Below are 71,249 nucleotides of genomic sequence, written 5' to 3'. Positions count from 1 at the left end.
TGACTCCTAGAGGTGGGCTTGTTGGGCAATGCTCTAGTATGGCACAAAAAGGTCACACAGTCATCTTTTTGCCTGATTCCCTCCTTTTGGATAATTTTTCTTAATAACTGCAATATGTGAGAAGATGCATCTTTTGGAAGTCATGACCACATCCACCTCTTCCATCCATTTCAGTCTGAGTTCTAAACGTTCCATGTTAGGGGCCATGGGACCGTTGATCACAATCCCCTATTTGGCAGATTGGTAAACTGAGTCCTCAGAGTAGTAAAGAACTTACTTAAGGCCACGCACATGGAGTGATGAAACCAGGGTTGGAACCCAGGTCCTTGGCTCCCGGTCATATGTGCTCTTTCCACTGCATCATGTTGTCTTTACAGTGTCCTGATTTTTCTTACTTTCTTACAGAAACTCAACACTCATGATGAACGTAGGCCATGGACCTAACTAATGGGGTTCTAACCACTCAACCACTGCCTTCCTGGGTGGCCTCTCTAAGTCTCTGTTCCTCTCTGAAAAATGGAGATAATGATTACCTACCCCTTAGGTGATCATAAGGATAAATGAGATAATGCAAGTAAAGCCCAAAGCTTGGCACACAGTAGGCATTCAAGAAAAGATAGTGGTTTGTAGATGTGGATTGCATGCGTTGAGTAGAACTTCACTGTTAAACCCAGGAATGCAACCTCCCCAGGCTCCATCCCACCATCCACAAACTCTCTGGGACCCTAGACTCTGGGGGCTAGGCAGGGTAGGAGACGGGCCCCCTAGCCTGGCACCCCCTTCTCCCCCCAGCCCTGGAAGGAAATTTCCAAGCTGGGAAGCTGGGCCTGACACTGAGAACTGAGTGACTTAGTCAGCTGGGAACCTCTTGCTCTTCCAGAGTGAGGACAAGCACCCGTGCAAAGCCCCACCTGGCAGGAGAATCAAAAGGCCTGTGTGTTGTTTCGTTTTGTTTTGTTTTAAGGCAGGCGGTTTCCCAATCTCTTTTCTATCACTCCCCCGCCCCCTTCCACCACCTCCACCAAGGCTGCTCCAAAGTTTAACACCTAAATCCACATTTGAGGGATATGAAAAACATACCAAAAAACCCCTCAACCTATAAGTGATTTAGCTCTAAATCAAGGGCCTAAAAAGGAGTGAAAGCTGCATATTAAAAACATTAGAAGGTAATATTTATGGCATATTTGCTGTGTGCTAGGTCTGCACTTTCACATATCTCCCAACCAGCCTCTGAGGTCAGAACCATTATCACCCCCACTTCACAGATGAAACTGGGGCTCTGAGGCGTTAGGTGACTTCCACAGGGTCTTCAGCAGCAAGAGTTCACTGGAACATGAAGATCCCGGTTCTTAATCTCTTCACGCTCTTGAGCATTATGCTATGGAGTCTTGCCAGCTAGCAAGGCACAGAGCTCAAAATGCCAGTCCTTAGAAAGGATCAAACCCAGCCTTTTTCTTACAGGGATGAAGCCACTGAGGGCCAGGGAGGGCCAGGGACTTGTCACAAGTCTTACAGCAAGTTTGGGATAGTACTTAAGTCTCCTGCTCCCGGAGCAATGCTATTTCCACACATCTCAGTCATGGGAAACAGAACTTCTAAGACAAACGAACATGTGCCTCACTCTGATAGGTGAATTAGTGAGTCTGGGCCTTCGCTAGGGGTGATGAGCAGCTGATGAACTAAGAAAGGAGCAGTCCTGGGTCTGGGTCCCTTCCTTAGATCCAGTCCCACATCTCCATAGCCAGAGGCAATCTCAGGAATGGAAAATCCTACGATGGATTCTAGGTGCTTTTTGGTGTTGGGTGTGTGTGTGTATATGAGAGGGAGATTTCAGTGATAAAATGAGAAATGCATGTCAAGCACATGGTGTTGGCTGAAATTGTACTAGGTAATCGTATTTGGGGGTAAAGAGTAAGTAAATGAGCAGAGTCTATGGTCTCTGCTTCCCACCCTAAGCCCCAGAAAGCATTTTTAGTTCTATCTACATCCCAAATAACTGCATGAGAGGATGGATACAACGGCGCTAAGAAATCCATAACTTTTGGGCTTCCCTGGTGGCACAGAGGTTAAGAATCTGCCTGCCAATGCAGGGGATACGGGTTCGGGCCCTGGTCCAGGAGGATCCCACATGCCATGGAGCAACTAAGCCTGTGTGCCACAACTACTGAAGCCTGCACGCCTAGAGCCCATGCTCTGCAACAAGAGAAGCCATCGCAGTGAGAAGCCCGCACACTGCAACGAGGAGTAGCCCCACTCGCCGCAACTAGAGAAAGCCCGTACACAGCGATGAAGATCCAACGTAGCCAAAAATAAATAAATAAATAAAAATAAATTTATTAAAAAAAAAGAAATCCATAACTTTTCACATTCATTCAGCACTTTAAGGTGAATTAAACCGTTTCATATTAACAGTTTGCCCCACTTCCAAGAGGCATGTCATGCAAGGGTTAGGAGGTGGACTCTGGAGTCTGATAGACCCTGGCTTGGATCACAGTCCTGCCACTTACACCTCGCGATGACTCTCCTCCAGTTTCCTCATCAATACCAAGAAGGTTAAAACAGTGTCCAATACACAGGGTAGAAAGAATGAAACGTCACAGAACCTGGCATCAGTGAGAGGCAACAATGATACTTATGATCAGCCCTATAGGGTGGGCAGGGATCATTCATCTACTCTTTCCAGTGAGGACCTCAGGGCTCAGAGCTGTGGAGGAACTTGCCCTAGACTTCACAAAGTGTTCTCGGAAACACCAGGCCTAGAAGGCATTTCTCCTTTTTCTCCAGGGTCTTTCCTGTTTTCCTCTTTTTTCATCCCAACTGTTTCCGCTGCGTCCCTGGGCTTGCCTCTTACTCTAGGCTTTCTAGGGCACCGCTGGAGGAGAGGAAAGGGCAAAGTGACAGTGGGGGAAATTCCCGCCTGTAGCAGACGTGGCCTAGCCAGGCCCCTCCCACAGTTCCTAGGAGCCCCAGGCCAGCTCCTCTCCCTCTGGCCTCCCTGTCTCCAGCTCAGAATGTCAAGTGCATCTGGGTTTGGATCCAAACTTGCCCGTTGTCATCCTCCTGGAAGTGGGAAGAGGTCAGCCAGGCTCAGCCCAGCCCCTGAAGGAGGCAGACCCATGGGAACCAGAGCATTTCCTAATCCTGGGAAGCCCTGACGGTGCTGTTCAGCCTCACCCCAAGTCCTCTCCCATGCACCCTCTTCTAGGGCCCCTCCCACTTCTCCCTCCATTCTTCTCCAGCCCAGAAGCCACTGTGACAGCGACTTGGCCTCCACTCCTTGCCTCTCCTAGCCAGGGACTTCCCTGGGCTGGGCCTCTGACCAGCTTTGGAAAATCTGGACTGACTGTGATCAAAGAGGAGGCCGCATCACCACTGTCTGCCAGCCCATCACCCACTGCTAGTGCCTCAGGCTCTCTCTGTGTTAAAGTGTCAACCACAGTAAGGTCCAGCTGACCCTGGAGGAGAGCAGGTGGGAGAGCCCTCCAGACGTCCTTTCTCCCCCGTGTTAAGGAGGGCCCCAGCCTTCCACCATGCTCCCAAGGGAGGCAGGGCCAGACTCCCACCTGGTCTCTTCCCTTCTAGCTTTAGACCACTGAAGTGCCCAACACATGCCCACACACTCACCCTCAAAAACTCACAGATTCATAATCATGTAATGACCCAGACACAGACGCCCACGGACACACTCACACACAAACACATAGACATGCTCACACGCTTTTGCTCACACAGCCGTACACACAGGCACCTCGGGAGATGTGACACACGCTCACAAACGTAGACACACATTCTCACACATGCACACACACACACACCTGCCTTCACACTTGCAAACCTACCTACCCCCTTTTCTTGGGAGAAGGATAAGACAAAAATAGACCTTTCTTTTCCTTCCCTTTGGAAAAACTGGCAGCGACTGGAGAGAAAAAGACTGGCTGAGAAGGCAGAGCAAGAAGGGGAGGGCAGGAAGAGGAAATAAGAAATGCAGGGAGAGACGCAAGAGGAGAACGAGGCCAGGCAAGGAGGTAGAGGCCCAGAGGCCAAGCCCTGAAGGGGTGAGGGAGCTGGGCCGGGGCAGCCACAGATCCCAGCTGGCAGGAAAGCGGAGGGGGGCCAGGTGGCTCGTGGCTCAGCCAGGAGGGTCTGGTGGCCCCGGCAGTCTTGTGCGGTGAGCCCTTGCCCTGTCCTGGCTCACGGCCCCCGGGCCGGGTCACTCACCTGGGGAAGGGCAGGGGAGGACGGGGTCTGTGCAGCGGGGCTGCCACCCGAGAAGGCTCCTCAGCTCACTGCGCTTCTGCAGGAAGGAGAGCTGGGCCAGGCTGACTTTTAGGCAGGAGGGGAATTCCCCACGACGGAGACGCAGGCAGCCCCGCAGACTCGACTGAGGCCCATCCCGCCCCCTAGCAGAGCACAGCGCCCTTCTTTGTCAGTTCCCCACCTGTCACTTCCCAGACGGGCTGTCGCTTGCTGTGAATTCCAGGGCAGGGAGGGGGCTCTGGGTAAGAGCCTGCCCGGAAGCCTGATGATCCTGTGGCTGGACTGGGAACTGGCCCAGGGGCTGAGGCAACCCGGCCGGCCGACCCTGCCCCACCGTCGGTTCTCCCCGAGGACCTCGATCTCTTCCTTTGCCTAAGGTGGGGGGATTCCAGCGCCCAGGGTCCTGGCCGAAATCACCAACCGCCCAGCGCACATCCTCTTGCCCATCCCCCCTCCCCGTTCCTCTCCCATCTGTTTCCACTTAGTTTCTTCTCCACAGGGTAGGAAAAAGCCCACTCCTTCCCTCTGTGCTGGATCTCATTGGGATGTTGAGTGGGGCCTTAGAGACCTACCCACCAATGAGCAGCCCAGCTCTGCACTAACTCCTAAGGCTCACTTCCCCATCCTGAGCCTCAGTGATCTCCTGCTGTAAAATGGGGATAATGAGTCCTGCTTTGCCCGCCTCCTGCGATGGTAATTAAAATAAAATGATAGTTTACAGACATTCTTTGTAAACTATTGACTACTTTACAAACGTAAGGTCTCAGTTCATTATCTGCTGAAAAGATGCCTAAGGAGGAGATGGATGGGGACCATCTGGATGAGCTGCTCTTTCTCCATCATTCCTGGTTCTGGAGTTTCGTCATTCTTGCACAACATTATAGACCACTGAAGAACTAGGAATGGACAAGTCAGACCCACTTTCTGCCCACTCAGAGCTCACAGGCTCTGGGCTGCGCTATCCAGTACAGTAGCCATTAGCAGTACATGGCTATTTAAATATAAATTAGTTGAAATTAATAAACTTAATCATTCAGTTCCCCAGTAGCACTAGCCACATTGCAAGTGCTCAAGAGCCACGTGTGGCTACCACCTTAGACTGCACATGTATAGAATATTTCCATCACCACAGAAAGTTCTATTGGATAGCATTGCTCTGGGGGCTGCAGGCAAATCAATAGGTAACTACAGTCAAGTGTGGTAGAGTTGTATTTTGACAGGAGGAATACAAGGAGCTATAGGAGCCAGGACAAGGGAGCGTCTGGTCAGGATTTGGGATCTGGGAAGTCTTCCTAAAGGAAGGGACACTTAGGCTGAGACCCGAAAGTAGCCAAGCAAGAGCATAAGGAAGGGTGTTCTCAGCAAAGGGAATAGAATATGCAAAGAGAAGAGAGAGTACATTCAGGGAACTGAAAATTGTTAACTCTGAGTGGACCATGGAGCTTGAAGCAAGCAAAGGGGAAGTAACAGAGGTGGGTCTGGAGAAATACCCAGGGCCAGATATCAAGAGGCCACATCAGTCCTGAGCAGGGCATTGGGGGGTAGGGGGACAGGGGGTGACGGAGTGGGAGAGCCCACTGACTCTGATCCTCAACTGATTCTGTGCCCTTCAGATTGGGATTGCCCGGGGAATGCTAGAGACACCTCCTGGCCCAACAGTCTCACTTTACAGATGTGGAAGTAAAGAACAGACAGGGGAAGTGACTTTCCAAGTGAGTTAATCAAGGGACTTCCTGACTCCTAGTCCAGTGCTCTTTCCCACACCACACTCAGTCCCCTGGTTGCACAGGCTGCTTTTTAAATGTTTCAATAGCCACATGCGGCAAGCAGCTACCATACCAAACCATGCAGAAAGTCCTACAGGACTAATGACACCAGTCCCTGAGCTAGACCAGGAGCAAAGGGTGATATGCTTCCCTGCATGTAAACTCTTTTCTCTGCGGGGAGTACAAATATACCTTCTCACACCGACGTTGTCAGATGCTCCCATCTCTGTCCTCTGATACCAAATTGCAAGGCCTCCCTCACTCATGTCCCCAACAGCTCAGAAACTGGCATTTGGGATGATGGCAGGACTCAGCATCAGGGAGAGAGATCTTGCTCCTGGCTCCCTTTGTGAAGCCCCCTGAGTCAGCCAGAACCTTCTGTGAAATTGAGGAATGTCCCTTCCTAGAGGAAACGGAGTTTCAGATTCCTCATTAGTATAATGTGTAATTCAGCCCTGATGTTCCGGGATTGTGATATTTCCCCTATACACAGTAGTCTCTCTCCAGAGGCCACAATCATCATAGATCCTCTGTGAATTCACAAAACTCAGCTTAGACTGGTTCCTGCTCCTGGAGTCCTAAATGGTGGAGGGACCTTAAAGGGCTAAGGAGGCTCAAGTAGCTGGACCCACATGAGCTGCAATCTCCAGTTAGAACACTTGGTTTTCGCACCCAGTGGGAAGATTAGCTCTGGGCTTTCCCTGCTCAAATGCTGAGAACAATCAGCTTCTCCCACCTTCTCTTCCCCTTCTTCCTTCTTCCAGCCATGGATTTCCTGAAATTGCCTTCCCTGTTCAGGCCAAGGGTTAGACATCAAGGAAGAAGAGGCCCTTGGACTGGGTATCGGAAAACTTGAGTTTGAGTCCTGGCTCTGCTGTGTGGCCCTGGGCAAGTTCCTTCCCCTCTCTGGTCCTCAGCTTCACCTTCCATAACATGAAGGAATCAGACTAGATGATCACGAAGCGACCTTCCCTTCTGACACTGTAAGGAAATCTAAAAGTTCAAAGGAAGGAGAAATCAGAGCAGGCCAAGACGGTCAGGAAATAATAACAGTAATATCTGATACTTAAGATTAACATGTACCAGGCATGGTACTAAGTGCTCTTCAATGCGTTCTTTTATGCATTCCTCATCAGAACCCTATGAGATTGGTACTGCGGTTTTACAAATGAGGAAACTGAGGCTTATAGTGGTTTAAGCCAACAGCTACTAGGTGGCATAGCTGGAGTTCAAACTCAGGTAATTAATGTCTCCAGAGCTTACCTGGGGGAGATGAGACCTTTGCTGAACTTCAAAAGATGGGTGAGATTTGGATATACAGGGGGAAGCTCTCACAGGCCCACTCCTTTGCTACTTAATTATCCGGACACCCCGCCGCCCACCCCACCCTTAATTTCCTCTCCCACCCTGACGTCTCTGGTCTCGTTGCTGATGTTGTGGGAATAGCACTGAGCTCGTCTCATAGTAGTCAATCAATATTTATTTAGCGAATGAATAGATTTGACTCTGTGGGCTTCCTGATTCATCAACTCTGTTGAAAGCTCCCCCAGTGCTATTTGAACCTAGACCAGGACTCTGGGCAGATTTCTGGATCCTACCACAGACCTGAGGTATCAGACTCTCTCGGGGATAGGGCCCTAGAGATGGCACTTTAAATAACCTTTCGGGGGTGGTCTTAGTACTTAGCAGTTTGAGAAGCCCAAGCTCCCTAAGCTGGGTCTTCCAACTCCAAAGTGAGAATTACCTGCTCAGATACAGGCAGCCAAGAACTCACCGTCATGAACTAGCAGGAAGTACCAAGTATGCTAGCACTTCTCTGGGTCACCCAAACATCAAATCTGTCACTTTTGCAAAAATGCTTTGAGTCCACAAGCATCCACTAGGTGCTAGGCCCATTGCTGTTGCTGACTCACTATGTGACCTCAGTAGAAATTTCCTCTCTCTGTCTCTCACCTTCCTCATTTGTGAAAAGCGGTCAATTCTCTTTGCCCATCTATAACCAGGGAATAGCTGTGTGTGTAGAGGTGTGCCCATTAGGATGATTTCATAAAGAATATCATAGGTGAGGGGTTTGTCAACTTTAGTGTCTGTCAAAATCATCTGATCCATTTGGTCTTGGGGGGGGGCCCTTAGATCAGTGTTTCTCAATCCAGGCAGCACATCAGAATCACCTGGGGAGCCTTGTAAAAATACAGATGCCCAGGCCCCACCCCAGAGTAATTACAGCAGAATCTCAGGGGTGTGTGGCCTGGGATTGGTATTTAAAAAGCTCCCCCGGGCTTCCCTGGTGGCGCAGTGGTTAAGAATCTGCTTGCCAATGCAGGGGATGCGGGTTTGAGCCCTGGTTCAGGAAGATCCCTCATGCCGTGGAGCAACTATGCCCGTGCACCACAGCTACCGAGCCTGAGCTCTAGAGCCTGCGAACCACAACTACTGAGCCCACGTGCCACAACAATTGAAGCCCGCGCACCACAGCTACCGAGCCTGAGCTCTAGAGCCCGCGAACCACAACTACTGAGCCCACGTGCCACAACTATTGAAGCCCGTGCGCCTGGAGTCCGTGCTCTGCAGCAAGAGAAGCCACCGCAATAAGACTGCGTGCTGCAACGAAGATTAGCCCCCGCTCACCGCAACTAGAGAAAGCCAGCACACAGCAACGAAGACCCAATGCAGCCAAAAATAAATAAAAATAAAATTAATTAATTAAATTTTAAAATAAATAAATAAATAAAAAGCTCCCCAGGTGATTCAAAGTTGTGACCACTGCTCTCAAAGCTCTTTTCTAACAGTTGGTTCTGATGCAGATGGTCGCAGGACCTCACTGTTTCCTTTTTTTGTACCAGGGAAGGTAGCTTCTCAGTACCAGGGTCAGAGACCAGGAGGAGAACAGATCTTAGCATCTGGAGAGCTCTATCCCTCTTCTGTGGGTCACAGGACATCATACATGGTGGATGTGAAAGGAAAAATTAAAACTCAAACCAAGTCACTACGAGGAGAGGAGGTACATATAATTCTGTCAACACCTGAAAAATGGAATTCAGGGATGCATTTTGCAAAATTGTTCTTTCCAAGGAAACAGAAACAGGGCAGGCGGTATGTAGCAAGAGTCAAAGGAAAAAGATCCAAGGACAAATGTTGCAAGACTGCGCTGCTGAAGGAAGTGGTTTCTTAGCATATCAGCTCTGGAACAAAGCTTTGAGATTATCCAGACCAACCCCCTGGCCAGACGGAAGGAGAACCTAAGGCCCAGGGAGGGGGAGGCATGTGCCCAAGGTCGAGTTAGCTTTACAATCCAGGCTTTTAGAACACCTCCAGCCTGCTGCCCTTTGTCCCTCAAGAACGTATCACTTCTGCTTTTGTTCCAGATTCCCAGCCCACCCTCTACCCTCACACCCTCTTGGACAGCACCCAGGATCAAAGGACGGGACTAAATCTGTGAGCCTGGATCTACATCGACCAGATGACAGGGACGAAAGCCAGTGGGAGACTGGGGGGAGCTGGAGAGGAAGGAGCAGTGTCTGATGATGCGGCCTGACCTCAGAAAGGAAGCCTGGTCACCAGGGGGAATTTCCCCGGGTGAGGTCTCATGTCTATGCAAATATTGCACTCCAGTTAACCTGGACCCCAGGATGGGAGAGAGGCAGGGGAGAGATGGGACCCTGGGAGAGGCAGGGAATTGGGAAGGCAGGTAATAGGGCCTGAACTTCCCAGGTACCAGGCACTGTGCTAGGGTCTTTGTGTGCTTAATCTCATTTTGTTCCTGAAACATCCTCTTAAATAGGAAGGTTGGGAGCCTGAGACCCAGTAAGGGGAAGGTACATTTGCCCATGAGAAAGCACAGCACATTCTGACCCTGAGGGGAGAGGCCATGATGATGATGGGTCTGGTGCTGCAGCTGCTGACTAAGGTGACAGTAATGGGGCCCAAGTCTGAGAAGTCTGGCAGTTTCATTTTAGGTTTCCATCTCACTCACCTGGGGAGTTTTATTCTGGAAGCAGCAAAAAGGCATCAGGGATGTAGTGACCCTGACTTCCTGTGGATAAATCCAAGTCCTCAAATTTTCCCAGGTTCAAGGGTAGGAGGTTGGGGGTGACAGCTGGCGCTGTTAGCCCTTTCACCACCCGCTTCTTCTAGAACACTCCAAGAGAAGTGGAGAACGGGCTGGAGGCTTTTGAAGGAAAATCTCTCTCTCCCTCCTGCATCTTTACATTTCACTCACCTTGAGGCTCACTTCCTCCAGGAATCCTTTCCCGGGGATTCTGCTCCATTGCAAGGCTGACCCCCCAACTCCTCCAGGGAGCTGGTCTTGCCTCCCCAGAGCTCAAGGCAGGGTAGTTAGGCCCAAAGTCTGCCCGCCAGACAGCCTGGTTGTTTCTCCTCCTATCGAAGAACAGAACGAAGAACATACACAGGAACAGGCAGGTCACAGGTTCCTGGAGTTGTGTGCTGCACAGCAAGGCTGTGTGCCAAGAAAAGCATGAGCTCACACGTGCCCTAGCGAGTGTGTGTGAAAAGCAAGTTTGGTTGCTTGTGTGAGGCCCTTCCTGTGTGGCCAGCAGTGCATCTGCGGGCAGCAATGTCTGTCTTTCTATTTGTGATCAACCGTGCTTTGGAGGCCTAATCATTTTTCTCTCTATGGTCAAGACTGTGTGTTTCTGATTCTGGGTATACAGAGTGTGTGTCCCTGTGCCTGTGTCTAGTGGTGATTTGGAATTGTGTGTGTGTGTGTGTGTGTGTGCACGTGTGTGTGTGTGTGTGTGTGTGTGTGTGTGTGTGTGTGTGGTAAGTAGTACTTATGGGCTTTGAGTGGATACCCGATGTGTGGGAAAGTGGAAATGGAGATCGCTGGCCCAGCACGGGCTTGGGTCTCTGTGTCATCCCCGGCCCTCCCTGCTCTCCTATCAGGCCCTCCCAACCCCACCCATGGCTATCTCCAGGTCAAGGTCCATGGCCATCTCAGTGGGGTAGCCACTAGGGAGTTCTGGCTACAGCTGGCAGCGCTGAAGGCAGGTGGTGGGGCTAGAGGAAGGGGTGGGACCATCCCACAGAATCTGTTAACTGATAGACACCTGGGCCTGGGGGAAGGGCCCGTTCCCAGATAGCTCTGGTTGAGGGCCTCCTCAGTCCTCACCTAGCTGAGCGGAGGGCGATGGGATGGCCCGCACCAGGGGCTTTGGCCTCTTCCTGCCTTTAAAGCACTTCCTGCTGCCTCTGGGTTCCCAGGTGATGACACCTGGCTTCACCTCGGCCTCCCTCTCTTGTTCCCCACGGCAGGTCAGGCAGTTTCCTTGGTTTCTTTTTCCCTCTTGTGTCTTTCTTTTCTCTATCTCTGCTTCCCCCTACCCTGGCTCGGGTCCTCGTCCCTCCATATCAGGGGAATAAATGCAAGCCTGTCCGATGGTCTCCCGGCCGATGGACTGGTCTCCTCCTCCACGCAGGGCCCCAGAGATGGCTTTCTAAAGGATGTCTCTGATCATACTACTCCCATCCCCAGCACATTCAGGGGCTGGCCAGGGCCCAGAGGGTAAGGGCCACAGTCCAGCCCGGACTCTCCGTGACCTTCCCAAACGGTGTCTTCATGCTGGGTGCGGGGCCCAGGACCCCCACCGACCCCAATTCCCACCTCTGTACCTTTACTCAAGTTGTCCCTGCCTGCGACTCTCTCCCTTCTGCAATATCTTTTACTATTGAGAGCTTCTCTGCCCATCTTTTGAGGTTCTTCTCACATGCCCTCTTTCCAGGGAGATTTTTCAGGCCTCTCTGTGGTTAATCTGTGGCCTCTGCACTTGGTACCCCTTCCTACTGCGTGTCTGGTTGAATTTTTCTTATAATCTTTCCCGACTTAGGTCTCTGAAGGTAAGGAGAACAGTTGTAGTGACTCAGTTAATCATCAGAGGCTCTTGAAAGAGACTCCTTCTCTCTGTCTTTCTCTGCTCTAAAATGGAATCCAGCCTATTTATTAATAACAAAGAGTTGATATTTATTGAGTCTTTGCTGTGTCCTGGACAGTGTCCCCAGAGATAGACATGCATTGCCTTAGTTCATCTTCACAACAACGCTGTGAGATAGAAACCTTGGTTGTTCCCATTTTACACATAAGGACATCAAGGCATAGTGAGGCCAAGCAACTTATCTACTTCTCAGTGGTTGGCTGGCATTCAAATCCAGGCTGGTCTGCCTGCCTCCCTCCCTCCATAGATCTAACTAGGCTCAGTGACAGAACTAGAATTTCCTATTTGCCTAACTGCAGCTCTGAAGTGGGGAAGTCTGCCCTGGGAAACCTGAGGTCTGAGGGGAGCGGGGAGGCCCGTTAGAGCGGTGATTTACCGCTCTGGGTTCTGAAATTTGGACTGCGCAACTTGACGCTTCTCCCTCCTGTTCTCAGCTCTGCCATCAGGAGGAAGAGGAGGATGTGTCACCCGAGAAAGCAGAGCCGGAGTCAGGAGACCCGGATGCTAGTTGCAGGACCAGCCCTTGCTCACAGCACGGCCACAGTCTGCTCTCTGGGCCTTGATTTCCAAACTTGGGAAATAAGAGGGTTGGTTTGGATGATCTCTAAGACCATTTCCAGCTCAGTCAATCCATGACGTGCTGTCTTCAGGCAATTTGCGTCACCACTTGGACCCCGAGTTTCCTCGTTAGTAGAATGAGGTGCTCACCCGTGCACAGCGGCAGAGGATTATTGAGGAGGGGGATCACTCCAGTGGGATCACTCTGGCGATGGTGACTCGCGGCTCTCAGCAAAGCCGGGCACAGCAAGCTATCAGGGTGCTGTAAATATCCAACAGCTCCCACCATGTTCTCCAACAGCAGGAAACACGATGGCAGCGATTCCCAAATAGTCGCTCTCTGCTCAGCTTAAAAGGGCAACCTCCTCCCAACCAGCCACTTCCTTCAGACATTTCCTCCTCGTCCCAAAGACCAAGGTGGGCGCATCCCAGTCCAGAGCTGCCGAGAAGCGTTTGCCCCGAGAGAAAAGGCACGGCTCAGGGCAGGAGGGGAGCCGACTCTGGGCTGAAGCCCTCTCAGAGGGGAAGACTGAAGAAAGTGGAAGGACGTGCAGGGTGTTGACAGAAGCACTGGACCGGGGCCAGGACTGCACGGTTCCAGTTCTTTCTGACCCTAGGCCTGCTGCTTCCTCTCTGTGAAGTGACAGTTGTCTGTCTGGCTGAGAGGGAGGTGAGAATTTCTGAGGGTCCCTTCCACACTAGAGCATCACGACCATCCTCCTGTGCTCCCACTTTGAGACAGCAGCGGTCTGGGCTTCTGCTTTCTCTTTCCTTTTAGTTTTAATTTAGTCCCCACCACTTCTCTCCGTTGAACTTTGGCCACAGAAGCAACCTCCAGTGCTGTTTAGTACAGTTCTGGAGAGGGCTGGATGGGAGGGACACTTGAACATCATCTTTTAAGGATTAGGACCACAACGGTCTAAGTTTTGCTATCTTTAGCATCTTGCACATGGCACGGCACAGAGGAGGCATTCAGTACGCATAAGGTGCATGAGTGGATGGATGGATGGATGGATGAGGTGCCTTGGATTCAGAATAGTGCTTACTCCCTCCTCTGCCACAGCTCCAAAAGAGGGGTTTGCTCTGCAGGTACCTGGAACTTAGCGCAACTGTTGTAGTAGCCTCCCAACTGGCCACCCTCCCTTCGTAGGCTTTCCTTAAATTCACAGAGGCTTACCTTCCCCGGCCAAGAACTTCCAAAGGCTCCCCCTGGGTTATGAGATAAAATCCTGATTTACAAGGTCCTCTCATTGGATGCAAACTCCCATTTCTAATCTCATCTACCTCCCCTCAAAACGCTGAGGGTCTCCCTCCTACTGCTGACCTATCCCAGAATGCAACATACCTTAACTGAAAATTCAAGTTAACTTACGTGAAAACTGCATGTTGAGGGATTAGTGTGGTGTCTGGTACACGGCCAGGACTCCATTTGAGCTATCCTTCTTCCTGCTTTCCAGGAATTCTAGAAATTCCTGGCTTCTCCACTTGTGTATTCCCCTCAGCCTCATGACGTCTTCCCATGGCCTCAGATTCCGTCAGTCTCAGTCTTTCCTTTCCATCCCCAGCCTATTTTTCCCTCAGAGGTTTTTTTTTTTTTTTTTTTTTGGCTGCGCTGTGTGGCATGAGGGGATCTCAGTTTCCCGACCAGGGATCAAAACCCGTGCCCCCTGCATTGGGAGCACGGAGTCTTAACCATGGGAGCACCAAAGACTCCCTCGGTGCATACTTTTAAGGCGCTTCCATATTTGTCTTCTGATGCCTCTGTGATGCGCGGCTGATGACTTTTTGAAAACAAAGCTCAAGGAAACATCTTGGGAACCACCTCCCGGCTTCTACAACGGGGCCTGGCTCAGGGCAGGTGGTGCTGGCAGCTGACTCCGAGCCAGACGGCCCCAAACTTCTACGAATCATTTCATTTACTCCACAGAGGCTGTGCCATAGGTAGGACTGGGACCTGTCTTACAAACGAGGAAACACAGGCTCAGAGAGATAACATGATCACAGCCAGTTAGTGGCAAAGGTCTGACTCCATAGCTCTGAACCACTGTTAATTTATCTTCGGTAACAGTTAAATTAAGTTGCGCAAAGAGTCAAACAAGCTCTCAGCTGACCCTCATGGGATTTGGGCTCACAGCCTGGTGGAGGGAAGGAAGAGGGGAAGACACAAGGTAAACTGACTTTCAGACTCATTACGTCAGAGATGAAGGGCTCTTCGAGACTGTTAGGTCCAACCCCTTACTATACAAACGGGGTCACTGAGGCCCAGTGAGGGCAGGGGCTGCTCCAAGGTCACACAAGACCAGACTCGGGACTTCCCTGGTGGTCTAGTGGTTAAGACTGTGCTTCCACTGCCAGGGGGCACGGGTTTGATCCCTGGTTGGGGAACTAAGATCCCACATGCCATGCACAATGCAGCCAAAAAAATAAATAAGAAAAAAAGAAAAGAAAAAAAAAGACCAGACGCAGCACATTTCCCAACGTTCCCACGCCATTCCCTGCTCAGCAGCTACAACAAACACACGCTGAACTGCAGGAGAGGGCAGGTCAGCCGGGCCAGGGAGCAGAGCCCTCCAGCCTGTAGGCACCCACATGCCATGGTCACTGGATAACTTTAGATCTGTGGTCGCTGGATAACTTTAGATCTGAGTCCCAGAGCAGAAGCAGAGCTGGGGGAAGGGAGATGGAGAAAGTGCAGCTGACCTCCCGTTGATCACTGATCTTCACAAAGTGGAAGCTTTCCACAGGCCTCCCCAGATCACAATCACATCTGGTGCCCCTGAAGAGTTCAAAAGAGGAAGTCTGGGCTCGGATGTCATGGATGAAGCGTGCACAGAGAAACATCCAGGTAGCAGAGGGAGGAGAGCGGACCCGAGACCCAGACCCGGCTGCGCCAGCCTTCCCAGGCTGACCTGAGCTCAGACCCTCATTCGGGATTCCCAGGAAGGGATGGGAAGATAGAAAGTCACTCCCGGGCAGGTTAACACCTCAGCTCTAATGGCAACAATCTGGGCTGCAGGTTCTAGGTCAAAACCACAGATCCCTCTTGGAAATGTATTTATGTGTCTGTATGTCTCTTTTTATTTAAAGAGAGAAGAAATGGAAAGGGAATGATTTGGAGGCACATCCTAGAATGTCAGTGTTAGAAAGCCAAGATCTTTTTGTTGAACTCTCTCATTTTGTAGCCAAGAACATGGAGACTCAGGGAGGGAAAGAGACTGGTGCAAGGTCATAAGGCAAGTGTGTGGCGGATACAAATTTGAACACAGGTATTTGGACTCCTGGTTCAGTGGTCTAGCACAATAACCGGGACAGAGGTGGTGGTGAAACGGTGGGAGGATTGTCAGTTGGCCCGAAGATACTTCTTCCTTCCCCCCGCCCCCAGAACTGGCACCTGCCACCACACCCCACCATGCAAAGCACACACATCACTCGCTTCACATTCAGGGCCTCAGAATGTTTTTGGCTTCGACAAAGCCCAAACCAGGGCAGGGACTGTGACAAGGGACGGAAGCTGGGAAGGCAGGAGGAGGAAGATGGGGACCGGAGGTGGACGGGATCAATGGCTACGGTTCTTCAGCCACTCAGACGTGAGTAGGAGTGACCGTGCCGCGCCCTTACTGGCTAGTGGGAGTGGGAGCTTTTCCTAAACCCCAGTTGAAGACAAGAGCCCACCCTGGCCCCTCCCCCCACCCCTGTCCCTTCTTTAGTCTCTGAAGCTGGAGCATCAGGCTGGGTCGTGGCGGGGGATGACCACTTCTTAGCAGAGGTGCCCGCCAACGCCGGCGGTCCTAGTCCTTGCCTCCACAGAGAGCCAGCAAGGCCTTCAGGAAGTGACCGGAGGTGTCGCCCTGGCAGGGACAGAGGGACAGCAGAGTGAGTGGAACAATCTTGATGACCTCAAGGCCCCCTCCTCCCAGCTGCTGGCAGCCTGGATGTCTCCCTAGTACGTAAATGTGACCATGTCCCTTCCGTGGCTCCCCATCATCCTCAGGAAAATGTCCAAGCTCTAGGCCTGGCTTCAAGGCCTTGTGTGGTCCGACCCTCATGAAGCTCTGTGGCTTCACCTCCCCGCTTCCTTCCGGGAGCATCTTGGTCATCTTACTACCTACCTACCTACCATTGCTCCACCCAGCACGCCCTCCACACTGCCCCCAAATCCTGTCTGCCATCAGATGCCCCCTCCTCTGTGAAGCGTTCCTGCCTCTAGTCTTGTCTCCTCTCATGGCTGCCTTGCACCCTGCTAACCCTCCCCCCACGGCCATTAACACAAGTGTTACGGCAGTGGTCCCCAAACTTTTTGGCACCAGGGACCGGTTTCATGGAAGACAATTCCCCCCCGCCACGAACCACGGTGGGGGGTGAGGGGAGGAGGATGGTTCAGCGGGAATGCGAGTGATGGGGAGCGACAGGTGAAGCTTCACTTGCTCGTCCGCCACTCACCTCCTGCTGTGCAGCCCAGTTCCTAAGAGCCCGCGGACCGGTACCAATCCGCGGCCCAGGATTGGGGACCCCTGTGTTACGGGATTCCTTATTTGAACAAACATTATCGAGCACTTACTGGGTAACAGGCCCTTGCAAGAATTTATGTGACCATCATTGGATTTATGTTGTATTGTCTGGCATAGGACAGGGCTATGGTGGGGGGAGGGAGCAGACTTTCTCCCTCTTTTTAGAGGGCTCCTGTCATTTTTATATTTTTTGTTTTTGTAATTTTTGATATATGATTAAAAATAATATATCAGGACTTCCCTGGTGGCACAGTGGTTAAGAATCCGCCTGTCAATGCATGGGACACGGGTTCGAGCCCTGGTCCGGGAAGATCCCGCATGCCGCGGAGCAACTAAGCCCGTGGCCACAACGACTGAGCCTGCGCTCTAGAGTCTGCGAGCCACAGCTACTGAGCCCACGTGCCACAACTACTGAAGCTTGTGTGCCTGGAGCCCGTGCTCCACAACAAGAGAAGCCACCACACCAAAACGAAGAATAGCCCCCGTTTGCCACAATTAGAGAAAGCCCAAGGGCAGCAACGAAGACCCAACACAGCCAAAAGTAAATAAATAAATAAAGTTATATATAAAAAAAAGAGGAACTTTCCTCTTAAAAAAATCATTGTTGTAAACAATTCAAATCAAAGGATTATACAATAAAAGTCTCCCTCCTACCTCAACCCCTAACTTCCTAAATCAAGAGGTAGCCACTGTTGGTATTTACTTGTGTGATTTTCTAGCAATGCTTTTCCATATGCATATACAAATATGTATATATGTATAATGTCCCTTTTCTGCAGAGCATTCATACTACTCTGGGCCATAATTTTTGACTTAGAGAAGATCCCAAATCAGCACACAGAGCCTCCTCATGCTTTTTCATGGCTGTACTGTACTCTATCATATGGATGCAATGTAATTTATTTAACCAGTTCTGTATGAAGGGCTTCCAATCTTTTGCTGCTATAAAAGAATGCTGGCATAAATATTCCCGTACACGTCTTTGAGAACACATGTGGCTATGTCCGTAGGATAAATTCCTACAAGTAGAATTATCAAGTCCAAAGTATATGCATTTAAAATTTTGAAACTGCCAAACTACCCTTTAAAGATGTGCTACCAATTTACATCACAAGGAGACATCAGCTCATACCTGTCAGAATGGCTATTATCAAAAAGACAACAAATAACAAGTGGTGAGGATGTGGAGGAAAGAGAACCCTTTGCACTGTTGGTGGGAATGGAAATTGGTGCAGCCACTATGGAGAACAGTATGGAGATTCCTCAAAAAATTAAAAATAGAACAAACGCCGGAGGTGAGCTGAGCCGGGGCCAAGCCGAGGCCAAGCAGTCCCGCCTCAGACACCACCCAGCCGCCCATCGCAGGTGCAACACATGGAGCCAGAGCAGTGGCGGCGGTCCCAGGGCTGAGCCCCATGGAGCTGCCTGGACGCGGATGCAGCTGTGATGGTCCGCCTCGGCCCCGCTGAGCAAGAGCTGTTCCCGGACAAGATATGAGAAATGAGTGTTGGAAGTCGAAAAATAAAGTTGTTGGGAATCCTGATGATGGTAAATGTCTTCATTTATTTGACTGTGGCAGTCTCCAAAAGCAGTAGCCAAGAAAAAAATGGAAAAGGGGAAGTAATAATACCCAAAGAAAAGTTCTGGAAGATATCTGACCCTCCCAAGGCATACTGGAACAGGGAACAAGAAAAGCTGAACAGGAGGTACAATCCCATTTTGAACATGTTAGCCAACCAAACAGGGGAAGCATAAGGATTTTCCAACATAAGCCATCTGAATTATGGTGAACCTGACCTGAGGGTCTTATCAGTAGTTTCAGGTTTCGACAGTTTGCCAGACAGATTTAAAGACTTTCTGTCGTATTTGAGATGTTGAAATTATTCACTGCTTACAGATCAACCAGATAAGTGTGCAAAGCAGCCCTTCTTATTGCTGGCGATTAAGTCCCTTACTTCACATTTCGACAGAAGGCAAGCGATTTGGGAATCTTGGGGCAAAGAAACCAATGTGGGGAACCAAACAGTGGTGCGAGTCTTCTTACTGGGCCAGACCCCGGCAGAGGACAACCATCCTGACCTTTGAGATGTGCTGAAATTTGAGAGTGAGAAGCACCAAGACATTCTTATGTGGAACTACAGAGACACCTTGTTCAATTTATCTCTGAAAGAAGTACTCTTTCTCAGGTGGGTGAGCACTCCCTGCCCAAATGCTGAGTTCATGTTCAAGGGCGATGATGATGTTTTTGTGAACACCCATCACATCCTGAATCACTTGAATAGCTTATCCAAGAACAAAGCCAAAGATCTGTTTATAGTTGATGTGATTCCCAATGCTGGACCTCGTCAGGATAAGAAACTGAAGTACTACGTCCCGGAAGTTCTTTACACTGGCGTCTACCCGCCTTATATGCAGGGGGAGGTGGATTCCTCTACTCCAGCCACCTGGCTCTGAGGCTACACAATGTAACTGACCAGGTCCTTCTCTACCCCCTCGATGATGTTTATACTGGAATGTGCCTTCAGAAACTTGGCCTGTTTCCAGAGAAACACAAAGGCTTCAGGACATTTGATATAGAAGAGGAAAACAGGAATAACATTTGTTCCTATGTAGGTTTGATGTTGGTACCTAGCAGAAAACCTCAAGAGATGATTGATATTTGGTCTCGGTTGCAAAATGCTTATTTAAGTTGCTAAATTATGTACAAACTGAATTTTGCATAGAAAGGTGTATCTCGAATAGTTCCCATGTTATGTTCTCTCACATTAGAGGTAATTTCTATGTAAAACCATCAAAATTGCCTTTATGAGTAGTATCCATATGAGGGTCTCTAAACCTTTCAGTGTAGTACTTTCTGAAGAGGGAAAGCAGAAGGTCCTAATTTTATGTAGGATATGACAGGACGAATGGTTCTGACCCTTCCTGCTGGCTAGTGGTCATTGTTTTCTAACTTGTCCCCCTTGTCATCTGAAATCATGCTTCTGGAATTTGATCGTGTTATTTTTGTTTTATTTTTGTTTTGCTCTCATACGATGATAACCCTATTTCCCATTGTAACGAGTGAACTATCTGCGATTTAGGTATTCATAAACCTATTGGCTACAAAGACATTGTTATATATGACTCAGTGCTTTCTGTGAAATGGAATAACATTTTCATGAAATTTGGATGATTTTTTTAAATTGTCTAGAAAAATTGACTTCTTTCAAAATTTCCTGCCGCCGCAACATTTCCTTGTGTTAATCTAATCAATCAATTTTGCAAAATGGGAATCACTGTGTGACATTCATCCAGTCTATCTTGTTATGGTCTTATGGTCATAATAAGGAGAAAGCTTAACTATCTTGTATTTGGTTTGCTGTGTGGTGTTGTGATAGTTCTCTCTTTTTCAGTATTTGAAAATAATGAGTATGATTCCATAATCTTCAAACTGAAGATTGAATTGACCCTGGCAACCATATTGTGTTTATGATTTTTTCATTGTGAACCAGGAAAGCATATGTAACTTTTGAACTTTAAGTGAAAAGATTAAAGTGGCAGACCTTTTTATCAGTGGTTTGTCAGTTTAAAACTGCAGAATTCTATTCTTGCCATATGGTTATGTGTTGCTTATACAAAATTATTATCCTGAGTAGTGCTGCTTTCCTGTCTCAGTGTAGCAGTGCCTGTGTTTTTATTTATTGTTCAGATCAAATACCAAAACATTTTCTTAAATATATTTTGTGTAATATTTTATTTGTATACAGTGTTATTGATGAATTATTTAACTAGAGCATGGTATTTTAAGTAGTAAGTATAACATACGTTAGATAAAGTTAACTGTCATTTTTGAATTAAAAAAAATTTTTTTGGGGGGGGATATGAACTAGAATTCTGCCAAACTGTTGCTTATATATACTGTCTTGTAACATGCTTTCTTGAGATATTTTTGTGTTATAAATATGAAGATTTGTACCAGGTGTGATACTGGGGACTGTAAGAAGATAGAAATAAAGTCACCATATTTTTAATTGTCATGTGAAAAAAAAATTAAAAATAGAACTGCCATATGACTCAGCAATTTCAATCCTGGGTATTTATCCAAAGAAAACAAAAATATTAATTAGAAAAGATATATGCATTCCTATGTTCATAGCAGCATTATTTACAATAGCTAAGATATGGAAGCAACCCAAGTGCCCATCAATTGATGAATGGATAAAGAAGATGTGGTATATACATACAATGGAATATTACTCAGCCATAAAAAAAGAAATCTTTGCCATATGTTCACTTAGAACATATGCTAAGTGAAATAAGTAAGAAAGAGAAAGTACTGTATGGTTTCACTTATACTCAGAATCTAACAAACAAAATAAATGAACAAACATAACAAAAAAAGAAACAGAGTCATAGATACAGACAGCAAATAGGTGGTTGCCAGAGGAGAGCTGGTAGGGGGAGGAAAGAAAAAGGTGAGGGAGATTAGAGGCACAAACTTCCAGTTGCAAAATAAATGGCTCATGGGTATGAAATGTACAGTGCGGGGAGTAAAGTCAATAACTAATATCTTTGTATGGTGACACATTGTAACTAGACTTATCATGGTGATCATTTTGAAATGCATAGAAAAAAATCACTATGTTGTATAACAGGAACTAACTGGGTGTTGTAGGTCAATTATACTTCAAAAACAAACAAACAAACATACAAACTCATAGAAACAGAGATCAAATTTGTGTTTACCAGAGGTAGGGGATGGGGGAGGGGCAACTGGATGAAGGCAGTCAAAAGGTACAAACTATAAGACAACTAAGTATTAGGAATGTAATGTACAACATGATAAATATAATTAACACTGCTGTATGTTATATATAAAAGTTAAGAGAGTAAATCCTAAGAGTTCTCATCACACACACAAAAAAATTTACTATTTCTTTAATTTTGCATCTATACAAGATGATGGATGTTCACTAAAGCTATTGTGATAAGCACTTCATGATGTATCTAAGTCAAATCATCATGCTGTACCCCTTAAACTTATATAATGCTATATGTCAATTATATCTCAATAAAACTGGAAGAAAAAAATAATGAAGATGTGCTACCAAGTTACATTTACACCAAGTCTGTATGGGACTGCCTGTGAGCTTCCTCATGGTCTTGTCAACCAAGTATAGCATCAAACTTTAAGATTTTGGTCAGTCCCCAAAATCAAAGAAATGGGCTTCATAAATGAAAAAAGTCAGATGCAAAACATCACATATTACATGATTCCACTTACATGAAATAATCAGAAAAGGCAAATCCATAGAGACAGAAAGTCACTTGTAGGTTGCCTAGGGCTAGGGGTGGAAATAGGTAAACAGGTACAAGGGACATCAGTGGGGTGATGAAAATGTTCTAACACTGGATTGTGGTGAAGGCTGTACAACTCGTTAACTTTACTAAAAACTACTGATGCCCTTAAACGAGTAAATATCATAAAATTTATGATACTTAAATTACACTTCAATAAAATTGCTTTTAAAAAGCCAAAAAAAAAAAGCTCTTCTTTTTTGGGTTTTTTTTTGCGGTACGCAGGCCTCTCACTGTTGTGGCCTCTTCCGTTGCGGAGCACAGGCTCCAGACGCGCAGGCTCAGCGGCCATGGCTCACGGGCCCAGCCGCTCTGCGGCATGTGGGATCTTCCCAGACTGGGGCACGAACCCGTGTCCCCTGCATCGGCAGGCGGACTCTCAACCACTGCACCACCAGGGAAGCCCCAAGGCTCTTGTTTTATTTGGAAATCTTTATAAGCCTTTGATCTATCCATCTGAAATCTATTTTGGTATCAAGAGTGAGGCAGGTCTCCTCTCATTTAGCAACGTCTTGGCTGTTCTACGAGGTAACATTCTGGGAATAAAAAGGACTTCTAATCTATGTTCAATCATCTGACACTCACCGCTCCCCCACTGACCTCTCACCCCGCAACTCACCTCAATGGCTTGGTGGAGAGACTTGTCATATTTCTCAATGAACTCCCGCCGGATGTTGAGCAGGTCGATCTCACTCCGGGAGACCATGATCCTGGTGAGGGTCTTCTCCTCTGTGCCAGCACCCTGGTGGAGCCAGGCGACAGGGAGAAACACAGGGCAGGAGGAGAAACAGGGTTAGGTCAGGCAGGAACTCATGGGTGTCCCTCTGCCTCTCTCCCTTTTCCCTCCAAACCCAGCATGGGACATCCTGCCTCTGTCTTCCACAAACAGTCCTGACTCAAACTCCCCTGTGCCAGGACTGGCCAGACAGAGACAAGAACAGCCTGTATGAGTTGAATAGTGTGCCTCCCAAATTCACGTCCACCTAGAACCTAACAAGGTGATCTAATATGGATATAGGGTCTTAGCACATGTAATTAGTTGAGGTTATACTGCATTTGGGTGAGCCCTAGATCCAATGACTGGTGTCCTTACAGGAAGAGGACACATGGACATACAGATAAAGGCAGAGACTGGAGGGACTCATGCTTAAGTCAGGAAACACCAGGATTCCAGACGCCCACCCGAAGCTAGGGGAAAGGCATGGGAGAGTTTCTCCCTCAGGGCCTCCAAAAGGAACCAGTCCTACCAACACCTTCATTTTGGACTTCTGGCCTCTAGAATCGTGAAAGAATACATTTCTGTTGTCACTTAATTTGGGACAGCAGCTCTGGGAAACTAATACAGGGCCCAAGGAGCAGACACAGGACACGGAAGACATGGGCAGCCAAGGCCCACCTCTGCTCCCCAAGGAGCTCTGAACACCAGTTGAGGAATCAGAGCCGGCACATGGCAGGGGCTCAAGAGATGGCTGTCATGTTTGTGGACAGCAGGCTGTCCCACCAACATGGGACTCTCAGGCCCACTCCTACCAAACTGCCTGAGCAGGCTCTGTCAGCAGCTGAGACTCCACTTGCGGGGCTGAGAGGGTGGCCAGAGTGGCTTGGGTTTTCAGGAAGCCAGGGCTAGTCCCAGAGCTGAGCACTTGCTTCCTTTCGTGATCGTTGGTCATAGGAGACACTGCGTCATCTGCTAGAATGTGAGCTCCAAGGGGCAGAGACTGTCCTTTTCAGCCCTAAGTCCCCAGAATAAGTTTCTCAACCTTGGCGCCTGGGACCAGATCATTTTTTGTTGCAGGGATCTGTCCTGTACGTTGTAGGATGTTTAGCAGCATCCCTGCTCTCTACCCACCAGATGCAAAAAGCAACACTCCCCAAGTTGTGACAACCAAAATGAGTCTGGACATTGTTACATGTTTCCCGGGGGGCAACGTAAACCCTGGTTGAGAACTACTCTCCTAGAACCAGGCATGAGGCAGATGCTGATACATATCAAATGGGTGGAAACAAACACAATTCCTGATCCAGGGAATGGCGCACATCTGTGTTTGTGGGGGCAGAAGTGCTTGAAGGGAAAGGAACAGACAAGTAAGTCTTCTTACCTTCATAGATTTGTAAAGTTTGTCGGCAAAGAAGAGAGGCTTATTCTTGACACTTTGAACTGGTAGGAGGAGGAAAGAGACACAGGGAACTTGGTCAGAGGAGATGTGCCCAGACCATGGGCTGCTACTGCTGCTAGAGAAGTAGCATCTCCTCTATCCGCAACCTGGGCCCAGGATCGTTGCCAAAGCCAGGGTCATATCCAGGGCCTGACGCTTTCACTCCCTCTTCCTGATACCGTCTCCTCTGTCTCATCCCTAGACCTGGCTCTCAGTGGGTTGCAACTCGCTTCCTGCTAAGGTGCTTCCAGCTAACTAAGGCTAGTAGAGGACTCAAAGGGAAGAAACCACTCGTGAACCCAAGGTACAGGGCCTCAAACTTGTAAGGGCATCAGAATCAAAGAAGAACTTGTTTAAAACTCAGGTTTTGGGCTCTACCCTAGAGACCCAGATTCAAGAAATATTTCGAGCAGAAGTTCTCAAAGTATAGTTCCTGGAAGGCATCAGCATCATCTGGGAGCTTGGTAGAAATGCACATTCTCATGCCCCATCCGAGATGTGCTGAATCTGCAACTCAGAAGGTGGGTGACCAACTCGTCCCACTTTTCCTGGGACATTCCTGGTTTTAGCACAAACCCAGATGGTTGGTCACTCCATTCTGGTGCAGCCTAATGTTTGAGAACTACTGATTGAAATACTGTGCCAAAGCACGTCTGCCAGTATAATTTAGGGCACGGTGCCAATCCCTAGGGCTGAGTGTTGCCCACTCTTGCCCCATTGGCAGCCCCTGCTGCCCACCCATCCCTACCCCAGATACTGCCTGCCTAACAACCTCCCACACTTTCGCAAGGCCTGGGGGTCTCTAGTCCTCAGCAGCTGCTGGATTTCAAGGCTCCAGAGCTCACGGGGGCGGGAGGGTGTCTCAGATAGCTTAAGGAGGAGGAATCAGATGCCAGGACCAGAAAGCCAGAATGACTCTGGATATAAAAGTGTCTCTATCAGGAAGGCAGGGGGCGAGAGGCTGGAGCTGTGCATCCCAAGGGCACAGTCACGCAGGAGACAGGCCTGTACCCTCCCCTGCAGCAGGCTCGGGAACCGTGGGAAAGATCACATTACATACCGACCTTCCCAGGTCCTTATGTAGCTCCCAAACAAACCCTAAGCTCCTTGGCCTGAAAATCAAAGCTCCTGCCTGCCTCTGCTCTCTCATTGCCTCTGTTCCCCATTCTCTGAACATTCTGTGAATTCCTTTGTGCCTCTGTCCTCCTGGTAAGGAGAAGTCTGCTGTCTTGCTTTCCACTACTTTACCTCCTGAATCCACATCCCCAGTCCCATCACCTCCCCCAAGGAGCCTGCCCTGACTCGGAGCCTGGGGCTCAGTGTGTTTAAGGAGCAGACTGGGCAGGAACTTCCATCCTCTGCAACCGACCCCGAAAACCTTCCCCAGCACCTGAAGCCCGCCACCTGCCTCAGAGGACCCCGGGGCCTGCCGTGGGATGGAATGAGGTGGAGTGGTGTGTCGGTATGCACACTCGTGCGCACGCGCATACACATGGTCTAGGTGGGAGAGAGGACAGAGGGAGAAACACGAGGAAAGCGAGGTCTAGATGTGTCTCCATAGACCAATTACTCTGGTGATTAATCCGAGCGTGAGCTTTGGGCTCGGGCGGCCTCTGGTGTGACTCCGGCCTCCACTACTGATATGTAACCTTTCTGAACCTCAGGGTCCCACTTTGTAAAATAAGCCGATAAAAGCACCTCGTAAGGATTCAACCAAAGCTGTGTGCAACTGGCTTCACACAGTGCCTGGCAGGAAATAATAAGAGAAGCTAACATTCATCCAGTGCATTCTATGTGCCAGGGGGCAATGTTTTTAAGTGTTGTATAATTAACTCATTTAAATATGTGTACTAGTATCACACCCACTTTACAGAGGAGGAAAACTGAGGCACAGGGTTCCTGTGACTTGCCAGTGGATATAACTGTACAGATAGTAAGTGGCACCGCTGGGACTCTACCTGGATTCACTAGGCTCTTCTGCCTCCTAGGTATTGTTCCCAGGTGGTAAAGACCCACTGAAAGTGAAGTAATAACATCACAACAATAACACCTCTGCTCCATCTGTTCTAAAACACCTTGTCCTCGAATCTGAAGTCCCTGAAATCAAGATGCACCCTGTAATTGATGGCAATTATGTGAAAACCTTCCACTGACACCTCCAGGTAAGATGAAAAAAAATGTGCATCAATACAATGCATTTGGTAGTCATAAATAAGATATTGCTAATCGCTAATACTAATAAAAACAAGTTTGACCTTTGCTCATATCTACCCATCTGTTTATACACATGGAGAAATTGAGATCCAAAAGGGGAAAGACATTTTCAAAGGCAAGAACTCAAATTACACAATAAGAGAGTAACCAAAGAGATCCAGGTGCTGGGAGGAGGGAAACGTAGGGGTGTGTGTGCGTGTGCGTGTGCGTGTGTGTACACACCCGAGTCCTGCAGGACACTGCATCCCCTACCCAGCCTGGCCATCACCCTCCCAGCCGTTTCCCCAGGGAGCACTATTTCCTCATCCTACCCTGCAGCCCAGAACAAGTTCTTGTGTTATCCTGCCAATCACACATAGGCAGAGCCCAAGAAGTGGCAGTGCTTATTTTCCAGTACTAGTAGCTTAGGAAACTATAGAGGCCACACTCATCCAGTGAATCTGGCCATGTTCCCTGTGCCCCCCAGCCCGTTCGCTTGGTCCCCACCAGTTACCAATGGCCACAAACACATCTCTGACATCCCCGGACATCTCCTTCTTGATGGTGTGCTCCACGTCATAGTTGGTCATCTTGACGAACTCCTGGAAGACTGGCCCCAAGAGAAGCCCCGGAGGTGGGAGGTGAGCTTTGACTCAGAGGAAGGGGGGGAAGATCACCCCTCCCCAACCCACCCAGCAGCAGCAGGTATGGTTGCAGCCCAGACCTAAATGCAGTGGTCAGGACTGTTGTGGAAGGGATGTTCTGATCTCAGGGCTGCCTTGAGCTCAGAGCCAAATCTCTATCAAGTCACACACTGCCCCAGAGCTTTGGACAAGTTCCAGGAACCCAGGCATGGGTAGTAGAAGGAGCATGCGTCCTATTCACAGCTCTGCCACAAGCTGACCAAGTTGACCTGGGGTGAACCCCTCCCCATTTCTGGGCCTCCCCTTCCTCCTGGATAGAGGTTTGTTTTGTTTGTTTGTTTGCTGTGCTGAGGCATGCGGGATCTCAGTTCCCTGACCAGGGATCAAACCCGTGTCCCCTGCAGTGGAGTCTTTACCACTGGACCACCAGGGAAGTCGGGATAGAGACTAATGTAAGCAATCACAATGATAACACTAAGGAAGTTACCAGGTGCTAAGTGCTTTTTGTGTATTTATTTTTTGTACCCTCACAAAAGTCATGTGAGGTAGAATTAAAATCCTAAGTTTATAGGTAAGGGAATTAAGGCACAGATATTCAGTAACTTGCTCAGGGTCACACAACTGACAAGTGGGAGATCTGAATGAAGGCATTCCAGCTCCCAAGGCCATTCTTTTTTAGTCACTGTGCTAAAGCATTTTTACTGGCAAGTGCCAGGCATATGCATGTCAAAATGTCCATGTCTTAGTGGTAAGGGCACTTCATCATCACCTAATGTCAGGGCCACCACATATAGGTGTGCCCTGTGCACGTGGCAGCCTGTGTGTGTATATGGTTCTTGTGTCATTATCACCCCTCACCGCCTTGCTCCTGGCAGACGTCACCAAAGAATCATGACACAGAACCTTCGAATCCTTCTCAACACAGCATTCTAAGCAGCCACTACCAATCCACTGGAGTTGGCCTTGGAGGGAAAAGCCACCTGCCATCTCTTATCCCAGGCATCCCACATGCTTCCCAAAGGAGGTGAAGAGAGTTGGTCTGAGGCTGAATGATGCCGTTAGCAGCAGAGCCAGGACTAGACCTGGCTCCCGGTCCCCATCGGCCACCACACTCCCTTGCTGGGGTAAGGAGTGGGTGGGTAGGCAACTGGCTCCTATTGTCAAGACTAGGGGATCTTCCTGCTGACTTGGGAGGGGGAGGGAGTCAGGCCTCACCTCTCCGGAGGTGCTGATAGCTACGCGTGCAGAGGATCATCATGAAACGTGTCTCCAGGGAAGATTTGTCTCCACTGGATGTGTCTGCTATTTCCTGCAGAGCCCGGGTCGGGGTGAGAATTTGAGAGGGAAGACACGAGAAAGCCTCGTTTGTTATTCACTTTCATGTCTGCCTGGGCCGAGGGCAGTTAGAAGCTGGGCTAACTCAGCCACCCAAGGAGGCTGACGTTGGCCCCTTCCTTCTTCCTCAGACTCCACATCCCCGCTCCAGTTCCCAGAGACCCCGTGGACTCACCCAGAGGAGCTGAGCACACAGCACTTCCACCCTGGCCTCAGGGTCACAGGACTGGGCCCAGGGGAGGGGCAAACAGGCACTGGGCATGGAGACTCAGAGTTCTCCTTCCATCTTTAAACCCCCCTGAAAGCCCCTCTGGGGAAGTGTGTCTGTGCACGTGTGCAAGGAAAAATGGCCTAGCCAGTGTTTCCCCAAGTGGGGTAAACAGGCAAACATATTTTGTAAACAGGCAAACATATTTTTACACACCACATATGTAGGCTTCCACAGTGATCTTCTAGCCAGCTATCAGTTCTATTTACATTGATATGAAATTTCCTTTAAAATAACTCATTTTGGGTTAAAATAAAAAGAGTCCATTTAAAGAAAATTATTCACATCTAGTGGTATGTAGCACAGATCAGGCGGATGGTGAGTGGTGAAGTTTTGGGAAACATTTGCCTGGCCCATATGTCACCCACCGGGGTTCTTTGGAGGCCCTGAAGGGGAGAGAGAGAACCTGGGGGGCACGCCCCCAAATCACTGCCTGACTCTGCCCCTCAGCTCCGCCCAGAGGCACAGCCAGACTCAGACCTTTAAAATCCACGTGAAGAACAGGGCACTCACCAAGATCTCAGCAGCCACCTGAGAGCAAGGAGGAGACAGGAGAGACGGGGGGGAAGGCAAGAGTCAGCGGAGGCCTGGAGAGGGGGCCCTGGGGTGCAGGTGAGGAAGCCTGGCTCAGGGTGGCAGAGGTCCCACAGTGGGGGGCAGGGAAGGGGCTGGGAGGAGGCACCTTCCCCTGACCTTTGGGCTGGAGCTCAAAATGAGGACAGGTCTGGGAATTCACGATGAAAGTGTTTACGGGAGGGGTAAGAGGAGGGCACGGGATGGGACACTCTACCCCTCACGCCTGGCAACCTAGGGCTACTCCTCAGAGCCACCGAGAAGTTCGACGTGAGACGTGCCCTGTTTCCTACACCTTTTACCACATTTGGAGTTGAAGGGTCCTTAGGAGACCTGTCATTTACCCCCTCATGTTACAGACAGGAGACAGGAGAGCTGAGGCCTGGAGGGGACGTGCAGCTGATCAGGTGGGACGATGCCAGCTGTTCAAGTCATCTTACAAGGGTGAATTTTCATCATCACGTTATGCTGAACACAAAATTCTGAGGTTAGGACACTATTTTGTTAGGCAAATAGCTGTGACTCGCAGGGCCTGGGAACAGAATATAGCCAGTCCTGTGTACCCCAGACTGAGTTTTGCCTTTTCTTTTTTTTCTGAAACTCTGCCAACTATTTTATTCTATTGGGCAGACTGAAATCATCCTCTTTATAAACATCTCAATAGCCTTAGGCTTTAGAAAACTTTTCATTAAATAAATTTGTAATGTCTATCAAAATTCAAAATGCACACACCGCTTGATCAAGCAACTGCACGTTGCTAGGAATTTCTCTTACAAATAAACCAGCAAAAGTCTTTGGAGATATTGTTCACTGTAATAGAGATAAACTGGAAACCATCACTAGATCACTTGTTAAATAGGCAATGGTTCATTTAGTAATGGAAATCCACGCAGCTAGTAAAAAAAAATCAAACTGGTCTACAGGGCTGATAAGGAGAGAGTTTACATTTAAATTAAGCAGAAAAGTAAAGTACAGCATGCTGTGTCTAAGTGTTCCTTTTATCTAGATGAGAAAAGATAAATGTACGCTCACTCTTACATATTTACTGGGAAGTCGTGCTAGAGGGGTAGTCAAGATACTGTTGACAGTGGATACCTTCAAGGAGAAGGACTGGGGGGAAGAGCTTTTGCATTTTGTTTTATTTTTCCTGAAATTTTATGTTTACATTTCCTCAACATGCAAATACGTTAATTTTTTTTTTAAAGTCAAATAGGAGTTATCAGAGCTACTAGGATTATGGGATGCTTCTGGTTTTTATTTACACTTTTCCATATTAAAAACAACCTGGTTGCACTTTGAGGACGTTATGCTAAGTGAAATAAGCCAGTTACAAACGGACAAATACTGTATGATTTCAAATATATGAGGTCCCTAGAGTAGTCAACTTCATGGAGACAAAAAGCAGAATGGTGGTTGCCCGGGGCTGGGGGGAGGGGGAGTAGGTAGTTGCTGTTTACTGGGTACAGAGTTTCAGTTTTGCAAGATGAAGAGATCAGTGGATGCATGGTGGAGATGGCTGCACAACAGTGTGAATGTACTTAATGCCAATGAACTGTACACTTCAGAAAGGTTAAGATGGTAAATTGTACAATGTGTTATGTGTATTTTACCACAGGTTTTTTTTAAAAGTTATGCTAAAAAGTCTAGTATTGCTATTAAAAAGAGGGAGATGTTTAAAAAATTAAACAAAATGGAATCTAAACTGTCAAAGATTCTTTACTTATTTGGATGAGAAGAACCCCCAGATATATTTGTTTTTTCAAAGCACTTTAAGACCATCATATTTGTAATATGAAAAATGCAGTGGGTAACTACAATAATTTTCCAGATATTCAACACAAAAGCTTTTCCTTATTAGCTGAGCCACTTCATGCCAAAATTAATCTCCGAAAGTTAGAGTTATCACATGACCCAGCAATTCTACTCGTAGACATACACCCAAGAGAAATGAAAACATATGTGCACATAAAAACTTGTACACAAATGTTTATGGTAGCATTATTCATAATAGCTAAAAAGTAGAAACAACCCTAATGTCTATTAGCTGATGAATGGAGGTTAAAAAAAAAAGTAATATATCCATACAATGAAATATTATTTGGCAATGGAAAGGAATAAAGTACTGATATATACTATGATATGGACAAACTGTGAAAATACTATAATAAAGTGAAAGAAAGTAGCTACAAAAGGCCAATTATTGTAGGATTCCATTTATATGAAATGTCCAGAATAGGTAAATCTAATATAGACAGAAAGTAGATTAGTGGTTGCCTAGGGCTGGGGGGTTGGGAGGAAATGAGAGGAACCGCAATATGTACAGGGTTTCTTTTTAGGGTGATGAAATGTTCTAAAATTACTGTGGTGATGGTTGCACAAGTCTGTGAAGACACTAGCAACCACCGAATTGTATTCTTTAAATGGGTCAATAGATAGTATGCAAATTATATTTCAATAAAGCTGTTATATTAAAAAATAACCTGGAGATTGAATTATCTAAAAATGGCCACAATTCTTCATTTCACTCTGGATCTATAATAATTAGATCATTTACATGATTTACTGCTCACACTGGAACACTGAGAGTAAAGGGCAAGCTATTTGCAATACTGTGGGGCAACAGGTAAACACTGGCCATATGTCACCTGATCATAACAGACCCAGATTTTGAGGTTGTTCTCGATGCTCAGAGTGAGAGCCTGGGAAGGAGGAGGTGTAAAACCAGCAAGCACACACCGTCAAGCACTAATGTCATTATTTTTCTGGGGGACCTTGGCTCTGCATATGAAATGCCTTCAATTTTTGTATACATTTTCCTCCAGCATTCCCAATTCACCTCTAGAAATTTATTCTAAGGAAAAAAATCATGAACGTGATGAGAGTTGGTTACCAGGGAGAGAGGGCTTTTTAAAAGAAGTTTGGTAGATTCTTAAGTATTTAGCCATTAAATGATGCTATTGATTTTTAAAAAATGGTATGTTACCGTATTCACAGAATACTCATTTTCAACTGTTATAAATCAGGAATCCATTTTTATAAATACATAAAAAGACAACTAGAATAATATATTCTAAAATATTAACAATAGCTATTATTAGTAGTAGGTTATGGGGTTTTGTTTTTGGTTTTGCTTGTTTATTTTCTAAAGTTTCTACAAAAGAATATGTATTACTTGAGAAACAAAATATTTCTAGCTATAAGGAAATGAGTCCACACTAAGATCAGGGTCTAGCAACTGTGATCTGGAGAAGCAGCTGAGTTGGGCGGGGTCTGGCTCTGGCTCCCTTGGTTGACTCCACCCAGGTTCTCTCTCCCGGCTTCTCTCCTGAAAAGTGGCTGTCAGCAAGGCCCACCATTGCCCCCTGCTGGCAGCAACTAGAAGCATAGCCTCCTAGGCGGACCACGCACCAAGCAGAATTCCCCGGAGGATGAATTTCGGGGTGATGGATGGATTTGGGTTGAGCTTTCAGGAGGAAGCCAGGTTCAAAGACCCTTAACGGCACAATGGGGCTGCTCACAGCAGTACTTAATAAATACTTGCTGAATGCGGGGATGAAATGTGGTCTCAGCAAGCCAGTCTAGAGGGGGGCTTCCCTAGACTGGGTTCCCAGGCTAGCCCCCATAAACATATCTATAACACATTTGGAATACCTTATCTGAATGGAACCCTGTAGCTTCTGACAACTGTATTCCAAACAAGGGGCAGGACAACTAGACACCAGCAGCTACCTGGTTTGGAAGCTGCAGGGAAATTACTAAACTGGGTCCTGGAGGATATTAAATGGCATTAAGTGCAGGTTTTGGAGTCAGGCAGGCCTGGCTTAAAATCACACCGTGGCCACTTAGAAACTGTATCCTTGGATAGGTAAGGGGCTTCATTTTTCCTCCAGTAAGAAAATGGGGTCATATCAAAGTATGAAATAGCCTCAGCATCATACTCAGTACACACTGTAATAGTTTTGTAGTTGTCGGGTTACAGCTACAGATTCTTCAGCTCAGATGGTGCTGTAACATTTCACACCTCTGTTGGTAGAATTCAGAACAGGGCTGCTGCCCTGACTCCCAGTCTATCAGGGCTCTTTTCAACCCACCCACTGTAAAAGAAGGGGGCTGGAAACACTGGCTGTGGTATCTATGCCTGACCCCTGGACCTGGGCCGGGCCAGAGGATGCCGGGAACAAGGCACAGGTGAGTGGGGACAGTGCAGATGGCCCCAACAGGGACTCCCCATCCATGGGGACCCAGAGGGACAATGGATTTGGAGTTGTCCAGCCTCCATGAGAAGCCATCTCCAGACCTCAAGCTCATCAGCCTTAGAAGCAGGGTAGCAGCAGAGCAGCCAGAAGACCCTAGAGAACCCCCTGCCCCCCTATTCACTCAACAACACATATATATTGAGTACCAACCATGTGCCACTTTGGATACATCAGTGAGCAAAACAAAGACCCCAGCCCTCGATGAACTTCCTTTCTAGGTCTCCCAGGACATTCCCTTTGACTTGGTCACATTTTATAGATAATAAACTGAGACCTTTAGCACTCAGGCCCCCTTCCCATCAAGCTCCCAGACCAGCGCCCTCTGGGTCAATTCCACCTGGGCCCCTGATTTGCTGTGTGACTTTCAGAAGCCATTCACGCTCTCAGGGCCTCCATTTTCCAACTGTAACATGAGGGGCCTGACCTGGACAATCCATAGGTTCCTTCTAGCTCTGAGGGTCTAGGGCTCGCGCTCTACTCTTCACACAGGAAATGTCAGTAGAATCAGCACCACCCTCCCAAGCCTCTCTCTGAAAGTTCTGGAAAGTGTCCTAGTCTCACTTCTAAGGGTAGAGAGGTGCAGAGGCCAAGAGTCTAAGTGTAGCCGGTCACACCAGCCATGCCCTGCCAGATGCCTTCCCCACTCCCAGACAGCCGGGGCCTGGCATGGACAGATGTCAGCTGGAGTCACTGGGCAGGGGATGGGGTGGGGTGTCTCACCTGGGCATCTTCCCGCGCCCGGTCCCGATCTTCTCCTCCCTCCTCACGGTTCCCCTGCAGCAGGACCAGTAAGAAAGTTCAGCCTCCAAACATCCACCCTCTCTGTCCCTCAGTAGCCACAGGACTTTGCTCAGCCACTCACCTCTCTGAACTCTCTCCCTCATGTGTAACATGGGGACAGTAAACCTGCCTTCATAAGGTAGGCAGTCATGAGCATTAACACAAACATTGGGAAGACACTTAGCCCAATGCCTGACTCAGACACACTGGGCTTGCCATAACTGTGCATCAGGGCCTGGCGCCTGGGTTGCAAGAATTCAAGAGATGGTAACAGAAGCTCTTGGATGATGACACAGGGAAAGGTCACCTACGTGGCTTTGTCCTGTCAGCTGGGGGCCCAAAAAGCCAGGTTGAGGGCAATCAGGGAAGGCTGCCTGGAGAAGGGGGCACCAAGCCAGCTTTGAAAAGTGAACAATGGAGAAGGTATTGCACAAGTAGTAACTGCCTCAGTGGTTAAGACTCTGAGGAGGCAGCAGGGGAAGACATCCTCTCCTCATCAGGAGTGGACTCCTAACTCCCTGCCCTTCCCTGCAGCAACCCTTCCCCCACTCCCAGGGCCCCAGAGGGCCAAGCTGGCCTGGGGCCGTGAATTCACACACCGTGGCCAGAGAGATGAGGATCCTCTTGAAATGGCCGGACGTGTCTGAGCTCAGAGCATCTTCCAGGGACCTGTGATAGTCTGAGACAGAGAAAGGAGGTGTGGGCACCTGCTGGCCAAGAAGGACATGGGATGGGGAAGGGGTCCTAGAAGGGCAGACTGAAGTCAGAGCACTGCTGGCGGGGTGGTGGAGATGAAGGAGTTTGTAGTTGGCTCTTGGGGGCATCCAGCTACCCTCCTGTTGATTCTGACAGTGATGTGCCCATCGGTCCATCATCTCCCTCTGCTCCTGTTCCTGCTGAGGGCTCAGTGCCTCTCCTCTCTCCCATACAACGGCACCTCTGTCTTCACTCTCTTTCCTACCTTCGCTTCTGCATGGCAGTTGCTGGACCCAAAAGCACAGCTCTTATCATGTCACTTCCCTGCTCAAAGATTCTACCATTTTAAAGCTGCTCAGAAGAGAAAATGCTTAAAACGTTTTTGACTGACATGCAAGGTTCTTCAGGATAATATGGGATCATTTGTTAAAAATTTATTAAAAATTTCAAGACGGTGACAGCAAAGCATGTAACCAGGCACGGGGCTTTCTGAATGCGGGGCCCTGTGTGACTGCACAGGCCAAACGCCCATGAAGCCACCCTCTTTCTCCAGTGGCCTGGGTGCTCTCTCTCCCACTCCCAGCCAAACCCTCTTCTACCTCCAGGCCTCTGTCCTGCTGGGACTCCGTCTGGGGCACCCTTTCCCCAGACACAGGGCTGGGCACACCCAACGGGCTTATCAAAGCCTCGTGGCCTGAGAGGAGGGAGATGGGGCAGGGCTGTAGGGTGAGGCCAGGAGCTGGGGGACCTGCTCTCCCCGCCGCCACCTCCCAGCGGCACTGGCCCCAGGCCTCCCGCACTCACCCTCCTTATAGGCCTCATTGATGGCCCGGATTTCGGCGTTGGTCCGAGTGGCCAGGATTTCGATGAGAGCCTTTTCATCTGTGCCGGCTCCCTAGAAGGTCAAGGTAAAGAGGATCTGAACCACAGCCCTGACCCCTGTGCAGAGGCCCGAGGGGCCCAGGTCAAAGAGACCCCTGCTCCAAGAAACCACGCAGGAGGTCAACGCTCAGACCAAGCCTTCCCTAATTTTCTTTTTACCCTCAGATGTGGCCCCCAGACCAGACCTTGGCACGATCAAGGGACCACACTAGCTTGTAAAGATTTCCAGAACCTCCTATGAGAAGTGCTTTGGACCAAAAATTTTAAAAAGAAAAGAATATACAGGATATGGGGGGGGGTATAAAAATGCTTATATGCATATATATCTGAATATAAATATTTACATCTAAGTACATAAAAAGGACAGAGGACGTGCACCACAGTGTAACAGTGATTGTGGTCTCCGGGTGGGTGAGGGATCACAGATGATTTTTATTTTCTTCTTTTTTGCTCTGTGTATGTTTTCCCAAGCTTTCATGGTGAACACATATTTGTCAGAAGAAAAAAAAAAGTTCAGTGCTTTAAGGAAAACAACAAGCTACATTTGTTTACATTTGGATTTGATGAATGATACATGGACTGAGGCAGCTGAGGAACCCATTATTCTAAGGTCCCCACTTTGGGGGAGGGAAGGGAGGCAGACAAGACTGGTTGACTGTTGGATTCAAATATCTGTTAAACACCCATTATGTGCCAGTCACTGTGCAAGCTGCTGGGGCAACGGCTATAAAATAAGGTAAGACGTGTCTCTGTCCTGGGAGGTTACTGCCCAGTGGTCAACTGGTCTCTGGGTTCTCTGACCTGAAGGAAAGCTTCAACAGTCTCTATTAAAAGCTGGTGTGTGAGGAAGACAGCCTTATCCTCAGAGTGTTCTAAGATTCATGGTCTAGCCCCATCCTTCTCCTAATTCCATGTTTTTAAGTCATTCATTATTTTGTCCAGGAATTTTAAAACGACAATAATCTCAATTTGCTTTGCCCAGGGAATGTCTGTTCTCCTCTTAATCCTTAAGGAGCCGAAACTCTAGTGGTTTCATGTGGTTGTCAATCAGGCACTCGAATCAGACAGACTTGATCCGAATTCCAGCTCTGCTACTTCCTAGTGCTATGACTTTAACCAAGTAACTTAAGCTCTGAGCCTCAGCTTCCTCATCTGTAAAATGGGGACAAAAGAGAAGCCTTGCCTTGTGGGTTGATGAGACAGGGAACTGAGCTAAGACACTGAGCCCAGGATAGGTGTGGGAGGGGGTCTACCAAGGAGTTACACCCAACACACCTGGGCTTGGGAAGAGTGCCTGTGTCCCCCCGAGCACCCACAGAGACTGGACCCCACTCCCTTGGTGCCCACACCTTACCTCCATGGCTTTCTTCAACTGCTTGGCATCATAATGGGCTGGTGGCATCATGAGCCCCAGAATCAGCCTCGCCAGGTCTCCAGAGAGCTCAGACTTCAGGTCAGCCATCAAGTCCTGCAGAGGGCAGAGCCAAGGTCATGCCAACATCAGCACTTGCCCACATGTGACTTGGGACAGGAAGGAGACATGGAAGGAGGAAATGGGGGCTCCACGTGGATGCAGGGATCGTGGGAGCCTGTGTCTGTCTTGGCTGATGTTGGGTTCACTGTTTTGAGGAAGCCAAAGAGGGTGGGGGACAAAAACCAAGCTGGAGGAAGACCTGCTTGTTCTCCTTGGAGGCAGGAGACAGGGAAGGAAAGGGGGCAGTGCCATTTCCATCCTGGGGAAAATGGTCAGCCAAAACTAGATGCCACTAACACAACTCATATCCCTGATCGAAGCTGGATGCCACTAACACAACTCATATCCCTGATCGAAGCTCTAAGTGGAGCCAGTCACACACGTGTTGCTGACCACAAGGAACCCAGGGTGCAGTGGGAGGGAGAGGTGTGTGTGCAGGCAGCCCAAATCCAGTGCTGGCGACACTCCAAGAACACGTGGCCACAGGGGGTCCCACTGCCATGAAGACCCAGGTGCAGAGCTGGCTGTGACAGGCCGAGCTCCCTCCAAGGAGGAGCATGGAGGGGGTGCCCAGGGCCCAGGCTGAGGCCCTTACCCGGCCGAAGTGAGACTTGAAGGTCTGGCGGATCTGCTGCCGTTGGGCGTTGCTGCGGTGCGTGATGATGTCAATGATGGTGTCCTCATCAGTTCCTGAGTCCCCAAAGCCACAGTTCAGAGGAAGGCCTTGGCCCATCTCCCCCATCTCCCCCAGTGATGGGCCCCATCCACCTCTGTCAGGGTAGAGGCCAGGATAGGCAGTCTTATGCCCCCAAGTCCCTGCAGCAGCCTTGCTTCTGGCCCAAGCCACTAACTTCCCCTGGATTTCTTCTGCACTTCTTTCTGCTGTGTCACTAGTTGAGGAAAAAAAGACCCCGGGGAGAGCAGAGAGCACTGGGTTGAGAGCCAGGGCGTCTGAGTTCTAGTCCCAGCTCTGGCAATGGCTATCCCCTTGGACAAGTCCCCTCCCCTTCTGTTTCACGAAGAGCTGGACGGGTTACTAAGGGATCCTTCCAACCTGACAACCTAAGTCCTTTGGGGGACCCTGTGTCCTTTCTCTGTAACGCCCTGAAAGCTGGACCCCAAGTCCCTCTAACCACAGCAGGTTGACTCTGGAAGGCATCAGGGTACCATTTCCTGCCCCTCAGATCAATGCCATCAACCTCAGACCTGGCACAGGACTCTGTCTTTATTTATTTATTTATTTATTTATTAAATTTTTAAGGACTCTATCTTTCAAGAACATTTTTACCCCTGTCATCTTACAGTCTTAGATATGCTTGGTAGATATTATTATTCCCATGAGACAAATGAAAATGAGGCCCAGAAGGTAAAAGACTTAGCCCAAGGTCCCCTGGGAGGTGCTGTTAGACAGGTGGGGGAGAAAGGGCAATGGAAGCCAAACCCAGATGCTCTGTCCCTGCTGGCCTTCCTGAGGACAGGCCACCCACCCACAGGTGGTTCTTCTCACCTAAGCCAAATGGAGGCCTGGATATGGGTAACCAGCAGGGGGTGTTCCCACGCCAGAACTGGCCTCTTGGGTTACAGGGTCTACGTCCCTTATTTTATGCATGGAGATACTGAGACCCCCAGGTGGGTTACAGGACTTGCCCAAAGTCACACAGTGAGTCAGCAGCAAAGCCAGAGCAAAAACCCAGCCTTATCACCTAGTACTTTTTTCTATACCAGGGCCTGGGAGCACCTTGGTCTCTGGGAATGTTCCTTACAAACGCCCTCACTCCCCTCCTCCCTAGACCGAGGGAGCTGGAGGCTCCAGGGTGATGGAGACTCAAAGCAAATAAAGTGCTCGTCATCCTGCAGACCCCAGTCTGAGGCCTCAGCTCATGCCCCTACCAGGCCCATTGCCAGACCTGCCACCCCTGCTGCTCCAGAGGCCAACCTGGTCCCTTTCACGTGCCCCTTACCAAGTCCCTTCATGGCTTTCCGCAGGGCTTTGGCATCTGCGTCAGGGTTAAAGTCACCAGCTGGGTGCACAGTTCCTTTCATCTGCAAGAAGCAGAAAGTGACTCAGCAGGTGCCTGGAGGCCCCCCGGGGGCCAGGCCAAGAGAGGAGCATGCGAGGGAGGGGAGGCTTTCCCCATGAGCCCCAAACCAAGCAGCTTGGGGGGAAAGAGGCGGGGGTGAAGGCACAGCAGACAGACCCCTGCCCTAGAGCTGAGAGAGGGAGGAGAGCGACAGACCCAGGCCTGGGAGCAGGTCAAGTGTTGTTAGGGGAAGAGAGGCTGGGCTCCTGCCCCAGGAGTCAGCTCTGGCCCAGCTGCACTGGAACCCAGTCCCTCGGAACCCTGCCCTGTTGCCAAGGTCTTCTTGCCTCTTAGAGAAACGCTCTCCCTGAAAAGGCAACTGAAATGTCCTGAAATACCAGAACAGAGCTGTCCAAATTTGTCACTCCTGAATGACCTTCATAATGTTTTATTTGTGTACGCCCTATGTTATTTCTTAATATTTTAACTTAATTCAGCTTCTTTTCTGTTTTATTTAAATGCATTCATTTTGAATTACATTTAAATATTCATAAAGGGCAAGGATTTTGGTCCATTTCGTTCTTTGATATACCCCCAGAGCCTGAAGCAGTGCCTGACACAGGGGTAAGCTCTCAAAAAAAATTTGCTCAATGAACTAATGAATGAAAATAATTTTATATCACTATCATGAATAGAAAGTTGGTGTCATGTGCCATAAACTGATAATAACCCATGAAAATAAATGTCATAAAAACAAAACACGGGCTTCCCTGGTGGCACAGTGGTTGAGAGTCCGCCTGCCGATGCAGGGGACACGGGTTTGTGCCCCGGTCTGGGAAGATCCCACATGCCGCGGAGCGGCTGGGCCCGTGAGCCATGGCTGCTGAGCCTGCGCGTCCGGAGCCTGTGCTCCGCAACGGGAGAGGCCACAACAGTGAGAGGCCCGCGTATAGCAAAAAAAAAAAAAAAAAAAAAATTTTCAAATACCACCAAATTTAACAAGACACCGTTGCTTGCCAAAAGTTGTGAACCTGAAGCTAGCTCTCTCAGCTCTTTGTGAAAAGGGGAAATTAGCGACTATGGCAAAGATGTGGCACCAAACTGAGACTCCTTCTTTGACATTAACAATAAGGTTGATGAAAGTGAAGTGGAGCAGCTTTCTCACTATGTGGAGTCAGTGTTATTTAATGCCATGGAGGGCCCCCTCCCCAGAAGAAAAACTCAATTCATTTCTCATATGACTTAACATCATCTGCAATGACAGCTCTTGCCTTATAATTTGGGAAATGCTGTCCTATAACATCAGAACACAAGAGCCCTTGGAGGGCATCCAGACTGCCATGTCTAACAGCCTCGTCTGAGAGATGGAGACAGAGAGAGGTGGGGACCCGCCAAAGGTAGCTAGCGAGTGAGTAATGGAGTCCTAGGTTCCAAATATTTTCGTAGGGGCCAAGTGCTACCAGTCCCTGGATGCGTTTGCCCTGAGTACTTCTGTGAAACCTTTCCTTCTTGCCCTGTGTGGACCCTGGGTCTGAGGATGGTCAGGATGACCAAGAATCCCCAGTGCACCCAGGGGTGCCCAGCTGTTCTCAGCTTTCATGCCTCCAAAACCCAACTGTTGGGCCCAGGATGGGATAGGCCCCGCTACTGAACCAACCAGGTCTCCATTTGGCAAGGTCTGTTAGTAGTTAGTTGGGCAGAACACCTCCCAGCATGTGAGAGGTGAACGCAGGAATCAGATGCCAACACCAGAGTGCCCACCCACCCATCCATCACTCCGCGGAGAACAGGAAGCTTCAAGACGCGAGACTCAACGTCTCGGGTTGGCCACCAGGGGGCAGCTGGGTGCCAACCAGAGCAGCAGGAAGGTGCGAGCAGAAAGTGGAAGCTGCGGTCAAGAGGTCAAGCAGGAGGGGGAGGGTCTGACCTCTACTCGGGCCACTGCACTAAGTTCCCACATCTGATAGGCCACCTGCGCTGCCTCCGGGAAGAACTTGCCGGCAGCACTGGAATGGAGGGTGTTAGGGAGAGGACAGGAGGGAAGGTCATCGTGGGCAACACACACGCAGACACACACACACACACACACACACACACACACACACACATGCACACACACTTCAAGTAAATCCATCTGGCTTTCCCTTCTCTGCAGCCTGGGCCTCACTCATTCACCACAGCCCTCTCTCCACTTCTGAGAACCCTCTACCCTCTCTTGCGACCACCCCCCACCACCATGCTGGCTCTGAGCAGCAGCCTTCCTGGCGCCAGGCCCCACGCAGGAGATGATTTCTCTAGTCCCTCAACCTCCCCTTTCCTCTTTATAATTTGAGTGACTTCTATCCAAGTCTCCCCTCTCAGACATGTCCATGACCAGCTTAGGGCCACGCCATCTCTACCTCTCCTTCTGCCAAGCACCCCGGTTTATTAGTTGCCAGGTAAGTATCTGCTGAACTGAATCAGCCCCTAAGGCACTTAACAAAGGTAAACAGGAGGCTCTCGTATTCCCTACTTAACTGGATCATTATAAGCCCCAGAGAAGGGAAATCAGAGTACCTGTAGTTCCTTTCCTAGCACCCAAATCTGGTCAAGTCATGCCCCAATTTAACGCCTCCAATGGCTGGCTCTCTGCTACCCTTAGGTGAGGTTCATGTGCCAGGAAGAGGCCCCAGACCCTCCCCACCTCTCAGCCTCATCTCTCCCCAGCATGCTACAAAAGTGCGACCTCAGTTACATAAATGAACCAGGCTGTGCCTTCTCCTCTCTAGGCCCTCTCTCCACCCCAAACACTCTCCCTCCAGGCCCTGTCTTCACCTCTCCACCTTCCTCCTTGCATCTCAGCCTCATTATCTCCAGGAGCCTCCCCGCCCTGTCTGGGATAGTGCACCCTCTGAGGGCTCTCAGAGGCTCGTATACTTCCCCATCATGTACGTACACCCTGGTCTGTGTGCTTTTCTAGTCCGGAGGCATCATCACTGTGCTTCCCCTCAATGCCTGCATATGGAGAGGACTTAATACAGAGATGCTGAATAAATAAGTAGTCAGAGCAGGCATCTGTATTTTTTCCATTTAACAGATGATGAAACCGAGAAGCACCTGTGAAGAAGGTAGCAGGGCCTAGACCCTCATATTCTGATTCCTGGTCCACACCCCCAGACTGATTTCCAAGTTCACAGGAGTAGATGTCTCCATGTATGGGAGACCACACTCATGTGCACATACATGGACATGCAGACTTTCACCTGTGTGGTGCTCTGACCTTCGGGGAATCCCCAAGCCCATCCAATCCATCATCCATCCATCCATCCATCCATCCATCCATCCATCCACCCATCTATCCAGATGAGGCCAAGAGAATCCTGACCAACCAAGCCTGAAGCCACACCCTCCAGCCCTCGGCCAGGAGGTCACTTACTCATCATCTCCCCCACACAGCTTCAGCAGAGTCTTCTTGTACTCGCCAGAGGTGTCATTCTGGGGAGAAAGACAGAGAAAGGTTACCTCTCACTCAGCCCTGGGATCCTCTCAGACAAGGAGGGGAGGTTCTCCCCCAAACAGGGGGAGGCTGACCACGTATTCACAGCAGCCCTGACTCTCCTCCTGTCTGGAGGTGGCTGAGACCAAAAAGTGGTGTACTGGTAAGTATTAACAACTGGCTCTCTGGGAAAAAAAGAAAAAAAAGCCCTGATTTGTAGCATTTGCCAATTTCCATTGTGTAAATACCTCCAATGGACAATTCCAAGCTACCGATATGCCTTTACTGAACGTGGAATTAAGAAGAGATGCCTTCCCCAGACAGCTGCCCTCAGCACACCCCTGCCACCAGATAATCCCCAGCCGCGCTCTCCCACATGAAACAGTCCATAAAATAGGGCTCCCTGAGCAAAAACATTGGGAGTGCCAAAACCAAACAAACAAATGTACATTTGATAGACACGGCATATTCTACATCCCTCTTGGAGCCTCATAATGGACATACTATAGTGAAGGCTGTGAGAAGTTCTGAGGTAAAGAAGCTGACTTATCTTTGCTTATTCTACTTTTTCCCAAACGTTTTCCATGGGACATTTTTGCACACAATGCTTATACAATTTCTATTTAGAAATACACTTTGGGGGGCTTCCCTGGTGGCACAGTGGTTGAGAATCCACCTGCCAATGCAGAGGACACGGGTTCGATCCCTGGTCCGGGAAGACCCCACATACCGCGGAGCAACTGAGCCCATGCGCCACAACTACTGAGCCTGCGCTCTAGGGCCCGTGAGCCACAACCACTGAAGCCCGCATGCCTAGAGCCCGTGCTCTGCAACAAGAGAAGCCACCACAATGAGAAGCCCAAGCACCGCAACGAAGAGGAGGCCCCGCTCACTGCAACTAGAGAAAGCCTGCGTGCAGTAACAAAGACCCAACGCAGCCAAAAATCAATAAATAAATTTATAAAGAAAAAAAAAGAAGCACACTTTGGGGAGCACAGCTTGAACTCAGAAAGCTTTATCCCACTCACCCGAAACAAGGAGAACCCAACCAGCTCTGCATCCGTCTCCTGTCTCCAGTCTCATGGGCTGGACAGCCCAGAGTCATCGCCTGGCCCAGGGCCAACAGGTCCCCAATAAACCCTCCTTTGTGTTCTTCAGTGCCTCCTGCTGCCTTCAGGAGGCTGACCTCTCACTGCCCTAGGGATGGAGTCCTCAACCTGGATTCAACTTCATGCTCTTCATGGCCCCGCCCTGCCTTCCTCTAAAGAGGTGCCTCATGTCTTACAAGCACCCTGGACACTTGCTCCTCTGTTGAGCTGCCTTAAATTCCCTGAAGGTGCCACAGGCTGAGGCTCCTGGAAACCCCATGAGATGCCCAGCTTTCCAGGACAGTGCCTTTTCCCTTGGGAGAGTTCCCCAGCCCTCTCTGTACCCCCATGAACGCCTCACCTTGATCATGCTGTACAGGGACTTTTCATATTTCGTCCGGAATATCTCCCGGATGTCGAGCATGTCCAGCTCACTGCGGGAGACCATGATGCGGATCAGGGTGTTGTCCCGAGTCCCCAGCCCCTGCAAGACAAGTGGGTTTGGTGGACGGGGAGTTGAGAGGGGGCTGGAGTGCTGACAGCCCCCAGCTCAACTGAAAATACAACTTTTTGAGATAAAATGTTAAAATTAAGAATGAAAGAAGCAAATTGCCAATCCCTCCAAAGCTCTCTGTGTGTCCCTCCTGCTTTTATCTCCTTCCTCCCCCCACCTCATGTTATTCCCACCCTCGATACCCTCATAATTTTACCTAACTTTGTAACTCTAAGCAATACGTGGTTTAGGTTTGCCCTTTTTTTTTTTTTTTTTTTTTTTCGGTACGCGGGCCTCTCACTGCTGTGGCCTCTCCCATTGCGGAGCACAGGCTCCGGACGTGCAGGCTCAGCGGCCATGGCTCACGGGCCCAGCCGCTCCGCGGCATGTGGGATCTTCCCGGACCACGGCACGAACCTGTGTCCCCTGCATCGGCAGGCGGACTCTCAACCACTGCGCCACCAGGGAAGCCCTAGGTTTGCACATTTTGGAACTCTGTAAATACACCACTATGCATTTATTTGTCCATGCTGCTCCTGATGGACACTGGGTTGTTTCTATTTCTTTCATAATATGGACAACACTGCTATGAACGTTCTTATGAACACATCATACAGGCAAACGTCTCTGCGGGGCCCAGCTGTCCAGCTCACTCTGGCGCTGGAAGACAGAGGATGGGCTACAGGCCACTTGTCCTTGTGGGATGGCCATGCAGGGACTTTGGGCCTATGGCCTCTGGCAACAAATGATTCATTCAGCCTGGTGCACTATGGAAATATCACCACTTTCTGTGTGTCATGTGTGTAAAGTCCTGGGAAGCACTATCCTCAGTACCCGGGTCTCAGGGATGAACATCACGAATCTTGGCAGAAAATGCTGAACTGTTTTTCACTTATTTACGTACATTGTATATAAACATTTTGTTTAATTGTATTTAAAAACCATGGGCTTCCGATTGGGATTGACATATACACACTACTATGTATAAAATAGATAACTAATAAGGACCTACTGTACAGCACAGGGAACTCTACTCAATACTCTGTAATGGCCTATATGGGAAAAGAATCTAAAAAAGAGCAGATGTATGTATAACTGATTCACTTTGCTGTACACCTGAAACTAACACAACATTGTAAATCAACTATACTCCAATAAAAATTAAAAAAAAAAAAAAAAAAAGCATGGGCTTCCAACCCAGCTGGCTAGCTGGATTGGGTGCAGGCTGTCACTGCACCCTCTGATCAATCATGAGGACAGGGCAGGTATTGGGTGGACAGGTGTGTGACCAGGCAGCACTCCAGGCTCTGGAGCTCACCTGGGACAAAGTGCCATCACGCTGTCCTGTGGTCAATGCCTTGAACACTCTCTTTGGCCAGTGGACCCCAAGGATTTGCCAGACTCCCAACAGTGCTGTGGAGGCGTGCAGAGCCCCCATCCCCCTACCTCATTCACATCAACCCCACCACGCACCTTCATGGCCTTGAAGAGCCTTTCAGAAAAATACTCTGGGGTGCTCCGGATGCACTTCACTGGGAAGAGGGAGGAAGAGGTAGTTATTCTGGCTGCCTCGGAAGGACAAAGGGGTGGCCCGAGCCCTTTTTTGTTTCCATTCCTTGGGGGTCACCAAGTTCAAGCCTGGGAAGAACCTGGTTCCTGATAAGCCACAGTCCTAGAGCACCCCAGACCCACCACTTTTATCACAAATCCAGGGGACAGAGAAATCAGAAAATGGGCCTGTTGTAATGTGGGGAGTGCACTGCAAGGACCCCCTTCCACTTTCTAGTCCTTCGGGGTTTCATAGGGAACTGGGTCAGGTGGGGAAGCATCTGGGATGGAGCTGGGAAAAGTAGTTCCTCAACAGAAAGGTACCAGCTGAACCTCTGGATCTTGCTGGCAGAGCGGGCTAGAACCTGACTACTTTAAATAGGGTTGGTGGGGGATAGCTCTGGGCAAGATGAGGGCTGGGCCATAGTTCTCCCCCAAGAAACACATACACACAACCTACCCCAGGCTCAGACATACTGACTCTTGAAATGTCTGGCTTGCAAACAGACAATCTGGTTTTCTCCTTCCCACCTCCATACCATACAATTCCCCTGTTCCTGGGTCAGAATCCCTGAATCCCTCAAAGGCCCCGGGAATGCAATGTCAGGACGTACCCACAGAAAGCATCAGCTTCTCAAAGTCCCCGGACAGCTCCCCTCGGATGCTGGCTTCGATCGGCTTCCCCGTGGTCTTCAGATACTCATCAAACACTGAGTCCGACAGAGAGAAAGGGGTGTCAAGAGTACCCCCGTAACACTGGAAGGAATGGGGACTTCAGAAGGGGAGGCATAGTGGCCAGGACCAGAGTGCCACCATGAAGGTAGGGCTGGCACCTAGGAAGGGGTCAGGGAGGTCGTGCACATCACCAGTCACCATGCAGCCTCGCTGCGTCTGCTGTGAGGGACCGTGTACACCTCCTGCTCCAACATGAAGACAGGACTGGTACTGAGATGGAGGGGCTGAACATCCTGTTAAGGCCTCTCACGAGGGCCTATACAAACCACCGTCTAATAAAATCAAGACTAGTGTTGGGGTTGTGGATGAGGCAGCTATCATGCTCCCTTAGCAGAAAAGGAAAAGAGAAAGGAAATCTTGGCATAACTCGATGGGGGCAGCTGTAGGTCTTCTCTGGAGCTTACCCAACCGAAGGTGCTGCTTGCTGCGATTTCCCAAAATGTAAATGAACTGGGCTTCATCTGTTCCCCATTTCAGTTCCCCTGCCTCGTACAGGTCCTGAAGAGGAAGAGGTGGGACTTAACTAAAAGAGGAAACCGCAGGAGACAGAACTCACCAGCCAAGCCACTCAGAACTGCTGCCAGATCCCTGAACATGCCAGTAATTGGTAGCCTCAGGACATCTGCATACACCTGTACAGCTCTCTCCCTTTCTTTCTGGGAAACGCCTACTCAAACCTCAGGGCCCAGATTAAATGTCCCATTTGTTCTCAAAGCACTTGCTGATGTCCCTAGGCAGAGTTCTTTTTCCTTCCCTCTCTCTTCTAGGCTTCCTGTTTCTTTATAGCTTTGATCCAGTGTATATTATAATATTTATATGCCTTGCTTCCCACCTTCTAGGCTTCCTGTTTCTTTATAGCTTTGATCCAGTGTATATTATAATATTTATATGCCTTGCTTCCCACTATGACACGGGCTCCTCAAGAACAGGAATTATGTCTTACATTCTCTGTATCTACTGCTGCAGTGTTACTGGCACATAGTGGGGGCTCAAAACACCTGGAATGTATGGTATATCCACAGGGAAGGTGTTTGTGTGATTAATATATGCCTGTCTCCCCAGTACTGTCTGACTTTGTTCATTTAGGATTCCCCAGTGCTTGGCAGAATGCCTGGCACATAGTAAGTGTTAAATAAATATTAATTAACTGAATGAATAAATGAACAAATGATGAAAAGCTCCAAAATACATCTCACCAACTTTACGTACTGTGTACCTTTGAAAGCTAACTTCAGTCCTTTCTTCAACAAAGCGCTGTATAAATGATGGCTGTGAGTCAGTTATTTCTGGTATCTGATGCAAATTACTTTGCCTCCAGCCCTTCCCTGGATGCCCAACCTCTCCCCTCTCTCAGGGCTGCCTCGCTGTGCCCGGGGACATCCACTGGTGCTGATTTACCTGGACGTCCTGCTGCACCAGGTCCTCGCTCACTACGTCATCCTCCTCCCTGGTTCCCTGGGCAGAAAGACAAGGAGCACGTGGTTCAAATACCAGAGCCAGGACAAAGCCTGGGTGCCAGTGGTGGAGACAGGGAGGACTGGGAAAACCGTGGTGGTCCAGAGTGTCCAGGAGAAGAGACTGACAGCAGCCACTGGATCAAGACCACAGCAGCTGGGAATTCCCTGGTGGTCCAGTGGTTATGATCCGAGCTCTTGCTGCTGAGGGCCTGGGTTCAATCCCTGGTCGAGGAACTAAAATCCCACACACCATGCAGTGCAGCCAAAAAAAAAAAAAAGAAAAAGAAAAAAAAAGACCACAGCATCTATTTTGCAGCAAATCATAGGGCCCCTCCCACTGGCTTCTCCCTCATCCTTGGAGCTTGGACCAAACAGGGGAGTCCTGAGAATTCCCAAGGTCTTCCTAGATGCCTCCACCCCAGAGGAAGCCTTGTACTCAGAATACCTCTGAGGATAGGACTCCTGCCACAAGTCCTGGCATGGCCCACGAGGCCATCCAACATCACAGGGGTCAAAAGTCTGCGCAGTGGTTGAGAGTCCGCCTGCCGATGCAGGGGACACGGGTTCGTGCTCCGGTCCAGGAAGATCCCACATGCCGCGGAGCGGCTGGGCCCGTGAGCCATGGCCGTTGAGCCTGCGCGTCCGGAGCCTGTGCTCCGCAATGGGAGAGGCCACAACAGTGAGAGGCCCGCATACCGCAAAAAAAAAAAAAAAAAAAAAAAAAAAAAGAAAAAAAAAAGTCTGCATATTTGCATTCTGTTAGGGGCTCCCATATCTTAACCCAAGGAATTCACCAATGAGGATTTGAGACTGGGGGCCTGAGATCTGAGCTCACAAGCTGTGAAGGCACTAAATCCTATTTGTGTTCCTGTCACTCCACCCACGCCCTATGCCCCATCAGACAGAGGGGGATGCTCATAGGGGCCAGGGGCCAGCCATACTGGGCTCCTAGTTATGTGGGCAGAGGTCAAGCCTATGCTTATCTCCTGTTCCCCCTGAACTGTGCATTTCAGGATCTCAAACCCCCTGGTTCTCTTTGGGAGTGAGCCTAAGGAGACAGAGCCAGTACGCTTACAATCCGTGCTATGTAACCGCCTGCTAGATGTTAGATATTGAGGAGGCCACATCCTTGACTCCAAGATACAGGCTGGCACGCTCCTGTCTGGAACACGCACTTTGAAAATGGGGGCAAAGGCCATGCTTTCCCACTCTTGAAGATCATCTCCTGATAATTCTGCAGCTGCTTAATACAGAATGAGGATAGTTATGGTAACAAGAGGAAGAGAACTGGGAGCAGCTGCTGTAAAATGGGGGGAGGGAGGGCAATGAAAGAAACGAAGAGGTGGCTTTATATATAAACCTTCCTAAAAGTTTGGTCCTTGGAGCTGGACTTGAGATACCTCAATGCCTGTTCCCAAGGGGCTGGGCAGGGAGAGGAGAAGCAGAAGGGTGGGATGTGTACTCCAGCCACTGAAGTCGTGCGGAATGCAGGCCTGCTGTTGCCAGAGCTTTCGATTATTCAAAAGAATCCAGAGATCTGATTTTGGACCAAAATCTCCCTAGTTTTAAATGTTAGCAACTAACTCAAAGTGTTTTTAAAAAAAAAAAGTATGTGGGGGGAAATGAACAAAGGAGGAAACCCAACTTGGGCAGGCAGAACTCAGCCATGGACACCAGTGTGCAGCATCTTTATGCTCTTTTTTATGTCATCGTGGGTGGGAGGGAGAAGCAGGGCTTGGCTATGGGGGAGTGCCACGCAGGCAGCTCCAGAGATGCTATGCCCCCGCTGGCGCCCCTGCTGGTGAGCTCAGGTAGGTGCAGTGGCTGGGGAAGCCATGGCAGGAGCGAGGCTGGAGAGGAGGCGGAAGGGGTATGTGTGGAGAGAGGAAGGAGGACACAGGAGCACAAGAGAGACAGGGTATGTGAAAAGAAATGCAGGTCACCTGCTTGTGCAAGCCACGGGGGACAGAATAGACCCTGGACGCTCAGATTCCACACCCAGCTGAACCAGAGAGCAACCATCTCAAGTTTGAGGATAAGATGGGCAGAGGTTGGGGGGGAGGCCACAAAACACCAAGGAGGACTCTACATGTGAAGAACCACCAAGGAGGCCCTCATGGGCCACCCTGTTTGGGAAAACAGGGAGAAGGTGCTCACAGCCCCCTGCACCCTGGCAGAGAGCTCGGGGAGGGCCCCAAGGTGGACCAACCTGCAGCAGGACCACAAGCATCTTCTGGAAGTGACCAGAGGTGTCCCCAATGATGTCAGCCTCCAGGTCTCGCTCGTAGGCTGCGGGGAAGGAACACAAGCTCTAGTCCCATCCCCAGGACACCCCAGGAAACCAGGATAAAAGTCCCTGCTGCCCCTAAAATGATCAGGTATTTGTTACAAATTCCCAAACCTAGTCCCAAACCCAGACAGCCATAGCCAAGACCCAGGGTGTATTTTCACAGTTCTCTGTACTGACCCATGATGTGATGACATGGAATCTGCCCAAGTGTCTCTATCCCCACCTGTGCTGTCCTACCCCAGACACCATCGTCGCTCACCTGGAGAGTGGCTACAGCCTTCTGACTGTTCTCTCTGCTTCTCCAATCCACAGCAACATGGGTGACTGTCTTAAAGCCCACATTCATCATGGGTGCCTCTGTTTCCCACTGGGCTTGGAATAAACATTGTCTCTCTCTCTTGGCCTACATGGCCCTGTGTAATCCTGTCCTGCCCTCTACTGCTCTAGCCTCGCACTGGATACCAGGCTTATTCTGCTCGAGGGCCTTTGGTCTTGCCATCCCCTCTCCTGGGTCTTCTTCCCCACTCTGTGTACAACTGGATCCTTCTCATTTCCTCCCAAGACAGGCTTCCCTGACCACCTGTCTGAAGCACGTCCTCCCCAGTTAAAGTCGGATGCTTGTTCTCTGTTTGTTTCTTTCATAACACTTCACCACCACAAGTCATCATCATGTTTATTTGTTTACCTGTTTATGATCTGTATCCCTCATTACCTCGTTAATCTATAAGTTCTCAGGCAGGAACTATACGGATGCCCACCGCCATATCCTGAGAACCTCCTAGCACACTGCCCAGCACAGAGCAGGTACTTATTGGATGGATGGACAGAACAGAGGGAAGGAGGAAAAAAAGGTGAATGGGTGGAGTCTTAGGGTCCCTACTCTTGTGATCACCTTCATTACACATCTGAAAAACCCTGCATGGCCCCTCCTGCTCTTCTCACCATCTTTGTACGCTGCCACCAGCTGGTGGATCTGCTCGTTGGTCCGCGAAGCCAAGATCTCAATGAGGCACTTCTCATCGGTACCAACGCCCTGGGAGAAGGGAAGGGGCATGTGAGTCAAGGGTTGGGATGGGAGGCCACCGGCCCCGAGGTGGGAACCTGGGGTGGTCAGAGCAAAGAAACCCGCAGCACTCAGGGTGCCCCTAACACAGCTCTTAGGCACCAAGCTGGAGCTGCAGCCCTGAGACAGGGGTTCTAGTGCCACCTCTGCCTGCAGCTTGCTTTGTGATTGCTCATTAAAACAACTTTATCTTTCTGCACCTCTCTTTTCTCATCTATAAAATGGAGATGATACGAGTTGCTCTACTGAACTCACAGGAAGAACGAGAAGGTGATAACCTCTTACATGGCTAAGTTTATTAGTTAGAAACAAATTCATGTTTACTAGCTCATCTGAGGCAAAGATCATAGCACTTTATAAACTGTAAAGTGCTAAGTACACTCGAGGGCATTTGGTCTCTCCCCGCTTGGTGGGGAGCGACTTTCTACCTCCACTAGCCTGGGCTGCCCCTCAGATCCTGAACACACCTCCTCAGCCGCTCCTACCCTTTCCTCTCCAGCCCACTCTGATCAACCAAATCCTCTCCAGGCTCTGGGCCCAGCTCGATCCTCTCATCTTCTGTGACGCCCTCTCCAGCCACCCCGAGCCCAGGGCCTGTCCTCATGACCTCCTTTAACATGCCCTTGGCCTTTGGGTGTTGGACACAATCTGTCTCCACTTCCCTGTGTCCTGCTTCCTCGGGACTGTAAGCTGCTGGGGTGGGCGTGTGGGCCAAGGGCCCCATTTCACAGGGTGGGCCTCACACCAACACCTGTCCCGCCTCTGTCCATCTGGAGGAGACCGTGGCGCCCCTCTGGGATAGGATTTGGGCAAGCTGCCTCCAAGCAGGGCACACACGCGGGGTGGGTGCAGGGCTCACTGAACGCTTGCTGGAGAGGTTGGAATCTCCCATTAACCACGCCCCCAACCCTCACACATGCGCAGACCCACGCTTCATACCGAGATGGCGTCTTTAATTTCTTTGGCATCGCTATAGGCAGGTGGCCTCATGAGACCCACAATCAGTCGTTCAAACTTCCCTGTCAGCTCGTACTTCAAGTCTGCAATGAGGTCCTGGTTGCGGGGCAGAGGGAGGAGGAGATAGAAGAGCAGTTATAATGATAAGGATTACATTTAATGAGCACTTACTCTGTACAGGCACTGGGCTAAGGAATCTCACTTAATCCTCATTGGTGAAGGTAAATACTATCATCAGCCTTCAGAAATGGGTTTAGAGACCTCAGGTAACCTGCCCAGAGGCACGCAGCTAGCAAAGGGCAGGATTCAAGTCCACAGCACTGTGCCTCTTCCCTGCCATTGCCTGTTTACTTGTTCACTGTGTGTCTCTCCCATCATCCGTGAGTCCGTAGGGTTAACACCCTCAGGTCTTATTCACCTGTGTAGCCCTAACCCCTAACACAGTGCCCAGCGTGAAGCAGGTGCTCTAGATGTTCCCATGGCTGGATGGTCCCTGCCTGAGAGAAGAAAAAAGGAGGGGACTTCCCTGGTGGTGCAGTGGTTAAGAATCCACCTGCGAACGCAGGGGACACGGGTTTGAGCCCTGGTCTGGGAAGATCCCACCTGCCACGGAGCAACTAAGCGCCACAACTACTGAGCCCACGCGCCCGCAACTACTGAAGCCCTTGCTCCGCAACAAGAAGCCACTGCAATGAGATGCCCACGCACCGCAATGAAGAGTAGCCCCCGCTCGCCACAACTAGAGAAAGCCCGCGTACAGCAACGAAGACCCAACGCAGCCAAAAAAAAAGAAAAAGAATAAAGGAGGGCAGAAGTGCCAGCACAGAGGCTGACCTAGAGTAAAATACTCAGAAAAGGCCCTGAACACACAGGTGAATGAAATCATTCACCCCCCCCATCCCACCCGCCCTCTGGTTGCCATGGTTACCTTGCCATAGAGGGACTTGTAGTTCTGGCAGATCTCCTGCCTCTGCCTGTTGCTCCGGGAAGTAATCAGCTCCAGTATGGCCTCCTTGTCACTGCCTAGAAGAGGGGAGGCACCCGTCACCCTACCCCAACCTGCCTCCAGGAAGCCCGCCAGGGTTGCTCCCTGCAAGTCCTCAGCAGCAGCCTTCTGCTCACGTGAGGCAGTGACGTTGGAGCGGGGAATCTATGGGGACCTGACAAGCCACCACTGAGAGAGATCCTAGCACATGCAGTATCTGAGCTCAGAGGGCCCGTGATCTAGCTCCTCATCATATGGATAAGGAAACTGAGGCCCAGAAAGGAGCAACAACTCACCCAAGGTCTCCCAATGAGCCTGGCTTAGAAAAACCTAGGTGTCCTAACGCCCAGGACAGGGTTCTTTCAGTGACAGGGAAAAGAAAAGAGAATAATAAGCAGCAAATTCAGGGTAGTGCTTACCCCCAAGAGAAAAGACAGAGTGATGCTAGCAGGAGGGGGACCTACCATGGAGGTTTCAACTATATGAGGAAGCAAGTGCTATTTCTCAAGTTGGGTGGCAGGTCTATGGGTAAAGTTTCTCCTACTCTTTAGATCTTTTTATTCAAATAGTTCATTATAAAATTATAATAATAAAAAGAGGAGACCAAAGAATGACCAAGTACATCTCACCATCCCACCCCACCGCCCACCAAAAGGGCTACCCTCAAGCCCAGTTGAATCCCGCTTCTCTTCCTGAGGGTCCCACTCCTGGTGGCCGAGCACCCACCGAAGCCCTTCATGGCATTGTACAGAGTCTCGGCATCCTGGCTGGGGTCAAAGTTGGGGAAGTCGTGAATGGAGCCCCGGTACTTGGCACCCTGTGGAGAGAAGAGCAGAGGGTGAGGTGCTGGCCCTGAACGGGGTTCCCAGCCCTGGTCACAGGATAAAGGTCCCCGCTGTCCCTAAAATGATCAGATATTTGTTACAAATCCCCAAACCCAGCCTCCATAATGGCCACGGCAAGACCCAGGGGTGTATTTTCACAGTTCTCTGAAGAGACCCAGGACACAGTGAGATGGAATCTGCCCACTTCTCTCTATCCCCACCTGCACTGTCCTACCCCGGACACCGTCGTTGCTCACCTGAAGCGTGGCTGAACTCCCTGCCCCTAAAATGGAGCGCTGGCTACAGAAAGCCCGGGCAAGGGTACGGAGGACTCTCCCTGTACCTCCTGCCACCGCCTGCCCCAAGGGTGGTGCCATTTCCCCACGGGAGGAGAGCTCAGCCAAGCCCCCGGCTCTGCATCACTTTCTCAGGACCCGGGAGAGATAAAAGCCAGACTGAGTGCAGGGGGTGGGAATGATTCCTGCAAAAGTAACCAGAGCCCCACATATGTCTATGGCACTTTACGGTGTACAAAGCCCTTTCACCTCCATGAGTGTGATTTTTTTAGTGTCTTGTAGAAGCACTTAAGATGATCTCTATCACAGAAACAAAGAAACCAAGCCCCACAAAGGGAAGCCACTTGCTGGGGTCACACAGAACCCACATCTCTCTCCAGTTCCCCTTTGCTCTCTAGCTCTAGAAACCTTGCAGCTGCCAGCTTCTGAGGGTGGGGTCCTGGCCCAGGTCGGGGGGCCCAGAGCCACCCTCAGAATCAACACCCAGATGAGGTGCTGCTCTTCTGGGCCCAGTAAACTGAGCCATGAACTGGCATCTGAGGACAAGCTGGCTGGGTCCTTGGGACAAAGGCGGGGAGAGGCAGTGCCAGAGAATCTTAGACATCGAAGCTGAATGCACAATGGGCTGGTTCACAGAGAAGTCAGATATGGGTCAGCCATGGGGCCCCGGAGAGCAGCGAGAGCTGGGGTAGCCGTGGATGCCAGAGCCCAGGGCACTAAGCACACAGTGCAGTGACAGGGCACTTAGCCTGTGCCAGGTCCGATGCGAAGGGCTGAAGATTTAGGGAGAAAGAAGACCTGAGCCTGAGTTTCATGAGCTTCTGACCCAATGGAGGAGAGAGACTAGAAATTAGCATAGAGCTCGTAATAAATACCCCATGACAGATGCAAAGCAACTTGGGAAAACAGTGGAGGGCAATTCCAGCTGCATGAGGGAACCAGGACAGGCTTCATGGGAGGGGCAGGGTGGCTCGCATAACTGTGCCTAGAGAGTAAGAAGTGCACGGCAGCAAATGAGCCTCCGACCACCTCCTGTGTCTCCCGGCACCTGCACTGCAGAGCCTGGCCTGGCATTTGAATGCTCTGTTGGTTTATGTCAGCCGCTGCTGGCTCCTCCAAGGTATGCATGCGCGGGTGCAGGGTTGCTATTTAAAGTTCTGGCAGGGAGGATGACCAGAAAGGGACACGGCCCTCTTCCCGCCACCCGTGAATCCCCTGCAACCTGATCACACCGCTGGGCAGAGAAAGAAAGAGTAACACACGCTAGATACCCAGACCAGAAAAGAGATACTCCCTTCAGAAAGCTCCACGCGTATCTGTCTCGCTCACTGATGTATTCCCAGCAGCTAGCTCAAGGCTTGCCACAACTAGGCACCATTTGTTTCCTAGGTGGATAGGTGTACGGGCGGATACAGGACTGTGAACATACCCTGAGCAATCAAAGAAGACTTCCTGGAGGGGAAGGCTAAGCTGAGCCCTAAAGGATGAGCAACAGCTGGCCCAAGGGGTGGGGGAGGGAAGGAAAAGGCTTCATACAGAGAAACAGCATGGCAGAGGCCTGGAGCCAAGAGCATACAAGAACAGTCAGGAAAGCAAGCCCAGATTCTTCAGGGCTCTTGCGGATGCCCAAAGTTGCCAAGATCGTGCGATTGTAAGTGGCCGGGAGGGAGGAGGAGAGAGGAAGGATGGAAGCGGAGCCCCCAGGAAGAAGGGAAGAGGTCCCAGCAGTAAGCTGACACCTTCTCTCCTGCTGCTGCTGCTCCCCCCTCTCTTCCCTCCTCACCCAGTGCAGTGGTTGAGGCAGCATTTGGGGCAGAGGCTGCAGCTGAAAGATGAAGCCATGCCATGCTGGAGGACAGGAAGTCTAACTGCTGACACAAACCCCCGATCAAAACGCTCCCTTAGGGCTGCCCTGGTGGCGCAGTGGTTAAGAGTCCGCCTGCCGATGCAGGGGACACGGGTTTGTGCCCCGGTCTGGGAGGATCCCACATGCCGCGGAGCGGCTGGGCCCGTGAGCCATGGCCGCTGAGCCTGCGCGTCCGGGGCCTGTGCTCCGCAACGGGAGAGGCCACAACAGTGACAGGCCCGCGTACCGCAAAAAAAAAAAAAAAAAAAAAAAAAATGCCAGGGGTCACCCTAGCAGCATTAGAGACACAGGGATAGTCCTTCAAATCACCCAGGTTTCCCATCATTGGTCATTCTCACACCAACCTGGTGAATTTGCATCTCCAAGTGCCACCTGCACAGCTGTCCGCACTTCTCCACCTCACCCTGACTGCCTGCCACCCCTCTGGCACACAGGTTCCTCGCCTCAGGTACCCGCGAGGGGAGGGGAGAGAAGAGGAGAAAGGACTTTCTACCCTGAAATATTCAGCAGGCCCCAGTGCCAGCTGGTGAGCAGCCTGCACCCCAGGCTCCACCCAGGCTGCTGCTAGAGCAGGTGTCCAGAGGCTGCTCGGGAACCTAAGCCACATGAGTCAGAGAGGTGGCTGCCCAGCCAGGACTCCACCTGAGAGCCGTCTTGAGCAGGCCTGACCCAGGCCTCCCCTCTGCAGCTCCTGGAGCTGCAGGCACCAACACCTGCTACTCTCGCCCTGTCCTCTAAGTGTTCTTATGCTCACCTTCACGTCAAACCCAGAACATCCCTGTGAAATGAAGGCCACAGAGCCATGCTTCTGGGTCTTTCTATGACACCACACTATTTCTTTATGACTTTGGGCCTCAGGGTCCCCCCTTCTGGAAGGAAAGAGGGAGAACTGGCACAGAGATCACAGTAAAAGTAACGGGGGGTGACCCGGACCAGAGAAAAGAGGGAGTGGCTTGCTCTGTGCCTCTGTGTGTGTGTACACGTGTGTGCACGCATGTGTGTTGGGAAGGGGTGCACTGGAGCAGAGTTGGGGTGCTAGTAATTGGGAGCATTAGACACAAACTTCAGCTCAGTGGAAGGAAGACCTTTCTCACTCTTCCCTAGCACAGGCAGTACCCGACTGATTCAACTTCCATTTTTCAAAAAGTGATACACTTTCAGTAGAAACTGTACTTTGAATTGTACTTTTTTTTTTTTTTTTTTGCGGTACACGGGCCTCTCACTGTTGTGGCCTCTCCCGTTGTGGAGCACAGGCTCCGGATGCGCAGGCTCAGCGGTCACAGCTCACGGGCCCAGCCGCTCTGCGGCATGTGGGATCCTCCCGGACCGGGGCACGAACCCGTGTCCCCTGCATTGGCAGGCGGACTCTCAACCACTGCGCCACCAGGGAAGCCCCTCGAATTGTACATTTTGATCTTTTCCTGGGCTTGCGATATGCTGTAGGGTCCTCTCTCACGATGCTGGGCAGAAGAGCAAGCCGCAGCTCCCCGTCAGCCACGCGACCACGAGGGTGGTCATCTAATACACCGACGGCTATTCTGTACCCAACCATTCTGGTTTTCACTTTAAGTACCGTCTTCAATACATTACATGAGACATTCAACACATTATTATGAAATAGGCTGTGCGTTAGATAATTTAGCCCAACAGTAGGCTCATATAAGAGCTCTGAGCACAGTTAAGGTAGGTGAGGCTAAGCTCTGATGTTCAGTGGCGTAGGTGGATTAAATGCATTTTCAACTCATGATGTTTTCAACTAACCATGGGTTTACTGGGAGGTAACCCCACTGCAGGTCAAGGAAGATCTGTATTGTCTTCAGCCCCCTTCTTCTTTCCCCCGACCCTTGCACTCCAAGCATCCAAATTGCTTTTACTGCCCTGCACACACTACGTTCTCTCCCCTCTGCCCCTCTGTTCCAGCACCCCCTCGACCTAAAGCACTCTCAGCTCCCTTGTTCTTCCTCAAGTAGCTCTCTCCAGGCAGCTTTTCCTATTTCCTCAACCTGCGTGCCCCCAGAGCTCCTTTACTGCTCCCACTAGAGCATTAGCACTGTGCATGGGGGCTCCAACTCATCCCATAGGATAAGGGACCCCCTAAGGCTCTGCCATCCTAGGACTCTTGCTTTTAGGATGTCTATGGCTGCTGGTCCATGGCGACAAGAAAGCACAGGTCAGCTAGGCAGACAGCAGGGTCTAGGAGCACTGGTCCAGGAGTCCAAAGATGTGTGATTTTGGTCCTGGCCACCCTGGTCTCCCAGGACCTGATCTGTCCACTTGGGTCATCCAGAACCCTGCAATTCGAATGCCTCTCAGGAAGTAACTCTGGGATGATTACTCATGGGAAATGGGTAGCAACAACAACTATGCCTTGGATCTTTGTCTATAACCACTAGCATTCTCTCCTGGTCAGAGAGGCCACTTGTGCAAAGTGTGCTCCTCAGAGGCCGACAGGGAGGCCAAGGCTAAGACTTTTTTGAGTACTGATCCTACATCATATAACACACTGTGCTCTTCAAAAATTGTGAATAGACATCCTTAAGGCCCTTGTTCACTGGGTGGCAAGTCATGAAGATGGGGACAAAGTTTAGTTATCACTGAGCTCAATCACCTCATAATGGAAACTGGGGCTGCAGAGAAGGTAAAGAACTCACCCAAGATCACACAGCTCGTGTATTATGTCTGTGGCCAATAGCTCTATGATTGACATGAGGGACCAAAGGGGCCAAGTCAGGGGTCCCTTTGTTTTATTCTCCCTTTCCAACCCCACTGTTGCAGTGACCACGTCTTTTTCTCTAAGGCCAGCCAACAGGGATCACTCTCAGGCAAACCATGGCCCAGAGCAACACCTAGCTCTGACCAAGGACGGAACCTAATCCTGGCCACACACAGGAGTAAAAGCTCTGATACAACTCAAATTCCACAGCCCAGCAAAGCGCTCAGACAGCATGAAAGACTGGTGTCTCCCAAGCCAGGGAAACTTAATCCCAAATGCATGTGACAGAGAGGACCCAAATCCACCTCTAGAGCAGAGAGGACCCTCTCTAATGCTTTTGCCTATCCAGTATCCGTCTCCCTTCCTGGGGGAACCACTCTTGGGCCAGGCAGTTCAGGTGGGACCAGCTCTGCTGCCTGGATCCAAGTTACCCAGGCCCAGCCAATGAAAACCAAACCCAAGACTTTCCCTGGAATCGTTCGGTATAAATTATGTTGTATCCTACACGCTGCCCAGGAAGCAGAATGGAAGCCTAGAGCTGCTGCTGATGGCTAGTATGAACAATTAAGGAAGAATGTGTCCAAGAATGAAGCCACCCAGAGGAGGCCCAGTTCACGGAGGCAGAATCCTGACAATATCACATGGGACCCTGGATCCAGCCAGACCTGAAGCCCTGGGCTTCTTAGTCATGTGAGCCAATACACCTTCTTTCAGATTAGGATGTTGTGTGTTGTCATTGGTCACTTGCATCTGAAAGAGCTGTGACTTATAATAGGAGCAAGCAAAGCCTGAGAACCTCTCCAGCTCCTTTGTAACTGAAGGTACCAGGGATCTGTGCTGCAGGCACAGTGACTCTAGGAGAAGCCCAGGCCCAGAGGAAGGATTATAGGAGGGGGAAGGCTCCTTACCTGTGCTAGTTTGGCCATGGTCTCGGGTTCTGCAACAGAAAACACTGTGGAGAAAAAAGAAATGCCATGAGATTCCTCTGCACTCTGATTCCCTCCATTCTTTCCCCTAAATTTCCTCAGCCTCATTCCTTTCAAGGGAGAGTGTGCTCCCGCTGCTGTTTTCCAGCTGCCTCCAGCCCTTCAGGTTAAATCACACCCAAAGACCCAGCTCAGGGCCAGGCACAGTTTTTGGAGGATAATGGATGGACTAGCCAGTGTCCAGATGCTCACAGCAGGATGGGAAAGACTCTCGGAACCAGGAGAATTTGAAAGAGGGAAAGGGCACGACCACTAACCAGCACAATTCCTCCAGGCCACGCAGGGCACTTTCCCAGATGCTGTCTCACTTAATCCTCACAGCAATCCTTCCTGGAGTCAAATTCCCCTTTTTCATAGAGGAGGAGACTGAGGATGGGGGTTCAGGGAGGTTAAATAATTTGCCCAAGATCATACAGCTTAAAACTGACTTCACTATATATGAAATAAACAACAAGGACCTACTGCATAGCACAGGGAATTATATTCAATATCTTGTGATAACATAAAATGGAAAAGAATCTGAAAAAGCTGAATCACTCTGCTGTACACCTGAAACTAACACAACATTGTAAATCAACTATACTTAAATTAAAAAAAGACCCTGAATTCAACAAAGTCTAGATCCCAGGGTCCATGCCATCTGCACCATGCATGCTCTCTTTCCAAGTCACCGAGAACTGTTCCAGAATTCAGGGCTTAACAGTCTGTAGATGGGCACCCTCAAGGGGCTCTGGGTCACCTGTTGCAAATATCTGACGGGCTATGGTTTCTTTAGCATCTACTCCTATTAGGCACTGCTCTAGGCACTGAGGATATACCAGTAAATAAAAGAGACTTTCTAAAACATGTGCTTGGGCTTCCCTGGTAGCGCAGTGGTTGAGAGTCCGCCTGCCGATGCAGGGGATGCGGGTTCATGCCCCGGTCTGGGAAGATCCCACATGCCGCGGAGCGGCTGGGCCCGTGAGCCATGGCTGCTGAGCCTGCGTGTCCGGAGCCTGTGCTCCGCAATGGGAGAGGCCGCAACAGTGAGAGGCCCACGTACCGCAAAAAATAAAAACAAAAACAAAAAAACGTGCTTTTCCGGAGCTTCCTCTATAATGGGGAAGGATAACAAACATATGATAAAAACTAAGGAGAAAAGATGAAGCTTGGTTGGGAGAGTGTGACAAGGGGTGTGATCTCAGGTGGAGCGGCCAGAGGCCTCATGAACCACGTGGCTACCTGAAGGCAGTGAGGTCAAGGAGCTCAGTGTGGCTGATATGGGGCAGCAGGGAGTGGGGTGGGGACATTGGTAAGACGTGGCATCAAGGGACCAGTGCCTAAGGCCACTGTAAAGACTTGGGTTTTTCTCTGATGGGACAGATCATGGGTGAGGGTGGGGAACTGAACAAACAGGACACAACGACCTCACTGAAAGGGGTGTCAGGACAAAGGGTCTGCAGTGAAGGAATAAGAAACAAAAGATATCTTATCTAAAAAGAAAGGTAAAAAGGGACATTGCTGCTTTGGAAAGGGGTTAGAGAAGGGGGAGCGGGTGGGCTACTGAGCACTCGCTGTAGGAGGGCAGAGATGGAAGAGCCACAATCTTCTTGGGATATGAGGAGAAAGAAGGACCAGTGCTGTCCATTGTAGTCAGGACTGCACGGTTTGATCTTTTTAAACCATGACTACGTATTACTTTTTAAAAGTAAAAATAACAAACTCTATCAGACTTATATCCAGTAAGAGCTACAAGGAACTGAACCAGAACAGAGGGTAGAAACAAAGGAGATGCGTAACCTCAATGTTTTCCAGTTCTTCACATACCATCACCCCTACCCCACCCCCACACCACCAAAAAAAAAAAAAAAAAACACCGAGGGGAAATCAGCCCCTGATCTCAGCCCATAATCCTCCTCTCTCACTCTGGGGCCACAGGAGACATGTGACACAGCAGGGAGAACATAGGTTTGGAGTCAGACGGACAGACCTGGATTCAAGTCCGTTTTGTCACTTACCAGCTATGAGACCTTGGGCACATTGCTCATCTCTGAATTCAAGGTTATCTTAAGTACAGAACTGGGGCTTTCCCCTTCCTGCCTTGGAGAGTTGGAGGATGAGACCCAACTTATGTCAAGGCCAGGCCAGAGATGTGTTCTCAGTAAATGGTGGCATTCAGTGTGCTAGGGGGACATTCTGAGGACAGGGATTGGTCATGTTTACCCATGTGTCCCCACTGCCTGAATACAAGTCCCCCAAACTACAGTCAGCAGACAGACGTGAGATGATGAGCTTGGGAGTGAAGAGCAGAGGGCAGTGATCTGCCTGTAACCGCAGCGAGCTGATAGCAGAGCTTGAGGAAACCCTGCTGTTTCCCTGACAACCAGGGGCCCTTTGGTACAAACTTGAGCTCTCCTCAGGAAATAGAAACTCCCCCGAGGGGGAGCAGGAACCCACATCTACCCTAGTGTCTGGCCAGGAGCCAGCTCTGGGTTTCCCCAGGTCTGGGGGATGGTATGGGCAAAAGGTGAGGGAGCTCCAAGGCCAGCAGACAAAATGGGACTGCATGAGGCCCAGGAAGTCAGCTGAGGCCCGTCACCTGCACCTCCAGCCTCGAAGCATTTTCCTTTGGCCTCGTTGCTGGAAACTTCAGCTGCTGGCAGCAGCCCAGGCCCATCTGGACGGCTCAGAGGAGGGGCCTCCATGTCTTTGGGAAAATACTCTCAGCTCTGAGAGCAGTTTATATGTGCCTCTTGTGAGTGCACGTCTTGTGTATACATGGAAAGCAAACTTCCAGAACTAGATGTTCTGATTGCAGTTCAGGGGGGCCAAGCTCCCACAGCCCCTCCTCTGAGGTTTCAGGGAAGCTCTGGAGCTAATCACAGAGGCGCCATCTACCCTGGCTTTACGAGGGGCTCTGATCCCTCCCAGGGCGACCCAGACCACACTTCTCAGGTTGCCTGAATAAATGTTTTATATCCAATGTTTCAGAACCCCAGAGGGTCCTTAACAATTACTTCCAAGCCCCTCACTTTCTAGATGAAGTAAAGGCATCTCAGGGAGGATAAGTGACTTGCCAGGCCCAGACAATGGCTGACATCCCTGCATCCCACCCCCGGCTAATAACACGGTGGGACGTTAGGAAGAGGCCGAAGGAAAAGACCCAGGTTCTGGTTCCCAGCCTGCCCCTCTGTAACCTCAGACAAGCCAGGGTGTCTCTTTAGACCTCAGTTTCTTCATCTGCATAACGTGGATAATATCACTCCCTCCTTGGGAAAACCCAGAGTGGATGTGAGAGGCTTTTGTAGGTATCAACCAGGGATTTTCACAGCAAAATCTCAGAATATCAGTCCTAGGAGAGTTCTCCCCCAAGGCCACAGGACTCCTCTCTATCCCCACCCCACCACCAATAGGCAAGTTTCACCATCTTGGTTGAAATAGCTTCTCAAGACTGGCAGGTATGGCCGCTCTACACCAGTGCCTCTCTCCTCTCAGGAACCCTGAATCTCTTTGGACCTGGATTTCCATGAAGGCTCATCATGGCAGATCATTCCAGAAACCCATTTGCCAGAAACCCATTCAAGGATAGAGCTGATGGTGGCCTTGTGCTGCTGTGGCCACCTCCTGCCTCAGTCCTTCAGTCTGCAAGCAATCAGGACTCGCTCCAGAAGGAACACTCTGGGGTAGAGAATACCAGGGCTGGCTCAACCACCACTGCCTAACTATAGCATTGGGGAAACCGAGAGCCAGACAGAAGGTCTTGTCCAAGTCCTGCAAAAGGACTGAGTCACAGCTCTGCGCCCCACCAATTAGTAATTTTGTAAGTTACCTAAATATGAATCTCAATTTCCACATCTACAAGATGCATATGAAGTCCCAAACATTTACAAAGGAGGCAGGGTGGCACTGTAATAAAGAATGTGGGCTTTGTAGTCATGGCCTGAGTTCAAATCCTGACTGCTCATGACCTTGGGTGAGTTACATCATTTCTCTCTGACTCGGTTTCTTCATCTCAGAAATGATAATCTCATAAGGTTTTTGTGAAAATTCAATGAAGTAAGGCAGGTAAAATACTGAGCATGGTCAGGTTCAGAGTAAATGTTTAATAAGTGGTAGCTTCTGTTATCACAATCACCGTTATTAGAGCAGGGGTCTCCAAAGTGGGGTACTGGGCACAACAACCCATTGGGGTGCAGAATGAGAATATTACAACTTTCTAAATTGATTTTGTCCTTTCATGTTCCACTGTTGATGTTTGCTATACATATATAAAGTTAAAGATGCGTATTAGGGCTGATAGAAGTACACAATCAAGAGTTTGGACTCGGGACTTCCCTGGTGGTACAGGGGTTAAGACTCCGCACTCCCAATGCAGGGGGCCCGGGTTTGATCCCTGGTCAGGACACTAGATCCCACATGCATGCCACAACTAAGATTTCGCCTGCCACAACCAAAAAAAAAAAAAAAAAAAAAAAAAAGTTTGGACTAGATGGAATGAAGCAGAGGAAGCAGAAGAAGACGGGAGAAGAAACACCGGCATAAGAAAAGGCATTTCTGTTCCCAAAACGCAGCCTGTGGGCTTTGGTGGAATAGAGTGTACTTTTGAGAGGAGAGAGATGTTGAGTATTAGGGGGTGAGATCAGGTGTGGAGGGTAAGGGCAAATTGAGAAAAATTTTATAACCTGGAAGATCAGGCCAAAAAAAAGCACCCAGACCTCTGCGCCCCAGGAGTGCTGGAGGGACTCTGCCCACTCATCTCCAACGGCCCCCCTTCGATGCAGGCCCTCTGAGCTCCGCACTCACGGCCGCTGACACCCTTCCTGATTTGTCTGCCCTCGCCTTGCCTCCTCTTCACCCACTACCACACCCTCTCCCCCCTAAACCAGGAATCTCTTCCACTGGCATTTTCTAACCAGCCTTCTAGCATCAAAACCAGTGCTTTTTCAATTCTGGCTTTATTAATACCACCTGGGGAGTTTTTTTTTTTTTTTTTTTTTTTTTTTAGTTTCTGCTTTATAACAAAGTGAATCAGTCATACATATACATCTGTTCCCACATCCCTTCCCTCATGCATCTCCCTCCCACCTGGGGAGTTTTTTGAACTTACCAACACATAAGGCCACCCCTAGAGATTCAACAGGCCAGGGATGAAGACTGGGCTTCGGTAATTTTTGAAAACTTTCCTAGGTGATTCTGCTAACTTTTCTAGGAAGCCAGGAGGAATTTCTCCCACCTCTGAACCACAGTGTGACTCTAAAACCATCTACTCGTGAGTGGCTTGGGTCAACCATTGTGGATTTATCATTCCTCAATTAGATGGGGGCTGCCTGTCTCCAAGGTATTGTGAGAAAAAAAAAAATCTGTAAAAATGCACGATAATTCTTAGAGACATGCTCATTCTGTCCTATCTGATAAAGGTTCAGTGGACTTCCCTTCCCTTCCCCCACCTCCGGTGGAAAAACAAGTTTGCCTCCATTTGTACATTCCTTTCAATATAAAGGCATCTGCTGAGTCTCTTCTGAGCTGGTTCTAACATCTGCCTGGTCCAGTCACTGATTATTGAGTAGAATAAAATCTTTAGCACATGATCATTTTTATATCTGAGGAATGATTTTACCTTTTCTTTAAAATTACTGTATATGCTTCCTTAATGTATCCTTACTACTAAGTGTGGTTCATAAGGATTGTTGAGTGAAAGGTACTGAGTGGTTTTCATGCTTTCTTTAGTGACTCCCTTGAAAAATCACAGAATAAAAAGGAATCACCTTGCCTACTGGTTTTCAGACTCATTATACAGCCAGGAGAGGAAATAACTTGAGGGGTTAAGTAACTTGCCCAGCTCATAAAGAAAATTAGTGATTAAGCAGAGGCTCACTTTTCAAAACCTATTTATTGAGCGTCTCCTGCATGCCCATTGGCAGGAGTTGGGGGTAGAACAGATAATGAGACGAATCTCCCACCCCAACGAAGCTGACAAATTTTTGTGCAGTGATCTGCAAATTTTTTTGATCCTATACACCACCAGTAACAAAAGAAAAAAAATGATCATTCATCATGATAAACAAACATATACTTTTTTAAGCATAAGATTAAAAGCATATATAATAAGAAGTCTAACAGTTTCTTCCGGCATCCCAGAAAATCATCTTAGTGCCTCCCAGGTTGTATGTACCCCCCTTTGGAGGCCCCTGGCCTACAAAATCCAGATCCTTCCCTTTCCCCTTGCCTGATGGCTCCTCCTCCAGTCTGCAGGGAGACACCAAAGACCAGCCCCTCCGCCCTCCAGGACCTGCCTTTAATGAAGCCAGAGTAAATGCCATTCCTGGCCCTGTGCCCGGGCACACCCCCCAGCTCACAGCACTAGGGTTTCTTAGAGAGCAGAGTCTTTCCCTCTCCTGACCCAGAATTATTGATCCTCAGGCAGGATAAGGCCCCAGGATATGATCCAGGGGCCCTGGGTTTGGAGTTGGACTGGCCTGGGTTGGAATGCTCAGGTCACTTTTGTGAGAGACAGCAAAGCATAGTGTCTCCCAGTACAGAGGCAGGAGCCAGATTGCCTGAGATCAGAGCCTGACCTGTTATTTAGGAGCTGTGTGGCCTTGGGCACATACTTAACCTCAAATGTAAAAAGGGGGATAAAAATTATGCTCACCTCAGAAGAGTTGTGGTGAGCGTGAAAAGAATTAAGACATATCTAGTGCTTAGAAGATGCCCTGGCACACAGGACGCCCTATGTAAGTGTTAATATTCTTTCTACCCTAAACTTTTTTTTTTTGCGGTACGCGGGCCTCCCACTGCTGTGGCCTCTCCCGTTGCGGAGCACAGGCCCCGGACGCGCAGGCTCAGAGGCCATGGCTCACAGGCCCAGCCGCTCCGCGGCATGTGGGATCCTCCCAGACCAGGGCACGAACCCGTGTCCCCTGCATCGGCAGGCGGACTCTCAACCACTGCGCCACCAGGGAAGCCCTACCCTAAACTTTTGAGGGCTGAGTTTCCACATCTGCAAAATGGGCATGGTAACAGCATCTAACATAGGGTTCAGCCAAGGCCTGGTAAGTTAGAAGCGTTCAATAAATAATAGAAGTGACTATTTTACTATTATTTACAAGGACACCCGTTTTGCAGATGAGGAACCTGAGGCTCGGGTCACCTGCTTTCTCAAGCACCACACCCTTCTGTGGCACCACACCACAGAGCACTTGATTCTCTGGGCAGGGCACTCTACAGTTTACAAGGCACTTTTTCACATCTCCCATCTTATAATCTCATGACGGGGCTATCAACCTCATCCTCATTTTACAGGTGGGGGATCTGAGGCTCCAAGAACCCAAGGACAGGCACTCCTCCTTAGCCAGTCTGGGGGTGGGGTGAGTGGGGAGGGTTCTCAACCCCAGGAGGAAAGGGAGTATGGCTGGATTCCAAACCAAGAAGTTTAAAAGGATGAATAAAGGCACCCTCACCCAAGACTTCCTCTCCTCTTTTGAGAGGGAGGTAGAGGGACATGCTTGCTGGAAAATCAGGGTAGAGACCACATCCTGTGCTTTGTCCCCACCCAGGAAGCATCTTGGGGGGGCTGGGTGGGGTGAGGCTGGTGACACTACTGGACCTCCCTGAAAAATTCTAGAATGGCCATGAAGAAAAGCCAGGCAACTCCAACCCATTTTACCAGCTGGGTGCCCTGGGCACAGCTCTTGTCCCTCTGGAGAGGCAGGCACTAAGGCTCAGAGGGGTAGGCGTGTCCCCAGGGCTCCAGGTGGGCAGAGGCTGGGACTGGGTGTGGCTAGAGCCTGGTGGCCCAGGGCTCCCTCTGGGTGCTGCAGTGCAGATGTTCCAGACGCTGGCGGCTACCCAACACTGCAGAGCTCCCCGACCCTGCCCCCAGGAACAAGCCCCAAGAGGCCAGGTCCCTGACTTCCCAGGGACAGCCCCCTCCTCTGCACATTCACATCCACAGTCTGCCCCAGCAACAGCTGCGACCCTTACCCAGAAACCACAAATATTTTCTGTATCCCAGCAGCCCGCGCCTCGGGAACAAGGAGTGGAAGGCAAAGAAAGATGGCTGAGTGATTGTCACAGCTGCATAGGGGGATGGAGGCCTCTGCCCCAGCCTACTCCCACAATCCTAAACCTTAGAACAATTGAATCCTAGAACGCCAGCACTGTAAGGGGCAGCCAGTTCAGCAGACTTTGCCACAGAATGGTAACTAAAGCACAGAGAAGGAAGGGGCTTGCCCTAGGACCCCAGGCACCTGGAACTGTGACCCAGCTTTCCACTGGCCCCTAGGCCAGTGCCCTCTGCCATGGCACAGAGCCTGCCGGCCAGAGGGGCAGGGTCCATGGCAGCTGAAGCTGGGCAGTCATTCACCTCCAAAGGGAGGGCTAAGCAGGTCACGATATCCTCTTTGGGTCAGTGGGGTGGGCGATTTAAGGTGTGCTTTGGGTAGAGGGGAGGAAGGGGAAGTGAGGGAAAAGGGAAGACCACGGAAACCAGAGTTCTTTTACAAACCCAGGAGCCGTATGTCCAAATTTGGAATTGTTGGGGAAGACCCTCAGAGTTTAGATTAAAGGAGGGGGAGGGAGGAAGCAAAGGGTGGATCCTCCAAAAGGATCCCCCCACCCCATCCCCTTGCACGGCCTAGCTGGGTAGGCCGGGCTTCCCAGGCCTGTAATCAAGACTTCCCAAACCTGTAATCATTCCTTGCAGCTGACAGATAAATCAATTTTCACAGCCATTGTTTCCTCTCAGAGGCTGGGTTTATCAGCTCTGGACTTGGGGAAGGAAACTGAGGCTCAGAAAGGGAAAGCTACGGATTCAAGGTCACACTGTACGTTGTTGGTGGAGCTGGGATTCGGACTCAGGGTATTTCACGCCCATGCTCGCATCTGCGGAGTCATCTGAAGCCCCCAAGCTTTGGAAAGGCCGAAACTGGGCTGAGGGGGAGCAGGAAGAAGGGTGGGGCCTCTGGCCCATCACAAGGCCCCTGGAGCCCAGCTGGGAGTCTCCTTTAGAGGCGAGGAGTGGCCCCAAGAGGGCGGGAGGGTCCACTGGGGCCCTGAGGTGTGGACAGCCGGTCCCCCATCAGTCTGCACACAAAGAGCCCCGCCCCAACGACCACCATTTCAGGTGCAGCGCAGGGTCGGACTCTTCACGCCCTCAGTCTTCGGCTTCAGCTACACCCTTCCCTGCGGGTCCGTCCCCTGTCCAGCTGCCTCCAACCCCGGGCCTTCAGAGTCTCTTTAGTCCCGCAAAGCACGGCCAGCAGCTTGCGTGGCCCCGGCCCAGGTGCCCCCCGCCCCTCCACCACACCCTCTGCAGAGCCGGTCCTCCCCTCGCCTCCCTTCCCTTCCCCCCCTTTCTTTTCCCTTCCCTCCCGCAGCCCGCCCGCCGTCCGCCTCCGCTTCCCTGCCTGCGGCAGTGGATTTGCTCCACTATGCTGCGCAGACGCGCCCTGCCCGCGACCCACTCGGGTTCCCGCGCCCTCGGGTTCCCGGTCCCCGCGGCCCCCACCTCCCGCGCCCCTCTCCGGGGCCCGCGGCAGGCGTGGGTCAGCGATGACTGGGCATTTATGGCTCGCCCCCCGCATCCCTGCAGCCCGCCGGAAGGGGTGGGGGTCCACTGGAGCGATTCCGTCTCCTACCTCAACCTACTCACCGCGCGGCGGAAGCCTCCTGTAGCAGACGGACAGACGAGCAGGCGGACGCGCGGACGCGGAGCTCGCTGGGTCAGAGCCCGTTAGCAGCAGCAGCCGCAGCGCAGGGGCGGGCCGGGAGAACAGTCCTCGGCTCCCGAGCCGGACACGTGGCGCGCGGGGCCCAATCGGGCTCGTCCCGCCTCCTCCCTACCCCCCACCCCACCAAGTTCATTCGCTCCTGGAATCTTAGAATGTAACCAGCCGGGAGGGGCCTCGCCAGGAAAAACTCCGTTTGTGCTCAGACCCCAGACCTGCGACCTGAAGAGGGGAGGAGGATTTGGCCAAGGTCACTCGGCCGTTCAGGGCTGGAAGTCAAAGCTCCCGACTCCAGTTCTAGACAGTGTCCCCAAATTCCTACTGCTCACCAAAGATTTGTTGAGAAACAGAACCTTGAGGCTTGACAAAATTAAGGCCAAGCACTTAATCTGCCTGATCAGATTCTGTCCCTCCACAGCCCCTTCAGGTCTGTGACATTACTTAGCCACTTTCCAGAGGAGAGGCCAGAGAAGCCCAGTTTTTAAACGAAGGTCACACAGCTAGTAAGTTGTGGAGCCGGATTCAAACCTGGGCCAGGTGACTACAGAGGGGCGCTTGCTCTAGCTTGGCTCAGGGGAGTGCATAGTCCAGAAGAAAGGGAGACAGACCAGCAGTTATAATCCGGGGCTGTGGCGAAAACCATAGAATAATAAAAAAGTGATAACCTCTTTGGGAATCCAGAGGAAACTGAGAATGACTGTCCCCCAGGGGATTTGTAAAGACTTCCTGGAGGAGGTGATGCTGCAGTTAAATCAGTAGTACTTCCCACCCACCCACCCCTTAGAAATTCTGCTTTGATGGAAAGATGGCAACCCTGGGCTGCTGAGTCTTCATAGGCAAGACTCTTAGATGCCCTGATTTTCAATTTGCTCAACCAAAAGATAGGGATAATCAAAGCTCTTTCCAAAGGCTGTCTTCAACCTCTCACTAGTTAGAGAACTCTAAGCCTTTTTAACAAGGGGACCTAGTATGTTCTTTCATCTACATATCCTCCCAACATTTATTGAGTACCTGCTGCATGCTGGCCACTGAGCTGGGAGACCGAAGTGAGCAAATGGGAAATGCTGCCTAGACCTGCCCGCATGGAGCTTCCACTCTTATGGAAGACAG

The 71,249-nt window shown here is 50.0% G+C and overlaps 1 protein-coding gene and 1 pseudogene across 3 annotated transcripts; one reads left to right on the top strand and one right to left on the bottom strand.

Moving 5' to 3' along the window:
• Positions 1-15,962: 15,962 nt before the first annotated feature.
• Positions 15,963-60,372, bottom strand: ANXA6 (annexin A6; the record flags this gene model as incomplete). Of its 2 annotated transcripts, XM_079702201.1 has the most annotated exons (25): positions 15,963-16,380; positions 22,997-23,119; positions 24,477-24,535; positions 27,241-27,336; positions 28,586-28,679; positions 29,487-29,504; positions 34,523-34,576; positions 35,182-35,261; positions 36,083-36,173; positions 37,515-37,628; positions 38,230-38,324; positions 39,596-39,677; positions 41,583-41,661; positions 43,071-43,129; positions 44,580-44,702; positions 46,185-46,243; positions 46,874-46,969; positions 47,399-47,492; positions 48,393-48,449; positions 50,661-50,740; positions 51,684-51,774; positions 52,744-52,857; positions 53,690-53,780; positions 54,469-54,563; positions 60,355-60,372. In XM_079702201.1, the coding sequence occupies 25 exons, from the start codon at positions 60,370-60,372 to the stop codon at positions 16,321-16,323; spliced, it is 2,022 nt and encodes a 673-aa protein (XP_079558327.1). In that variant the 3' UTR covers positions 15,963-16,320. The 2 variants fall into 2 exon arrangements, with proteins under 2 accessions (XP_079558327.1, XP_079558326.1); XM_079702200.1 differs by lacking the exon at positions 29,487-29,504.
• Positions 18,541-19,736, top strand: LOC307052744 (N-acetyllactosaminide beta-1,3-N-acetylglucosaminyltransferase 2-like; annotated as a pseudogene). The gene has a single exon. The product of its transcript is annotated as an N-acetyllactosaminide beta-1,3-N-acetylglucosaminyltransferase 2-like (transcript).
• Positions 60,373-71,249: the final 10,877 nt, after the last annotated feature.

This window comes from Hyperoodon ampullatus, assembly GCF_949752795.1.
Source record: "Hyperoodon ampullatus genome assembly, chromosome: 4".
Lineage (NCBI taxonomy): Eukaryota > Metazoa > Chordata > Mammalia > Artiodactyla > Ziphiidae > Hyperoodon > Hyperoodon ampullatus.
Note: the sequence above shows the minus strand (reverse complement) of the source record. Positions and strands in the feature narration are given on the sequence as shown.